The sequence below is a fragment of the Carcharodon carcharias genome (assembly GCF_017639515.1).
Source record: "Carcharodon carcharias isolate sCarCar2 chromosome 27 unlocalized genomic scaffold, sCarCar2.pri SUPER_27_unloc_1, whole genome shotgun sequence".
NCBI classification, from domain to species: Eukaryota; Metazoa; Chordata; class Chondrichthyes; order Lamniformes; family Lamnidae; genus Carcharodon; species Carcharodon carcharias.
This window is the reverse complement of record NW_024470624.1, coordinates 3,059,179-3,131,267: the sequence shown is the minus strand read 5'-3', so window position 1 is coordinate 3,131,267 and position 72,089 is coordinate 3,059,179. Positions and strand designations below refer to the sequence as shown.

The 72,089-nt window shown below is 44.3% G+C and overlaps 1 protein-coding gene, 1 long non-coding RNA gene and 1 pseudogene across 3 annotated transcripts; 1 reads left to right on the top strand and 2 right to left on the bottom strand.

Annotated features, from left to right (window-relative positions):
• Positions 1 to 15,807: 15,807 nt before the first annotated feature.
• Positions 15,808 to 20,000, bottom strand: LOC121273635 (gastrula zinc finger protein XlCGF7.1-like). Of its 2 annotated transcripts, none has more exons than XM_041180782.1 (2): positions 19,715 to 20,000; positions 15,808 to 19,436 (listed from the first exon to the last, which is right to left on the bottom strand). In XM_041180782.1, the coding sequence occupies exon 2, from the start codon at positions 19,065 to 19,067 to the stop codon at positions 18,150 to 18,152; it is 918 nt and encodes a 305-aa protein (XP_041036716.1). In that variant the 5' UTR covers positions 19,068 to 19,436; positions 19,715 to 20,000; the 3' UTR covers positions 15,808 to 18,149. The 2 variants fall into 2 exon arrangements, with proteins under 2 accessions (XP_041036716.1, XP_041036715.1); XM_041180781.1 differs by having other exon boundaries at positions 19,815 to 20,000.
• Positions 20,001 to 26,024: 6,024 nt separating this feature from the next.
• Positions 26,025 to 66,349, bottom strand: LOC121273605 (annotated as a pseudogene).
• LOC121273637 lies at positions 31,544 to 38,598 on the top strand. The gene is made up of 3 exons (XR_005942049.1): positions 31,544 to 31,684; positions 32,030 to 32,151; positions 33,882 to 38,598. It is a non-coding gene; the product is annotated as an uncharacterized LOC121273637 (long non-coding RNA).
• Positions 66,350 to 72,089: the final 5,740 nt, after the last annotated feature.

Sequence of the window (72,089 nt, the reverse complement as noted above, 5' to 3'; positions counted from 1 at the left end):
TCAGGTCCCTGGACTAGGACTTAAATCAATAACCTTCTGACTCAGAGCTGGGAGTGTGATCCACTGAGCCACGGCTAACACAATAGACAGTGCAATGTTAGAAAGGGAAATTAACCCTTTATAATCCCGCTCGTTTTTCCTCCAGTGACTAAGCCAATAATAAAAACCCTGGTGTAAATAACATGTATTTGACTGACAAATGTTGAAGTGTTGGTTCAGAGCCACAGGTTTTGGATTCCCATTGAGCCTCCAGCACCTTCCTGTCTCTCTATTGCTCGTGTCAATGACAGCCAGGCGACGGAGCTGAGGGCTGAATTTAGCTGAGAATAACGGGACCTGCGCCCCAGTTGGGAAACTGCCATGGGCATCGCACTGATAGGGAGACAGGAAGGTGCTGGAGGACTGACTGGGAAATGGGCCTCCGACCAATCAGGGCACGGGAGGGGGTGACCGGGGCTGATGGTGACCCGACCCCCAGGGTTCAGTGCCCCTGTGTCCAAAGTGGGCAGTCACAGGAACAGGGTACAGAGGAGCCAAAGAGAAACCATTTGGGTCCAGAACATTGTGCACGTCCTTTTACTCTGATTGTCTTTGACCCTCAAATAATTCTATGTTCTTTTTAAACATTTCTGTTTCATTATACACTTCTATGAGTAAAAATATTTGATTCTTCTGGATTTTTCATGATTGGATTTCTGCACTTTAGGGAAAGTGGGTGAGAGGGGTTGACAGGTTCTTTAACAGAATGTGAGTCCCTCTAAGGTGATTGGCAAAGGAGCCAGAGAGAGAGATGAGATTTTATAGAGCAGTCAGCCTGACTTGGGTAGTGGGGAAAAATCTAGAGTCCATTATAAAAGATTTAATAGCTGAGCACTTGGAAAACAGTGGCAGAATCGGGCAGAGTCAGCATGGATTTATGAAAGGGAAATCATGCTTGACAAATCTACTGGAATTTTTCGAGGATGTAACCAGTAGAGTTGATGAGGGGGAGCCAGTGGATATGGTTTATTTGGACTTTCAGAAGGCTTTCGACAAAGTCCCACATAAGAGATTAGCGTGTAAAATTAAAGCACGTGGAATCAGGGTGGTGTATTGAGATGGATAGAAAACTGGTTGGCAGACAGGAAACAATGAGTAGGAATAAACAGGTCTTTTTCCGAATGGCAGGCAGTGACTAGTGGGGTACCACAGGAATTTGTGCTGGGACCTCAGCTATTCACAATATATATTAATGATTTAAATGTAATATCTCCAAATTTGCAGATGACATCAAGCTGGGTGGGAGGGTGAGCTGTGAGGAGGATAAAGGGATGCTTCAGTGTGATTTGGACAAGCTGAGTGAGTGGGAAAATGCGTGGAATATGCAGTATAATGTGGACAAATGTGAGGTTATCCACTTTGGTAGCAAAAACAGGAAGGCAGATTATTATCTGAATGGCTATAAATTGAGAGAGGGGAATGTGCAACGAGGCCTGTGTGTCCTCATACACCAGTCGCTGAAGGGAAGCATGCAGGTGCAGCAGGGGATAAAGAAGGCAAATGGTATGTTGGCCTTCATAGCCAGAGGATTCGAGGACCGAACCAGCGATGTCTTGCTGCAATTATACAGGGCCTTGGTGAGACCACACCTGGAATATTGTGTGCAGTTTTGGTCTCCTTATCTGAGGAAGGATGTTCTTGTGACAGAGGGAGTGCAGCGAAGGTTTATGAGACCGATTCCTGGGATGGTGGTACTGACATATGAGGAGAGATTTGAACAAGAATAGACAGGATAGATGCAGGAAGGATGTTCCCGGTGGTGGGGGAGTCCAGAACCAGGGGTCACAGTCTGAGGATACGGGGTAGACCATTTAGGACTGAGATGAGGAGAAATTTCTTCACCCAGAGAGTGGTGAGCCTGTGGAATTCATTACCACACAAAGTAGTTGCGGCCAAAACATTGTATGTTTTCAAGAAGGAGTTTGATATAGTTCTTGGGGCGAAAGGGATCAAAGGGTCTGGGGAGAAAGCAGGAACAGGCTATTGAGTTGGATGATTAGCCATGATCATAATGAATGGTGAAGCAGGCTCGAAGGGCCGAATAGTCTACTCCTGCTCCTATTTTCTGTTTCTATGTTTTTTTTTTAACACAGCGAGTTGCTCTGATCTGCCTGCAAGCAAATTCAATAGTATATTTCCAAGTACTTGAAAGGAAGGAATTTGCATGGCTGTGGGGAAAGAGCAGAGCAGTTGGATGAATCAGAGAGCCCTTTCAAAGAGATGGCAGAGGCACGATGGGAATTCCAGACATTATTGACATCACTGTACATATTACAGACACACATTTATTTACCTGTGATCACAGATCAGTGATCACTTCCCACATGGAGCGGGTGAATGGCCTTTCCCTCTTCTCAATGTGAAGTTGCTGATGGGTCAGTCAGCTGATAGAACCTGTAAACCACTTCCCACATGGAGTGGGTGAATGGCCTCTCCCTCTCCTCAGTGTGAAGTCGCTGATGGGTCAGTCAGCTGATAGAACCTGTAAACCACTTCCCACATGGAGTGGGTGAATGGCCTCTCCCTCTCCTCAGTGTGAAGTCGCTGATGGGTCAGTCAGCAGCTGATAGAACCTGTAAACCACTTCCCACATGGAGCTGGTGAATGGCCTCTCCCTCTCCTCAGTGTGAACAGGTTGGTGAATATCTTTGCTCAGTCCCGACATCTCCACGGTTTCTCTACAAAGTCTGTGTCCTTGAGTCTATCCAGATTGGGTGATCAGTTTGAATCTTGACGACACGCAGGACGCTGCCTGATGTTTGAAACCTTTACCCACAGACAGAAGAGAGAAATTTTTCTCTTTCAAGAGTCAAAGTCACCCGGTTAGGTGACGGCTCCGGCCAGAGCGAGAAGCCGCTCCGAGAACTCGGGAGAGGGGAAACCGCGCATGTGCGGGGTAGAGCCCGCCCGCATCCCTTTAAACTAAGAAATTGGCCATTGGCAAGATTTGGAGGACCGGAAAGATTCTGGTCCTCCAGTCAATCAGAGCGCGGGCTTCGTGTGAATGAAGATTGAGCTTCACACAGACTAAAACTTTCTCCTGTGTCCAAAATCTGAGTAAAACACTTTCTTTTCTCCCCCTTTCCATTTCTTTTCTCATTCTGGGGGCAAATTGTTGACTTGCAGGAACTGAAGGGAAAGGAAGTGAATCCAGGGAGGGTGCAGACTCTGGAAAGGTTGGCTCAGGTCTCTCTCTCTTTTAAAGACATTTACATCCTTTGCTCCCTCAGCTTGACACATTTATTTGTCTGGTTAAAAGGATGGTCTCTTTCCTAATGTTCACAATTAAAGGGGTGGTTTCCCCAGGAGATGGCTGACATTTAAGGGGACAGTAAATTAATATAGAACAGAGATATGTCCAGTGTTGTTTTGTGGCACATATTAGGTATATTGTTTAAGATTCTGTAATAAAGTTAACAGATCATCATTTCTAGTCTTCTAGTACTCTAGCTATGTTATATATTTCCAATCGTAGCATCATTATGGCACATAAAGAGTCCATTCAGCAACTCTGGTCCTTGCCAACTCTCTGTAAGGCAATCCAAAAAGTCCCATTCCTCTCTCTATCTCCATAGCCCTGCACATTTGTTACTTTCAAGTGTCCATCCAATTTCATTTTGAAATGATTGATCGTCTCTGCTTCCACCACCCTCGTCATCATCGAATTCCAGATCATGATCACTCTCGAACAAAACAAAGGTCTTTCTCAGATTCTTCCATTGCCTCTGATCAGTAAATATACTTAGATATAAATTTTCAGATTTTGGACCAGAAGGAGTGAGCATGGATCTGTTGATCAGCGTGAATCAGCACCTTAAGGGGAATTGTGAGGGTGTATATCAGGCACAAGAGTGTGAGAATGGAGGGAGAGTTGCAGAGATTTACAACTTTTGGGGAATGAGACAGGAATGGGTGTTCCACAGCAACTAGAATTGTTTGTTCTGAATTTATATTCAGTGCTGACAGTGATGACTTTTGTAAACTCCTTTTACAGGATAATGGAAGAGGAGGATTTGCTGACCGAAATCTCAAACCAAACGTCATATCAAGATCTCACAGAGTCACTCACTTCATCAGGACCTGAATATCATTGGCCTTTGAATCCAGAAGGAGAAATGTTTGCTTGTTCTGTCTGCTTCAGAAGGCTTTAAAATCAATGTGTTGGAAGAGCACCGAGATACACACGCCCGAGCAAGTGTGTTCCTGTGCACTGACTGTGGAAGGAGCTTTAACCAGTTACACAGACTGAAAAACGTTGGACCACTCACAGCGGGGAAACCATACACATGTTCCATGTGTGAACGAGGCTTCAACTGATCATAAAACCTGGAGAGACACAAGGACATCCAAACCATGGAGAAACCGTGGAAATGTGGGGACTGTGGGAATGGATTTCGTACCCCATCTGCACTTGAAATTCATCGATGGGTTCACTCCGGGGAGAGGCCATTCACCTGCTCTGAGTGTGGGAAGGGATTCACTCACTCATCCCACCTGGTTGCACACCAGCGAGTTCACAGTGGGGAGCAGCCATTCACCTGCTCCGTATGTGGCAAGGGATTCACTCAGTCATCCCAGTTCATTGCACACCAGCAAGTTCACACTGGGGAGAGGCCATTCACCTGCTCTGTGTGTGGGAAGGGATTCAGTAGATCATCCACCCTGCAGAACCACTGCGTAGTTCACACCGGGAAGAGGCCATTCACCTGCTCCGTGTGTGGGAAGTATTTCATTTATTCGTCCAATCTGCTGACACACTAACGCATTCACACTGAAGAGTGGCCGTTCTCCTGTTCGGAGTGTGAGAAGCGATTCCCTAATTCAACCAACCTGTGGAAGCACTGGAGAGTTCACAGTGGGGAGAGGCTGTTCACCTGCTCCGTGTGTGGAAAAGGATTCATTCAATCCTCCAACCAGACATCAGCAAGTTCACACTGGGGAGAAACCTTTCAGTTGTTCTGAGTGTGAGAAGGAATTCGCTGATACATCCAGCCTGCAGAAGCATCACCGAGTTCACACAGAGGAGAGAGGCTATTCAACTGCTCCTTGTTCATCCGAGTTGCTGAGACACCATGGCAGTCACACCGATTAGAGACCTTTTAGATGCTCTGATGCTGGGTGTTAATTGTTTCAATTGAGGTTAGGTGTATAAAGGTGGAGGGCATTGATTGGATGGCTATGTAAGCGCCTATAAAGAGTCACTTACTGAATAAATAAATACCAAGTGAAGATTGACTCCAGTTTCTTCATTCACACTAAGGCTGTCAGGATTATTACATGGTAACAGAGAATGCTTGGCTAATGGTGTAGGATTGAAACTCACTGGCATTGTCAATTCCTAACAAAAATAAAATCAGAAGCAAAGTATTTAGTGAGCTAAAAACAAAAAACTGCGGATGCTGGAAATCCAAAACAAAAACAGAATTACCTGGAAAAATTCAGCAGGTCTGGCAGCATTGGTGGAGAAGAAAAGAGTTGACGTTTCGAGTCCTCATGACCCTTCAACAGAACTGGGTGAATCCAAGGAGAGGTGTGAAATATAAGCCGGTTTATGGTGTGGGGTGGGGGTGGCGGGGGGGTGGGGGGGGGGGGGGGGGGGGGTGGAGTTGGGGGGGCGGTATGGAGAGAAGTGGCGGGGGGTGGAGCTGGATGCCCGTCAGTTGGATACTGATGAAGGTTTGGATCTTCCTCCTCTTGGTTCATTGATGAGATTTACGAGAAAGATGATTGACTCCTGTCCCAGGCACTCTTTGCCAATGTGATTTCCCCAATCCACATGTACATTAAAGTCATCCATCACTATTGCTGTCCCTTTCTTACATGCCACGTTTATTTCTTCCTGTACACCCTGTCCTACCATGTGACTACTGCTAGGAGGCCTAAAACTACTCCTACAAGAGACCCATTACCTTTACTATTTATTATCATTACCCAAACTGATTCGACATCTTGCTGTGTCAAGCCAAGGCCATCTCTCACGACTGTACTAATGTCATCCTTAATTAACAGAGCTACCCCACCACCTTTTCCTAGGTTCCTATCTTTTTAAAATATCAAATACCCTTCAATATGTAGGTCCCACCCTTGGTCACCCTGCAACCATGTATTGTAATGGCTATCAAGTCATAGATATTCAATTCTATCTGTGCTAACAATTCATCAATTTTGTTAGGAACTCTACACACATTCAGATACAGAGATTTTAACTCTGCCTTTTTACCATTTTTGCACTCTCTGGTCCTACCTGCTGGTGCACTCTAAAGTTTGTACTCTCTGTCCTTTCCTGCCACACTCTGGTTATCATTATCCAAATCACTACTTTGCTCTGTTACCTCATTATTTCCCTTTGATTTGCCACATCTCCTCTTGCATGACCTTGCCCCCACTATTTAGTTTAAAGCGCTCTCTACCACCCTCGTTATAAGACTCCCCAGAACACTGGTCCCAGCATGATTCAGGTGAAGACCGTCCCAAAGGTACAGGTCCCAATTTCCCCAGTACTGGTGTCAGTGCCCCATGAATGGAAATCCATTTCTCCCACACCGGTCTTTGAGCCACGCATTGTTATGGCGCAGCTGATGGTAAATGCTGAGCTGCCCAAATCCCAATGGGAAACTTGAAACAGCTGCCAAAATGGTTTTTACAATATGGATATTATGAGGAGAGGTTCTGAAATCAGGAAATAATGGACCTGACTATTTGTGACGATTTTATTGTAAAGTAAGCATTTATTAAAAGAATAAAAAGAGTACAATTACACTTAAACACAAGAAGAGCTTCACACAGTAAACTGTACTTTAAAACAGTTCCATAAATCTTGACTTAATTACCCTCAGAGCTAACCTTCCCCTTTTCTGTTCAGCAACTATCTTTATAGGTTCTAAAATCTGTAGGGTTCCAGTAATTTTTACCACACAGTGCTTTTTCCTTGGAGTGTCCTCTCAGGCTGGCAGCAACTAGATCTTCCATTCTGGCCTTGTTCACATTGTTTTCTAGGAGATCTGACCAGCTATCCTGCTGTCTTCTGGGAGATCTGACCAGCTATCCTGCTGTCTTCTGGGAAATCTCGGCAGCTACCCCCTCACATAAGCTTCAGTATTTCCACAAATGTTTTCCTTCCCTTTGATCTCTCTATTGTCTCAACCAGTCTCTTCAGAGATGCTTTCTTCCCAGAACTGATTACACTCGTTCTTTACTTTAGTTCTTAGACTAGTAAAAACACACTTACCTTCCTCAGAGGGCTGTTTCCCACACTCAGAGCAGGGGAATGGCCTCTCACCGGAGTGAAATCGCTGGTGTCTCATCATGTTGGAATTCTCTTCCGCAGGGGCCAGAGGAGGCTGGCTCATTGAATATATTCAAGGACGAGTTAGAAAGATTTTTGATTTACAAGGGGGCTGAGGTTATGTGAGTCAGGCAGGAAAATGGAGCAAAAGTGAAGATGATGAGGAATTTCTTCACTCAGAGGGTGGTGAAGCTTTGGAATTTTCAACCCCAGAGGACTGTGGAGGCTCAGTCATTAAATATATTCAAGACAGACATTGATAGGTTTTAGACGGTGAAGATATTGAGGGATATTGGGAATTGTGTGGGAAACTGGTGCTGAGGTAGATCAGCCACTATCTCATTGAAGGTCCAAGCAGGCTCAATGGGCCAAATGGCCTCATACTGCTCCCATTTCTTACGATCTCTGTGTCCTGACAGGAAGTGGTAAGAGTGGGTCTGTCGATCAACATGAACCTTCAGGAGAATTGGGAGGGTGTATGTTAGGTACAGCAGAGTGAGAATGCAGAGAGAGACTGTGATGGAGTTTTACAGCTTTTGGGGAATGAGACAGTAAAGAATGTCCCATAGAAACTAGAATTGCCTGTTCTGAATTTCTATCCTGTACTGATCGTGATGACGGTTGTGAATTCTTTTTACAGGATATCAGCAGGGGAGGATTTACAGACAGAAATCTGAAATCAAAGGTTAGATTCTCACAGAGTCACTGGACTCATTGGGACCTGAATATCATCAGCTTTTGAATCTAGAAGGAGAAATGTTTCTCTGTTCTGTCAGCCTTAAAGTATTTTAACACCAGTGTGACTAGAATAGGACCGACACACACACCTGAGTGAGAGTGTTCCAGTGCACTGACTGTGGAAAGAGCTTTAATCAGTTACACAGACTGAAAAAACATTGCACCATTCACAGCAGGGAGTTCGTACACAAGTTGTGAGTGTGGATGAGGCTTCAACTGATCGTCAAAGCTGGAGAGACACAAGGGCATGTGCACCATGGAGAAACCATGGAAATGTGGGGACTGTGGGAAGGGATTCAAAACCCCGTCTGAGCTGGAAACTCATTGGCGCAGTCACACCGGGGAGAGGCCGTTCACCTGCCCTGAGTGTGGGAAGGAATTCGATCAGTTATTTAGACTGCAGTCCCACCAGCGAGTTCACACCGGGGAGAAGCTGTACAGCTGCTCTGAATGTGGGAAGGGATTCACTCGGTCATCCAACCTGCTGAGACACCAGCGATTTCACATTGGGGAGAGGCCATTCACCTGCTTTGCATGTGCGAAGGGATTCACTCAGTTATCTCACCTGCAGAGACACCAGCAGGTTCACACTAGGGAGAGGCTGTTCACATGCTCTGCATGTGTGAAGGGATTCACTCAGTTATCCCATCTGCGGATACACCAGCGGGTTCACACTAGGGAGAGGCTGTTCAACTGCTCTAAATGTGGGAAGGGCTTCACTCAGTTATCCCATCTTCAGACACACCAGTGACTTCACACTGGGGAGAGGCCATTCACCTGCTCTCAGTGTGGGAAGGGATTTATTCAGTCATCCCACCTGCTGAAACATCAGCAAGTTCACATCAGGAGGAGGCTGTTCATCTGCTCTCAGTGTGGGAAGGGTTTCACTCAGTCATCCCATCTTCTGAGACACCAGCGAGTTCACAAGTGATTCCAGGGGTTGGATTCTGCTGTTATTGTTGCTGTTAATCACATTCAGGGCTGAACCATGTTCATTCTGACAGTTGATGAATTGGGAGGGTCAGAGGGTTTCTTTCTGCTGGACTGGGCAGTCTCATGACTTTGCCCCAGTGGCTGATGCTCTTTGAGACTTGTTCCGAATATCCAGCTTCACATTTCACAGGGATCACAGAATGAAAGGGTGTTTGGAATGTAAAAGATATTTAGGTTGCAATCCTGTTTGGAACCCCCCAAATCATGCCAGGTTGCCTGGAAATGGGCTGTGGTGGTTAGATGGTTCTTCTATATAATTTATCTGGCTGTTTCTCATAGAAGAAAACTGACAGTTTGAGGGTTAAGTTGACTATGGTAGATTGAGAAACTACATGAAAATTTATGATAGTAGACAGGCAATAGGAATTGAAGGAATTATTATATCTTTACAACAAATATAGATTCCTTTAAAGAATAAAAATCCAACAGGACAAGTGATGCAACCATGGATAACAGAAAAGATAAAGATTGCAATAGATCAAAGGAAGAGGCTCATAAAGTGGCCAAAAAAATAACAAGCCTGAGGTTTGGAGCATTTTTAGAATTCAGGAAATGAGGACCAAGAAACTGATAAAGAGAAAATCAAACATGAGAGCATACTGGCAAGAAACATAAAAAGCAACTGTAAAAGCTTCTATAGGTATGTGAAAAGGAAAAGATTAGCAAAGAGAAATGTGGGTCCATTCCAGGCAGAGACAGGAGAATTTATAAAGGGGAATAAGGAATTTGCAGAGAAACTAAACAATGTGTGTCTGTTCTTATAGAGGAAGATACAGAAATCGTCCCCAAAATGCTAGAGAACCAAAGGACTCGTGAGCATGAGGAACTGATAGAGATTAGTGTTGGTAAAAAAGTAGTGCTGGAGAAATGAATGGGGTTGAAAGTTGTTAAGTTCCCTGGACCTGATGATCTACATCCCAGAGTGTTGAAGGAGGTGGCTGTAGAGATAGTGGATGCATTGGTGATCATCCACCAAAATTCTATCGATTCTGGAATGGTTCCTGCAGATTGGAAGGTGGCAAATGTCCCCCACTATTTAAGGAGGGAGAGAGAAAACAGGGGACTACAGACTTGTTAGCCTGACATCAGTAGAAAGGAAAATGCTTGAATCCATTATAAAGGATGTGATAACATAGAAACATATGAATTAGGAGCAGGAGTAGGCCATTTGGCCCCTTGGGCCTGCACCACCATTCAATAAGTTCATGGATAATCTGATTGTAACCTCAGATCCACATTCCCACCAACCCCCTGATAACCTTCTACTTCTTGCTTATCAAGAATCTATCTCGCTCTCCCTTAAAAATATTCAAAGCTCTGCTTCCCCCGCCCTTTGAGGAAGAGAAATCCAAAGACTCTCTACCTTCTGAGAGAGAAAAGTTCTCCTCTGTCTTAAAGGGGCAACCCATTACTTTTAAACCATGACCCCAACTTCCAGATTCTCCGACAAGAGGAAATATCCTCTCCACATCCACCCTGTCGTGGCCCCTCAGGATCTTATATGTTTCAATCAAGCCACCTCTCACTCTTCTAAATTCCAGCGGATACAAGCCCAGCCTGTCCAACCTTTCTTCATAAGACAACCCACCCATTCCAGGTATTAGTCCAGTAAACCTTTTCTGAACTGCTTCCAATACATTTACATCCTTACTTAAATAAGGAGACCAATACTCCAGATGTGGTCTCAGCAATGCCCTGTATAACTGAAGCATAACCTCCTTACTTCTAACAATAACATTCTTTTAGCTTTCCTAATGACTTACTGTACCTACATCATAAACTTTTGCGATGCATGCGCAAGAACACCCAGATCCCTCTGCATCTCAGAGCTCTGCAATTTCTCTCTCTATGTATAATATGCTTATTTTTTATTCTTCCTGCCAAAGTGGATATACTCAATTTGCCTGATCTTTCCCCACTCACTTACCCCACTCGCTTTACCTGTCAATATCCAATTGTCCTCTTCACAACTTAATTTACTACTTATTTTAGTGTCATCTGCAAATTTAGCAACCATACCTTCGGTCCCTTCGTCCAAGTCATTTCTATAAATAGTAAAAAGTTGAAGCCCCAGAACTGATCCCTGTGGCACACCACTTGTCACATTTTGCCAATCAGAAAATAGCCCATTTATGCCTACCATGTTTCCTGTTAGCTGACCAATCTTCTATCCATGCCAATATCTTACCCCCTACAGCATAAGCTCTAATTTCCTGCAATAACCTTTGTGGCACCTTATCAAATACTTTCTGGAAATCTAAGAATAGTATTCCACTGGTTCCCCTTTATCCACAGCAGATGTTACTTCTTCAAAGATCTCCAATCAATTGGTTAAACATGATTTCCCTCTCACAACGCCATGTTGACTTTCCCTATGACAGATGTTAAGCTAACTGGCCTGTTGTTTCCAGTTTCCTCTCTGCCTGCCTTTTTGAATGAAGGAGTTACATTCACCGTTTTCCAATCTAATCTTCCCTAAACCTAGGAAATTTTGGAAAATTAAAACCAACACATCAACTATCTCACTAGCCACTTCTTTTAAGACTCGAGGATGAAGTCCATCAAGACCTGGGTTCTTGTCAGCCTGCAGCTCCAACTATTTGCTCAATACTACTTTTGTGGCAATTGTAATTTTCTTGAATTCCTCCCTCCTTTCCATTTCCTGATTTACAGCTATTTCTGGGTTGTTAATTGTATCTCCTATAGGGACGACCAATGCAAAATACCTGTTCAATTCATCTGCCATCTCCTTATTTTCCATTATTAATTCTCCAGACTCACTTTCTATAAGACCAATATTCACTTTGTTAACTCTTCTTTTTTAAACATCTATAGAAACTCTTCCTATCTGTTTTTCTATTCCAGCTAGCTTTCTCTCATACTCTAATTTTTCCCTTCTTATCAATCTTATGGTTAGTCTTTGCTGTTTTTATATTCTGTCCAGTCTTCTTACCTGCCAGCTCTTTTTGCTTTAAGTTTGATGCTATCTTTAACTTTTATAGTTAACCACAGATGGTGCGTCCTCCCCTTGGAATTTTTCTTTCTTGTTGGAATGTATCTATTCTGTATGTCTTGAAATATCCCCTTAAATGTCTGCCACTGCATCTTTATTGATGCATCCCGTAACCTAATTTGTCAGTTCACTTTAGTTAGCTCTGCTTTCATGCCCGCATGACTGCCCTTCTTTAAGTTTAAAATACTAGTCTTGGACCCACTCTTCTCTCCCTTAAATTGAAAATAACATTTAATCATATTGTGATTGCTGTTACCTAGAGGCGCCTTCACTATGTCATCATTAATTAATCTTATCTCATTGCACAATATCAGGTCTAATATAGCCTGCTGTCTGGCTCAAGAACGTGCTGTTCTAAGAAACTATGCTGAAAATGTTCTTTGAACTCCCCATCTAGGCTACCTTGGCCTATCTGATTTTTCCAGTGTATACATAGATTAAAATCCCCCATATTTATCACTGTAATGTCTGACAAGCTCCCATTATTTCTTCCTTTATACTCCATCTTACCATGTGGTTACTGCTAGGGGGCCTGTACATTACTCCCACAAGTGACTTCCTGCCTTTATCATTTCTGATCTCTACCCAAACTGCTTCTACATCCTGGTTTCCTGAACTTAGGTCATCCCTCTCTATTGCGGTAATGCCATCATTAATTAACAGTGCCATCCCTTTATCTTTTCCTAGCTTCCTGTCCCTACTCAGTGTCATGCATCCTTCAATAATATCAGTTAGTCTGTTAGTCTCCAAAGCCCAGGGAAGTATTTAAATGTCAGATTTTGTAAACGGCTATACTTTAATTGTCTATTTAATTTCCAGATAGAATGATGTTGGGAGTCTGAAAGATAACTAATTAGCATCTCTACCTGGCTACAAGGCTCATGTGATTCACATTGCCATGGTGATGGGCTTTGATTGGAGAAGGATGCATAGGAAGCCATTGTAGGATCAGGTTGTAAAGTTTTTCTAAAAGGCTTCTCTGAATTTCACAGACAGATAAGTCTGCCAGGATCCAAGAGAGAGAGAGAGAGCTGATGGAGGTGGCAAGTCTCTGTTTCAATACACGCGAATGTGGATGGGACCTTGTGCTCAGATTGAAAAGACCAAATTCACAAGGATTTAAAATGAGACTGGAAGATTCGCATTGCTTGAGTTAAAGGGAGAACCCAGGAGAACCTTCGCTGTGAAAGACAGTTCTGGGGTTTAAGGTTGCCAGACTGGGAAAGGAAAAGAATGGAAGTAAACCCTCAGGAGCAAAGAATCACTCTGGACAAGTTCCATGATAATTGAGTGTCTACTTCAGGAACAAAGTAAAGTATAAGCATGGAGTGGGATTTTTGATTATGTTAAAAGTAAAAAGAGCAAAATTCTCTTTGATAGTTTAAGGTATACCTTGCCTACAAAAATGGTGTTTAGCTAATGTTGCTTCTAGTTTGTTTGTTGCAGTAAAAGTCATAAAACTTAATATCATGTTTTGTGATCCTTTAATTTGTTCACTGACAATTTGAATTTCTTTTTACAATTTACCGGTCTTTACAGAGATCCTAATATTTGGTTTAGAGCCACAAGTTTCAACTTCCCATTTGAGCCTCTGGCACCTTTCTGTTACTCTATTTCTCATGCCAATTACAACCAGGCAACGGAGCTGAGGGCTGAATTTAGGTGAGAATAATGGGGCCTGCAACCCAGTTGGTAAACTGCTCCAAAAAATTTGCTCAGGTGGCACTTTTGTGGTGATTGTAATTTTCTTGAATTCCATTTCCTGACTTACAGCTATTTCTGGGTTGTTAATTGTATTCCCTATAGTGAAGACCAATGCAAAGTAACTGTTCAATTCATCTGCCATCTCCTTACTTTCCATTATTAATTCTCCAGACTCACTCTCTATAAGACCAACACTCACTTTGTTAACTCCTTTCTTTTTTAAACATCTATAGAAACTCTTACTATCTGTTTTACTATTTCCAGCTAGCTTTCTCTCATGGGCGTTGCACTAATAGAGAGACAGGAAGGTGCTGGAGGACTGATTGGGAAATGGGCCTCCAACCAATCGGGGCGCAGAAGGGGGCAACTGGGGCAGATGGTGACGACTCCTGGGGTTCAGTGCCCCTGTGTCCAAAGCAGGGAGTCATGGGAACAGGGTACAGAGGAGCCAAAGAGAAACCATTTGGGTCCAGAACATTGTGCACATCCTTTTACTCTGGTTGTCTCTGGTCCTCATGTAATTTTGTGTGTTTTAACCATGTTGTGTTTCATTAATAAACTTTTATCAGTAAGAATATTTTATTTCCTGATAAAATTTATTCACTTTAGGGAAAGTGGGTGAGAGGGGTTGACAGGCTCTTTAACAGAAAGTGAGTCCCTCTAAGGTCATTGGCAAAAGAGATAGAGGGAGAGATGAGATTTTATTTTTCTGTTGACACACAATCTTAGAAAATGGGGTTCAGGGAGCCCATCGTGATTTACTAATTTATCGAAGTTCTTTGAAGAAGTAACAAGAAATGTGCATAAAAGGGAACCTGTAGATGTGGTTAACTTAGATTTCCAGAAGGCACTTCACAAGATGTCACAGCAAAGGTTACTCCACAAAGTAAGAGCTCGTAGTGGAGGCGGTAACATATTAGCATGGGTAGAGGGTTGGTTAGCTAACAGGAAACAGAGAGAAATGGGTCAGTTTCGGGTTGGTAAGATGTGACAAGTAGAATGCCACAGGAGATCAATGCTGGGCCCTCAACCATTTACAATTTGCTGATGACGCGGAGATTGATAGGAAAGTAATTTGTGAAGCAGAAACAGGGAGTCCGCAAAGGGATATGGAAGGTTCAGTGAGGGGGCAAAAATTTGGCAGATGCAATATTATGGGGGAAAATGTGAACTTGTCCACTTTGGCATAAGCAATAAAAAAAAAACAGCAAATTAAAGTGCAATGAGATTGCAGAACTCTGAGGTACAGAGGGACCTGGGTGTCGTGGTACATGAATCACAAAGTTAGTATTCAGGGACAGCAAGTGATTGGGAAGGCAAATAGCATGTTGGTGTTTATTGTGAGGGGAATGAAATATAAAAGTAGGGATGTTTTCCTGCAGTTGTACAGGGCCTTGGTGAGACCACATTTCGAGCTTTGTGCACGATTTTGGTCTCCTTATGTAAGAAATGACATAATTGCATTCGAAGCAGTTCAGAGAAGGTTCACTCGCCTGATTCCTGGAATGAGGGGGTTATCCTCTGAGGAAAGGTTGGACAGGTTAGGCCTGTATCCTTTGGAATTCAGAAGAATGAGAGATGATCTTATTGCAACTTTTAAGATCCTGAGAGGGCTTGACAGGGTGGATGCTGAAAGGATGTTTCCCCTTATGGGAGAGACTAGAATTGGGGACACGGTTTAAACATAAGGCGGTCTCCCATTTAAGACAGAGATTAGGAGAATTTTTTTCTCTGAGGGTTGCCAGACTATGGAACTATCTTCCCCAGGGAGCGATGGTGGCAGGGTCATTGATTATTTTTAAGGCTCAGTTTTGATTGACAGATCCTTGATTGACAAGGGAATGAAAGGGTATGAGGTGTAGGAAGGAAAGTGGAGTTGAGACCAGACCAGCCATAAACTTATTGAATGGTGGAGGGGCCGATTTTTTTTTCTGAAAAGTATACTTTATTCATAAAGTACCTGAAAGAACACTACAAAACATTTCTAAATCGCCATCACAAAAAGTGCAATCAGATTCAACTTTTACACATGGATCACGAGGTGCTTCAACACAATCAATGAATATTACAATCGTTTCAATATGGTCATTACAGACAGAGTGTAATGGTATTGGAGTTATCAACATACATCACGTTGCACTCTAAGGTGCTTCAATCCGTTTATAATACAATTAGTATTCACTACATACATTCATTGTGAGCTGTACAGCCCAATGGGTCAATACCTTTCCCAGCACCTCAGTGCACTATGCCAGAAAGGTCTTGGACAGCGACCTTTCCCCATTGGGCCTTTGCGGCGGCTGCCCCAAGCTTTAGCGCATCCCTCAGCACGTAGTCCTGGACCTTGGAATGTGCCAGTCTGCAACACTCAGTCAGGGACAACTCTTTGCACCAGAAGACCAACAATTTACGGGCAGACCAAAGAGGGTCTTTCACCGAGTTGATCCTCCAGCTGCAGTTGATGTTTGTCTCGCTGTGTGTCCCTGGGAAGAGCCCGTAGAACACAGTCCTGTGTCATAGAACTGCTCGGGATGTACCTCAACAAAAACCACTGCATCTCTCTCCAGACCTTCTTTGCAAAGATACATTCCACAAGGAGGTGAACAATGGTCTCTCCCCCACCACAGCTGCCTTGAGGGCAACGTGATCAGCTTATTCATTTCACCTACAATTTCCTGACTTTCACTGGAATGTAGGTGGACATCAGGTTAATATATTCCACTGAACTACACCCAAGATGAGTTATTCCAATTGCTTTACTGTCCAGTACAATATTTAGCTAATATTGGTAAAACAGAAATCAAACATTCCCATTTGATTTCAGGCATTAACATATTCTGTTTGCTCTTTATTATAGACGTCAGGCTGGGATTGTTCTCCTTGGAGTACAGGAGGGTGAGGGGAGATTTGGTGGAGGTGTACAAGTTTATGACAAGTTTAGATAAGGTGGATAAAGAAAAGCTGTTCCTATTCGCTGATGATGCGCGGATGAGGGGGAAAGTTATCGGCAGGAATTGCAGGAGGGATGGGAGGAAGAAGTATTTTTATACAGTGACTGGTGATGACTTGGAACTCGCTGCCTGAGAGGCGGGGGTGGGGGAAGCAGAGACGATGAGCGATTTCAAAATGAAATTGTTGGGGCAATTGTGGAAAATAAATTTGCAGAGCTACAGAGGTAGAACGGAGCAATAGAACTGACTGGTTTGCTCCACAGAGTCGGCTTTGACTCGATGGGCTGAATGGCCTACTTCTCTGTCCGAGTAACTCTGTGATCTAGAGAACAATTTCAGCTGCTCCAGTCTCTCCAACTAACTGAAGTCCCTTATCCCTGGTGCCAGACTCATCAATCTCCTCTGCACCCTCTCTAAGAATTTCACATCTTTCCTAAAGTGTGGGGCCCAGGTATAGGGTTCCATTCTTGAGGGATAGAATTGAAAAACAGAGAGGTTATGTTCAACTTGTTTCAAACAATGGTTAGACTACACTGAGAGTACTGTCAACATTTGTGATTTCCATTTAGAAAAACGAGATAGAGGCACTGGAGAAGTGGCAACAAACATTCACAAGAACTGAGAGCATTTAACCTTCATAAAAAGTTAAACAACCTGGGCACTTTTCTCCAGAAAAGACAAGACTGAAGGGTGACCCAGTGGAAGCCTTTAAGATTATGAACCAGTTCCATTCCCACTTGCTTTCAGCCATTTCTCACAAAAGCAACTCAGATTGTAAGTTTCTGTCTGAAATTTTATTTTCCTCTTGTTACCAATCTCCACCATTAGACAAGCATTCTCTGTTACCATGTTATAATCCTGACAGCCTGATGGTGAAGGAGGAAACTGGAGCCAATCTTTACTTGGTGTACATTTATTCACGGAGTGAAACATTACAGGTATATACCTCCTGACTCCACTCCACTCTGTGTCAGTAAGTGTCTCTTCATACTCTTTTGAATATGAAATTAACAATTAAAGGGGACAAATTAACAAAAGATCAATTGAAAAAATTAAAGGGGAAATGCAATGAAAGACAAAACCACAAAGGAAAATTATGTAGGTTAAACCAAAATGTGATTGTGGTAGGCAGTGATGTGCCCCAGACCCTGCAGTGCCCACCGGTCACGGAATGCCTCCAGCGGCCAGCGGACACCGCGTGCTCCCTCTGCAGGGATACCCGGCCATGAATGTAGCCATAAAAATTGGGCAGTCGGGCCCGACGACCCCCTCGCCACCTGCTGCCTGGACCTGTTGATGGCCAATTTGGCCAGTACGTGTCTCTTTATATGTGCTCAAGTAACCATTCAGTCAATTCCCTCCAATTGTATATACTTAACTTCAACTGATGCAGCTAACACCCACAGTCAGAGCATCTAAAAGGTCTCTAATCGGTGTGACTGCCATGGTGTCTAAGCAGCTCGGATGAACAAGTGCATCTCTTTCCATGTGCGGAGCAGTTGACCGGTCTCTCCCTTGTGTGAATGTGTTGATGTCTCAGCAGGCTGGATAACTGAGTGAAAGCCTTCGTACATTCAGAGCAGGTGAATGGCCTCTCCCCGGTGTGAACTGCCTTATGTCTCAGCAGGCTGGATAACTGAGTGAATCGCTTCCCACAGTTGGAGCAAGTGAATGGCCTCTCTCCGGTGTGAACTCGCTGGTGTTTAAGCAGGCTGGATAACTGACTGAATCCCTTTCCACACATGGAGCAAGTGAATGGCCTATCTCCAGTGTGAACACACTGGTGTGTCAGCAGGCTAGATAACTGAGTGAATCCCTTTCCACATTCAGAGCAAATGAACGGTTTCTCCCTGGTGTGAACTTGCCGATGTCTCAGGAGATCGTACGACGTTCTAAAGCTCTTTGCGCAGTGAGAGCAGCTGAATGGCCTCTCCCCAGTGTGAAATCGCTGGTGTCTCTGCAGGGTGGAGGAATTTCTGAATACCTTCCCACACTCAGAACAGGTGAATGGTCTCTTCTTGGTGTGAACTCGCTGGTGTCTCTGTAAGGTGGACGAATTTCTGAATCCCTTCCCACACTCAGAGCAGGTGAATGGCCTCTCCCCGGTGTGAACTTGCTGGCGTGTCAGCAGGGCGGAGGAATCTCTGAATGCCTTCCTACACATGGAGCAGGTGAACGGCCTGTCCCCGGTGTGAATCTGCTGGTGCCTCTGCAGCGTAGATGAATCAATGAATCCCTTCCCACACATGGAGCAGATGAATGGTCTCTCTCCACTGTGACTGCGCCGATGAATTTCCAGCTCACAGGGACACGGAATCCTTTCCCACAATCCCCACACTTCCATGATTTCTCCATGGTGCGGGTATCCTTGTGTCAGTCAAGGTTCTTTGATCAGTTGGAGCCTTGTCCACACACAGAACACATGCATGATCTCTCTGCACTTTGAATCATGCAATGTTTTTTCAGGCTGTGCAACTTATTAAAGCCCTTTTCACAGACAATGCACTGGAACACTCTCACTCGGGTGTGTCTGTCTCAATTTTTTTCAAGTTACACTGCTGTTAAAAATCTTTTGAAGCAGACAGGACAAACACTTCTCATTCTACATTCAAAGGCCAATGTCAATCACGTCCTGATGAATACTTGAATTGTCAGATTGTGGCGTGATGTTTCCTTTGAGATTTCTGTCTGTAAATCCTCCTCGTCTAATATTCTGTAAAAGTAGTTTACAAAATTCATCAATGTCAGTACAGAATAGAAATTCAGAAGACAATTCTATGGAACTACTGTCCTTCCCCAAAAACTGTAAATCTTCATCCCACACACCCTTCCTCCATTCTCACTCTGCTGCACCTAATCTACACCCTCACAATTCTCCTCCAGCTGCTCATTCATGTTCATCAACAGATGCAGCCTCACAGTCTGCTCGCCATATATATTATATATGACATATATATCTATGTGACTGGACTAAATATGTTTACAACTTACAGTAATGGATTCACTTTCTTTCCCTTCATTTCCTGCAAGTTAATATTTTGCCCCCAGAATGAGAAAAGAAATGGAAAGGGGGAAACATTGATTTCCTCACAGATATTGTCCAGAGGAGGAAGTTTCAGTCTGAAGCTCGTTGTCCGACTTCCACATTGTGACGTCCACAATGGAACCCTGTCTGAATCAGCCAATAGGAATCACTCTGCTCCGCGGTGACGTCCTCTGGTTCCAGTCTGCAGGCCAGGCGCGCGGACACGGGAGGCCGCCACCACCCATTATTCTCCCTCCCCCACCCCCTCCTCCTCCTCGTGCCAAAGTTTCCAGGCAACGGCTGACGGCTCCGGCCAGAGCGAGAAGCTGCTCGAAGAACTCGGAAGAGGAGAAGCTGCGCATGTGCAAGCCCGCCCCTTCCCATCATGCTGAGGAATTGACCAATGGGAAGAGTGGGAGGACCGGAAGGACTCTGGTCCTCCAGTCGATCAGAACGCGGGCTTTGTGTGAATGAAGATTGTGCTTCATACAGACTAAAACTTCCTTCTGTGTCCAAAGTCTGTAAGTAAAACACTTTCTTTGTGTTGAAAATAAAGAGAAGAGAAACAGACAGGGTTTGTGAGGTTGAGGTTTTCAGGAGAAAAGGGAAAAGTTCAGTAACTGAACAGTGAAGCTGTGAGTGGGAGATGGAGAGGAAGGAAGTCTGAAACAAAAACAGAATTACCTGGAAAAACTCAGCAGGTCTGGCAGCATCGGCGGAGAAGAAAAGAGTTGACGTTTCGAGTCCTCATGACCCTTCAACAGAACTGGAAGTCTGAGCAGCTGGGAAAAGAGATCAAAAAGGCTGAATGGGGGAATCCAGCAGTGAGAGATCCAGAGGCTGTGACTCTTGGGGCTGCCTGTGGAAATGGGCTGTGGGAAGACAGCTCATCGAAAAGCAGAATCCTGCGGATGCTGGAAATATGAAATCAAAACAGAAAATGCTGGAATTAAAAACTCAGCAGGTCTGGCAGCATCTGTGTGTAGAGAGAGAGAGAAACAGAGTGAACGTTCCCGGTGTGTGACCTTTCATCTGAACTGGGAAAAATTAGAGATGTCCTAGGTTTTGAGCGAGGGGTGGATGGAACAAGGACAAAAGGATAGGGTGGAAGACAGGAGAGGTTGAATGACAGAAAAGTTATTCCTCCAGGGCCAAAGGGAATGGAGATGGGACTAGAAAAGAAACAATACGTGTGCCTGGAGCGGATGTGCTACGAACTAAAAAAAGTCAGAAACAAGCAGAGGAAAGGGATTAAAATGCCCCACTGTTTAATTTCATCCTTCTACTCATTCGACACTTTAAAAAAAAAATTTTCTCGTTCTTTCAGGTGTTGAGGATTGCTAGTTCCAATATCCGCTGGGTACCAATCGTCCTTCAGATCTCTCTTCCCTTCACTTCCCTCTGATCCCTTCTCTTCTTGTAATCTCACCCCTGGCCTGGAATTCACAATACCCTCTGACCTTCTCCCTGTCTGACGCTGAATGATCCATCCTTAGCAAAGGACTCGGCTTTATCCCCTCACACCCTCAACTTAATGAATTTCGAGCTCGCCGTGACTTTGAACTGTTGCTCCTTTGCCTAAGTGCTCCCTTCTTTGACCTGGAGTCCTCCCCCTCACCCCCCTGAACAAACCCTCTCACTCGTCTCCAATAAGCTCCCTCCACCTGGACCCTCCCTCTGCCCTCTCACACGCTCTTCACCTGCTGAGATTTTTCCAGCATTTTATATTTTTATTTTCTATTTCTATTGAAAATGCGTGGTTCGATAATAAAGTTCATTTGTGATTATTTTTAATCTCATAATATAGTACCGTAGCTACATTATATATTTCCAGTCAGAGTCATAATAGTAGAGAAAGATTGTATTCAGCAACTTGAGTCCATGCTGACTCTCTTAGAGCAATCCAGTCAGTCCTAGTCCCCCTGTTTATCCCTGTTCCCCTGTAAGTTTACTTCCTTCAAGTACTCACTCAATTTCATTTTGAAATCATTGATCATCTCTGCTCGCATCTCCCTTGTAGGCAGCGAGTCCCAGTGCCTGACCACTCACTGTCTAATTGAAATTCCTCCCACTATCTTTAATGCAGTAATACCGTACTGTACGTTAGACAGATTTATTTGGGCCAGCAGCCTGCAGGAAGATTTTCAGGTCCTGCTGGACAGGAAGCAGTGAGCATGGAACTGTCGATCGGCAGGAATCGGTCCTTCAGGAGAACTGGGAGGGTGTGTATCAGGTACAGCAGACTGAGAATGTGGGATGGAGAGCATGTGGGATGGAGATTTACAGGTTTTGGGGAACGAGAGAGGAAAGAATGTTCCATAGAAACTAGAATTGTCTGTCCTGAATTTCTATCCTGTACTAACAGTGATGACTTTTGAAAACTACTTTTACAGGATGTCTGATGCAGAGGATTTACAGATGGATACCAAACAATGTGACAGAGTCACGCGATTCAGTGGGACCTGAACATCAGCAAACTTTGAATCTAGGAGAAATTTTTACCAGTTTTGTTTGCTTTAGAAGATTTTAAACATCCTTGTGATAGAAATAACATCAAGAAACGTAGCCTTGAGTGAGAGTGTTCTAGTGCACTGACCGTGGAAAGAACTTTAACCAGTCACACAGACTGAAAATACATCATACTAGTCATAGTGGGCAGAGACTGAACACATGTTCTGTGTGAAGACAAGGCTTCAACTGATCGTCAAACCTGGAGAGCCACAAAGACACCTGCACCATGGAGAAACCATGGAAATGTCGGGACTGTAGGAAGGGATTCCCTTCCCCGTCTGCACTGGAAACTCATCGAAGTATTCACACCGGGGGCCATTCCCTTGCTCCATGTGTGGGAAGGGATGCAGTGCTTTATCTAACCTGCTGACACACTAGCGAGTACACACTGGGGAGAGGCCGTTCGCCTGTTTGGAGTGTGGGAAAGGATTCACTCAGTCATCCAGCCTGCTGACACACCAGCGAGAGGCCATTCACCTGCTCGGAGTGTGGGAAGGGATTCACTCAGTTATCTAGCCTGTTGACACACCAGCGAGTTCACATTGGGGAGAAGCTGTTCATCTGCTCTGAATGTGGTAACGGATTCACTCAGTTCTCTAGCCTGCTGACACGCCAGCGAGTTCACACCGAGGAAAAGCCATTCGCCTGCTCTGAGTGTGGGAAGGGATTCAGTGATTCATCCACCCTGCGGGGACACCGGCGAGTTCACACCGGGGAGAGGCCGTTCACCTGCACTGAGTGTGGGAAGGGATTTAGTCAGTTGTCCAACCTGTTGAGACACCATGTCACTCATGCCAATGAGGGACCTTTTCACTGTTCTGACTGTGGGGGTGGCTTCAAAGCCTTTGGGAACTGAGGGACCACCAGCGCATTCACACTGAGGAGAGACCATTCAGCTGTTCTCACTGCACAAAGAGGTTTAGATCATCATCCCAACTGCTGAAACACCAGCAGTTTCACACTGGGGAGAGGCCATTCACCTGCTCCGTGTGTGGGAAGGAATTCAGTGATCCATTCAACTTGCAGAAGCACCAGTGAGGTCACACTGGGGAGAGGCCATTCACCTGCTCTGAGTGTTGACAGGGATTCAGTGATACATCCCACCTGCTGAGACACCAGTGAGTTCACAAGTGATTCCAGGGGTTGGATTCTGCTGTTACTAATGCTGATAATCACATCCAGGACCGTACCATGTTCATTATGACAGCTGGTGAAGTGGGAGGGTCAGAGGGTTTGAATTTCCTTGAATTACAATTGAACCCCTTCATAGTCTTAAAGACTCCATCAGGTCACCCTTCAGTCTTCTCTTTTCTAGAGAAAAGTAGCCCCAGCCTTTCCTGAGGGTTAAATGCTCTCAGTTCTGTATTATTCTTGTGAATCTTTGTTGCCCCTTCTCCAGTGTCTCTCTTTCCTTTTTCTAAATGGAGATCACAAATGTTGACAGTACTCCCAGTGTAGTCTAACCATGGTTCGAAACAAGTTGAATAGAACCTCCCTGCTTTTCAATTCTATCCCTCTAGAATGGAACCCTATATCTGGGCCCCACACTTTAGGAAAGATGTGATGTTCTTCGAGAGGGAGCAGAGATTGATGATAATGGCCCCAGGGATGAGGGACTTCAGTCAGTTGGAAAGACTCTCTCTTTAGATCAGTGAGTCTTTACTGTAGTGAACGTGGTGATTCAGCCCATTACATCCATGCAGGCTCTCTGCAGAGCAAAGCACTCAGTCCCATTGCCCCGTATTCCTGCAGGTTTATTTCCCTCAAGAGCCCATTCAACTTCCTTTTGAAAACATTCCATCATCTCAGCTTCAACCACCCTTATATGAAGTGGGTTCCAGGTGATTATCACTCGCTTTAACTGCACCCGAGGCTCATAGAGCACAGAAGGAGGCTACTCAGCCCATCATGCCTATGCTGGCTCGCTGAAAGATCTGTCCAATTAATCCCATCGCCCTGCAATTTTCTTTTCCTTCCCAGAATCTGTCCAGTTCCCTTTTGACCAATAGATTCAAATCTGTTCCTCACACCTTTTTCAGACAGCGAATTCCAAATCAGAACAACTCACTGTGGTTAAAACAAATCATTCAGGGTATCATGTGTTTGGATTTTCACAGAGTATTTGAAATGGTGCCCAAGACATGGTTATTCCACAAAATTAAGACTCATTCGTTATTAATGATGTTGATGTGGGGACCGAGTGTAATATTTCCAAATTTGTGGACAATCGGAAAAAGATTGCATCCTTTAGCACCTCTCATGACCACAGGACCTCCAAAAGCATTTTACAGCCAATAAAGTACTTTTGAAGTGTAGTCACTGTTGTAATGAAGGAAATTGGAGGTAGTGAAGGGAAACCAAATTTAAGTTTAAAAATCCATCACTTTCATACTGTATTCACTGCTATAAGTAACAAGGTCAAGGAAACCATTTTAACTCTAACATAAGACTTTCTGCAGCTGTTTCACATCTGTAACTTTTCTTCATTAACTATACATTGATCTTGTATTAAAAGCCCATTTATGAAACAGTTAATTGTTAAGTAATGAACCTGAGTTATACTGAGGTTTGCAAATCTAAAACCACAGTGACCAACATTAGATGTGATTCCGCGATTGGAAATACTTGCTAAACAATCCTGAGTGTTCTAAGAAAAACACTGACAACCAATATAAGATTATCAGTAGGACTTGCACTTATGTGTTCTAGAAGCTACTTATATGAATACACAGTGCCCTGTTCTTTGCAGACAGAATGAATATATATAGACATTTACCTGTTCCAACTGAACAAAATAGGTGACAGCCATGCTCTGGTTCATTCGCCTGGCTGTCATTGACACGAGCAATAGAGAGACAGAAAGGTGCTGGAGGCTCAAATGGGAAGTTGAAACTTGTGGCTCTAAACCAACACTTCAACGTTTGTCAGTCAAATACATGTTATTTACACCAGGGTTTTTATTATTCGATTGAAAGCCTGGATATAAAACGCTTTGGGATGTTCTAAGGCAAAGGCAGAGTTCTCTGGATAGTAACTTTGAAAAGAAGTTTATTGCAAGAAAAAGGTTTACTTAACAACTTTAAGACATTGGCCGGGATTTTCTGGCCACGTCGTGGGCAGGACCCTCTGTGGGCAGTGCTCCAGCCATTGACTTGCAGCAGGACCGGACGACGGCGCTGAGAGCTGAATTTAGCTGAGAATAACGGGGCCTGTGCCCCAGTTGGGAAACTGCCATGGGCGTCGCACTGATAGAGAGACAGGAAGGTTCTAGAGGACTGACTGGGAAATGGACCTCCAACCAATCGGGACATGGGATGGGGTGACCGGGGCTGATGGTGACCCAACCCTCGGGGTTCAGTGCCCGCGTGTCCAAAGTGGGAATCACGGGAACTGGGTACAGAGGAACCGAAGAGAAACCATTTGGGTCCAGAACATTGAGCACATCGTTTTACTCTGGTTGTCTTTGATCCTCAAGTAATTTTCTGTTTCTGTTAACCATAATTCTGTCTCATCTTTATCAGTAAAATTGTTTGATTTTGCTGGATTTTCAAAATTACATTTCTGCATTTTAGTGAAAGTGGGTGAGAGGGGTTGGCAGGCTCTTTAACAGAAAGTGAGTCCCTCTAAGGTAATTGGCAAAGGAGCCAGAGGGGGAGATGAGATTTTATTTTTGACACAGCGATGTTAGAAAATGGGGTTCAGGCAGTCAATTAACCCTTTATCCCTTTTCCCAAACTTTGAAATGATTCACAGTGATAAGCCTTATTGGTGACAGTGGTTAGATTTTATTCAGTATAAATAAGACCTGACACATGCTCATGTCTGAGCAGTAGTATCAAAGTGCAGCAGCATTACCATTACACTCTGGGTAGAAGCACCATCTCCACGTAAATGCTCCCTGGTCTGCCCCAGATGCCATGGCACCAGTCAATGCAATATGTAAAACCTCTACAAATCTCTGTGCTCGGGGAATCCCTTCTGATACTTTTTTACATCACAAAGTCTATGGAGACTGATTTAACCCAATCATTGCCGAGCTAACATTTGAATGGACCAATTACAAAACCTCTCATTGAACCATCTGTACCTGCCCAAGCCACGTCAAACTCTCAAACAATTGGCTTCCCATGCTCCGTCCCCGGTACAGGGAGTCAGCATTCCCATGCCAAGCAGTGAAAACATGGCAGCCTTGACACCCAGGTATCGTCTAGGATTCAAGACACTCTTGTTTTCTTTGTCCTCTGGGAACTGTTCATCTCCCTGTTCCCACATAGCAAGTCGTCTGTTCTCAGCTCTGCCAGATTTCTGCTGAAGATTGGCCCTTTTTACCCCTTTCAGATCAATAAGACAACCAGAGAATGAAGACCCGAGTGTGGTTTTCTTTAAAAAAAAGTTCAGAGGCAAAGGATACAAATTTCGCCAAGATACAGCTGTGAACTTATTCATTCGATCTCCACTTTCTTGCCTTTCACTAGAATGTAGGTGGAAACCAGATTGTTACATTCCACTGAACTGCACCCAGGGTGAGTTATTCCAATTCCTTTACTGTCCAGTACAATATTTTCCTCATATCTTTAAACAGAAATTAAACATTCCCATTTGATTTTAAGCATTAACATATTTTATTTGCTCTTTATTGTAGATGTCAGGTTGGGGTTGGTCTCCTTCGAGCACAGGAGGTTGAGGGGAGATTTGATAGAGGGGTACAAGATTATGACAGGTTTAGATAAGGTGGACAAAGAAAAGCTGTTCCCATTTGCTGATGGTACAAGGATGAGGGGGGACACAGATTTAAGGGTTTTGTGTAAGAGATGCAGAGGGCAATATGAGGAGGAACTGTTTTATGCAGCGAGTGGTAATGAGCTGGAACTCGTTGCCTGTGTGGGTGGTGCAAGCGGAGACGATGAACGATTTCAAAAGGAAATTGGGTGGAGACTTGAGGGAAATAAACTTTCAGGGATGTGGGGATAGCACAGGAAAGTGGGACTCGTTTACTCCACAGAGAGCTGGCATGGACTCAATGGGCTGAATGGCCTCCTTCTCTGTCCCAATGACTCTTGATTTAAAGACAATAATTTCAGCTGCTCTAGTGTCTCCAACTAACTGAAGTCCCTCATCCCTGGTGCCATTCTCGTAAATCTCCTCTGCAACCTCTCTAAGAACTTCACATCTTTCCTGAAGTGTGGGGCCCAGATATAGGGTTCCATTCTCGAGGGATAGAATTGAAAAGCAGGGAGGTTATGTTCAACTTGTTTCGAACCATGGTTAGACTACACTGAGAGTACTGTCAACATTTGTAATCTCCATTTAGAAAAAGAAAATAGAGGCACTGGAGAAGGGGCAACAAAGATTCACAAGAATAAAACCAGAACTGAGAGCATTAAACCCTCAGGAAAGGCTGGGCTACTTGAATACATTTAAGGGGAAGCTAGATACACAATGAGGGAGAAAGGAATAGAAGGATATGCTGGTGGGGGGAGATGAAGGGAGGTGGGTGGAGGCTCATGTGGAGCATAAATACTGACAGAGACCAATTGAGCTGCCTGGCTTGGCCCTGTGCTGTAGACTCAACAGAACAGAGACAAATGTACTTATTTTAGATCTACCTGTAGTGGTAGGAACTCGCTGGTGTCTCAAGCAGGTGGAAGAATGGCTGAATCCCTTCCCATGCACAGAGCAGGTGAAGTATTTCCTCAGTGTGAATTTGCTAGTGGATCATGAGGCCCATTTTTGAAATATCGGGGAGTTGAGGGCTATGAGGAGCTGGCACGAAAGAGGAGTTGAGGCCTGGGCCAGATCAGCCATCATCTTATTGAATGGCGGGTCAGGCTTGAGGGGCCGAATGGCCTACTCTTGGTTTTTCTCATGTTCTTATTTAGTTTTTAAAGCTACCCCACCATCAGAGCATTTAAAATGTCTCATTAGTGACACTGTCCTGGTGTCCCAGCAAACTGGATGAGTGAATCCCTTCCACATACAGAGCAGGTGAACGGTCTCTCCCCGGTGTGAATGCATTGATGAGTTTCCAGGGAAGACCAGGAATGAAATCCCTTCCCTGAGTCCCCACATTTCCACGGTTTCTCCATGGTAAGTATGTCCTTGTGCCTCTCCAGGTTCAACACTCAGTTGAAGCCTCATCCACAGGTAAACCGACCCTGACAATTTCCATTTGATTTTAGCCATTTCTCACAAAAGCTACCCGGGTTGTCAGCCTCTGTCTGAAATTTTATTTTCCCTTAGTTTCCAACCTTCGCCATTAGACAAGGATTCTCTGTTACCATGTTATAATCCTGACAGCCTGAGGATGGAGTCAATCTTTACCTTGACATAGATTTATTCAGTGAAACATTACAGGTATCAATCTCCTGACTCCACACAATGTCACTAAGTGTGTATTTATATGTGCTCAAGTAAATATCCAATCAATATATACTTAACCTCAATTGATACAATTGACACCCAGAGTCTGAAAGGTCTCTATTTGGTGTGACTGCCATGGTGTCTCAGCATCTCCGATGAACAAGTGAATCCCTTCCCACACACAGAGCAGGTGAACGGCCTCTCCCCAGTGTGAACTCGCTGGTGTGTCTGCAGGTGTACTGACTGAGTAAATCCCTTCCCACACTCAGAGCAGGTGAACGGTTTCTTCCCAGTGTGAACTCGCTGGTGTCGCTGCAGGTTGGATGAATCAATGAATCCCTTCCCACACACGGAGCAGCAGAATGGCCTCTCTCCATTGTGAACTCGCTGGTGTCTCTGCAGCAGGGATGACTGAGTGAATCCCTTCCCACAGTCAGAGCAGGTGAACGGCCTCTCTCCACTGTGAACTCGCTGGTGTGTCTCCAAGTGGGATAACTGAGTGAATCCATTCCCACACTGAGAGCAAGTGAATGGCCTTTCCCCAGTGTGAACTCGCTGATGAGTCAGCAGGTTGGATGAATGAGTGAATCCCTTACCACACAACGAGCAGATGAACGGCCTCTCCCCAGTGTGACTGCGTCGATGAGCTTCCAGTTCAGAGGGGGATCTGAAACCCTTCCCACAGTCCCCACATTTCCACGGTTTCTCCATGGTGCTCGTGCCCTTGTATCTCTCCAGGTCCGACAATCAGTTGAAGCCTTGTCCACACACAGAACATGTATAATATCTCTCCTCACTGTGAATGGTGCAATGTTTTTTCAGTCTGTGTAACTGGTTAAAGCTCTTTCCACAGTCAGTTTTTCTAGTCACACTGATGCTTAAAATATTTTGAAGCAGACAGAACAGACAAACGTTTCTCCTTCTAGATTCAAAGTCTGAAGATACTCGGGTCCTGATGAAATGAGTGACTCTGTCAGATCTTGATGTGAAGTTCGGTTTGAGATTTCTGTCTGGAAATCCTCCTTTTCTAATATTCTGTAAAAGGAGTTCACAAAATTCATCAATCTCCCTCCATTCACACTCTGCTATACTGAATATACACTCAACAGTACAGCAGTAAAAATGAGTGCAATTCACAGTGCTTTATTACAAGATTAGAGATGTTTTTAATATACAGTACTCTAGTACATGATTTGGGGAGGCGGTGGTATAGTGGTATTGTCACTGACTAGTATTCCAGAGTCCAGTCAATGCTTTGGGGACCTGGGTTCGAATCCCACCACAGCAGATGGAGAAATTTGAATGCAATAAAAATCTGGAATTAAAAGTCTGATGACGACGGTGAAACTATTGTTGATTGTTGCAAAAACTCATCTGGTTCATGAGTGTCGTTTAGGGAAGGAAATCTGTCGTCCTTACCTGGTCTGACCTACATGTGACTCCAGGCCCACAGTAATGTGGTTGACTCTTAAAACGCTCAGGGACAGTTAGGGATGGGCAATAAATGCTGGCCGAGCCTGTGAAGCCCACATTCCATGAACGAATAAAAAGATACATGGGGTGTAAGGGGCAACTTTTTTTCAGCAGTGAGTGGTGATGGTCTGAAACCCACTGCCTATGCAGAGACAATCAATAATTTCAAAATGAAATTGGATGGACATTTGGAGGCGAAACATGCAGGTGAACGGGGATATTGAGGGGGAATGGGGCTGACTCACTGAATGGGATTGTTCTCGACTTGTCAAATGGACTCCTGTGCCTATGACAGCAAATATATAACATTGATACAGTGTTATATCACAAGACTGGGAAAGTTAATGAACTTAATTACAGAACTAAATTATATATCCAAAGTGTCCCCTATCACAACATTAGACAGGTACATAACCCATATTAATATATTGCCCAGGGTGCAGAACTCATAAAATAAAATAAGGGACACGTCAGCAGTGGGGCTGGAGGAATTGGTGGGGGGGGGGGGGGTGGGGGGGGGCACAGTTAGGTGGGATGCTGGTGACTCTGAGAACAGGTTGGGGGTGTGTGGGTATCAATATGAGAAGGGGGGTAGGGGTGGGGAGGAGGGGTCTTGAGACAATATTAGTTTGAGGGCTGGGATTTAAAATCAACTAAAACTTACAACGTATCCTGTTCAGTCACAACATCATAATCTCTTCGCTGGCCGACTCAGTCACTTGCCATTCCACTCGAATCACTCAAACTCACCCTGGAGACTCCTGGGATCAGTTTCCCACAGGCTGTACTAAAACTACAGCAAAAAGACAAAATAAGGAGCAATCCCTGAAAATACAGGACAGTTCATCACCCTGAAATTGACACCTTAAATGTCAGCCATCTCCAGGGGAAATCACCCCTTTAATTGTGAACATCAGGAAAGGGACCATCCTTTTAGCCAGACAAATAAATGCGTCAAGCTGAGGGAGCAAAGGATGTCAATGTCTTTAAGAGAGAGAGAGACCTGGGCCAACCTTTCCAGGGTCTGCACCCTCCCTGGATTCACTTCCTTTCCCTTCAGTTCCTGCAAGTCAACAATTTACCTCTAGAATGAGAAAAGAAATGGAAAGGGGGAGAAAAGGAAGTGTTTTACTCACAGATGTTGGACACAGGAGGAAGTTTTAGTCTGTGTGAAGCTCAACCGTCATTCACACAAAGCCCGCGCTCTGATTGGCTGGAGGACCTAGATCCTTCCGGTCCTCCAAATCTTCCCATTGGTCAAGCTCTCGGTATGAGGGGAAGAGGCGTGCTCTCCTTTGCACATGCGCAGCTTCCCATCCCGAGTTCTCCGAGCGGCTTCTCGCTCTGGCCGGAGCCGTCAGCTGGTTGCCCGGAAACCTTGGCGCGAGAAGGTGGAGGGGGATGGGGAGGGGGAGGGGGAAACAATGGGTCCCGTGTCCGCGCGCCTGGCCTGCAGACTGGGACCCGAGGACGTCACCCCGGAGCAGAGTGATTCCTATTGGTTGATTCAGACAGGGTTCCATTGTGGACGTCACAATGCGGAAGTTGGACAATGAGCTTCAGACTGAAACTTCCTCCTCTGGGCAACATCTGTGAGGAAATCAATATTTCCCCCTTTCCATTTCTTTTCTCATTCTGGGGACTAATTGTTGACTTGCAGGAACTGAAGGGAAAGGAAGTAAATCCAGGGAGGGGGCAGACTCTGGAAGGGTTGGCCCAGGTCTCTTTCTCTCTTAAAGACATTGACATCCTTTGCTCCCTCAGCTTGACGCATTTATTTGTCTGGCTAAAAGGATGGTCCCTTTCCTAATGTTCACAATTAAAGGGGTGGTTTCCCCAGGAGATGGCTGACATTTAAGGGGACAATTTCAGGGTGTTTAACTATCCTCTATTTTAAGGGATTGCTCCTTATTTTACCTTTTGTATTATATTACTAGGACAGCCTGTGGGAAACTGATCCCAGGAGTCTCCAGGGTGAGTTTGAGTGATTCGAGTGGAATGGCAAGTTAGTGATCGGCCAGCAGAAGGATGATGATGCTGTGACTGAGCAAGATAAGTTGTAAGTTTTAGTTGATTTTAAACCCCACCCATCCCACTATTATTGTATCAGGACCCCTCCTACCCCCCCCCGTCTCTCATATTGAAACCCAGCCCCCCCTTAACTTGCTCTCACGGTCACAAGCATCCCACCCCCACGCAATCCTCCAGACCCACATCTGAAGGGTCCCTTATTTTATTTCATAAGAATTCTGTCCCCTAGAGAACACAGTACTAGAGGGCAAAGATATGTCTAATGTTGTGATAGGGATGTTATGACGTGGCAGATGATGTGTGCCAGGTGAACCAAATCCACAACAGAAACTTGGCCACGCTATCACAACAATTTTGCAATTTCTATTTATTACGAGAAGATGTGTGCACTGAATTCAGAAACAAGGAGTCCACTAAGATCTTTAGAGATTTTAAAAATGAAATTAAAATATTTATTAACAGAATAAAAGATTTCAAGCACATATGTAAGACTACAATTAATTAATACTATAACAAATACTATAATTCCTAATTAACCTGACTCTAAATTACACACCCTCTTTAAGGCAACAATCCAAAATAGATTTTAAATTTAAAAAACAAATCAGCAAGTTACCACAGTACACACTTGACAGTGGACTTCCAAAAGCTTGTCTCCATCTTTAGTCACTGGACACAGTAGACTTATGCACAAATGGGTGGAGGCTTCCTGAAGGCTGTTTCACACACTCCTGCTAGATTTCACATGGCCCCTCAATATAACCTTTCATCCTCCTTTATATATGTTTCTCTCCCTTTACTATGTAAATTCTATTGTTCCATAGGTCTTTGGAACTTTACCTTTCCGATACTATAAACATTTTTCACGTTGCCAATATTGCCAGTAACCTTTGGGAAAAATAAACACACTGCTTAGCCTTGCTTATCTGGCTCATTGTAAAAATCTTAAAGTCCCTTTGAAATCCAAAGAACCCCTTCACTTATCTAAAAATGCGAATTCCCTTCACACCTTACATACTAAGACCCCATCGACGTTTACAAATTAGCATTTCAAGTACATTTCTACACCTAACTTTTGATAATTTCGATCTTGCAGTCTCCCTGACTCCAAATGTAATTAAATTACACAGAGAGAACCATCCACACTCACACCCATAAAGCTACTTGAGAATAAACCAGAATAACATTATGAAAATTGTTATCCTTTCGTAATGGGGAACACTTTAGATATTTTATTTATAGCTTTGTACCAAAGTTAATTTGTTATCCTTTTAGTCTTGGAGGACAGTACTGTAGCTGCTTAATATATTTCCAGTCATAAGAGTCATTATGACACAGAAGGAGTCCATTTGACAACTCAAGTCCATACCGACTCTCTGTAGAGCGATCCAGTCAGTCCCAGTCCCATTTCCTTCAAGTGTCATTTCAATTTCATTTAGAAATTATTGATCATCTCTGGAACCCTCATAGGCAGTGGATACCAGGTCATCACCACTGGCTGTTGAAATAAAGCTCATCCCCACTGCACCATGTATCTCCAATCATGTAATAGAGCACTGTGTCTTATACACATTTTCAGTACAGTACTATTGGGTGTATATTAGATACAGCAGAGTGAGAATGGAGCAAGAGTGTGTGGCATGGAGATTTACTGTTTTTGGGGAATGAGAGAGGAAAGAATGTTCAATAGAAAATAGAATTGTCTGTTCTGAATTTCTATCCTGTACTGACAATAATGACTTTTGTAAACTCCTTTAGCAGGATATTAGAAGGGGAGGATTTGCGGACAGAAATCTCAAAACAAGCATCACATGAAGATCTGACAGTCAATTCATCAGGATCTGAATATGATCAGCCTTTGAATCTAGAAGGACAAATCTTTGTCTGTTCTGTCTGTTTCAAAAGGTTTTAAACATCAGTGTAACTGGAGAAGTTCCGAGACACAGACATCCCGAGTGAGAGTGTTCCAGTGCACTGACTGTGGAAAGAGCTTTAACCAGTTTCTCAGCTTGAGAAAAACATCGCACCATCCACAGTGGGGAGAGACTATACATGTGTTCTGTGTGAGAACGAAGCTTCAACTAATCATAGAACCTGGAGAGACACAAGGACACGTGCATCATGGAGAAACCGTGGAGATGTGGGGACTGTGGGAAGGGATTCAACACCTTTGGAAACTCATTGGTGCAGTCACACTGGGGAGAGGCCATTCACCTGCTCTGAGTGTGGGAAGGGATTCAGCCAGTCATCTCAACTGCAGACACACCAGCGAGTTCACACTGGGGAGACACAGTTCACCTGCCCTGAGTGTGGGAAGGGATTAAGTCAGTTATCCAGTTTGCAATCACACCAGCGAGTTCACAGTGGGGAGAGACCGTTCACATGTTCTGAATGTGGAAAGAGATTCAGGAATTCATCCCACCTGCAGAGACACCAGCGAGTTCACACTGGGGAGAGGCCATTCACCTACTCAGAGTGTGGGAAGGGATTCAGTGATTCATCCCCCCTGCTGATGCACAAGCGAGTGCACAGTGGGGAGAGACCATTCACCTGCTCTGAGTGTGGGAAGGGATTTACTCAGTCATTCTACCTGCTGACACACCAGCGAGTTCACACCAGGGACTGGCTCATCTGTTTTGTATGTGGGAAGAGATTCACTCGGTCATGCGACCTGCTGGCACACCAGCGAGTTCACACTGGGGAGAGGCCGTTCACCTGTTATGTGTGTGGGAAGGGATGCCCTCGGTCATCTGACCTGCAGAAACACCAGCGAATTCACCGGGGAGATGCCGTTCACCTGCTCTGAGTGTGGGGAGGGATTCACTCGGTCATCCCATCTGCTGGTAAACCAATGAGTTCACACTGGGGAGAAACCATTCACCTGCTCTGAGTGTGGGAAGGGATTCAGTGATCCATCCACCCTGCTGAGACACCAGAAAGCTCACACGAGGGAGATGCCGTTCACAAGCTCTGAATGTGGGAAGAGATTCACTTGTTCATCTGAGCTGCTGACACACCATTACAGTCACACTGATTAGAGACCGTTTAGGTGCTCTGACTGTGGCTGTCAATTGAGGTTAAGTATACACAGGTGGACATCATGGATTGGATAGCTACTTGAGCACATCTCAAGAGACCCTTACTGACATAGAGTGAAGTCGAGTCAGGAGGTATATACCCGTAATGTTTCACTCAGTGAATAAATCTATACCAAGTAAAGATTGGCTCCGGTTTCTTCCTTCACCATCTTGCTGTTAGGATTATAACATGGTAATGGAGAATGCATGTCTAATGGTGAAGGTTGGAAACTAAAAGAAAATTAAATTTCAGACAGAAACTTACAACCTGAGTAGCTATTGTAAGAAATGCCTGAAAGCAAGTGGAAATTGTCAGGGTTTGATTACCCGCCGACGTTCTCGGAGTCTGAGCCACACGACCATTGGAAGAATGAAGTGGATATGTGAACACGAGTTACATCTCTACCAAGGAGGAAACAAAGTCTGGTCTTGCCATTGTTAATTCCCAACAAAAGTAAAGTCAGAAGCAAAGTATTTAGTGAGCTGGATGCTGGTCAGTTGGAAATTGATGAAGGTTTGGATCTTCTATTCGGATTCATTGATGAGATTTACAAGAAAAATGATCTATTGGATGCCTATGAAGCATAGTTGGACTTTGACAGGTTTCAAATGAGGGTGAAAGCATCTTTAGCAGATCTAGAAATCACAACAAAAGGCAGGATTGGAACAGCACTGATAGGTGAATGAACCCCAGGAATGACCAAGGAGCAATTAACAGGTGTTTCCGGTCTGACTCAAAATATCATTTTGTGATGAATTGCCCAAAGTGGAAAATCAGGGTCTTCGAAGTGACACATGATACAGAGAATTCTGAGGCTGAAGATGATGATGATGATGACTCTGAAGGAATTGCACTAGTCACAAGGAGCTTTGTCCCAGTGATGAGTATGTTACTCACAGACTCATTCAACTGTGCTGTGCTAGACAGTGGCTGCACCTCGTCAGCATGTGGATTAGATTGGTGAAAATGTTACCCAGATTCACCTCATACTGAGGACTGACACAAGGTTATGAAAGTTCTACTTGTCTTGGTTTAGTGATGTCAACACATTGAAGTCACTAAAAAGAGTGGGGATTCCCTACAAACTAACTGTTCTTCATCAGGGTTAACTGTTAAACTTCACCTCGATGACACATTTGTGTAATTAATAAGGCTTATATTACCAAATTATACTGTATGTAAGCTTAACAATTGCCTGTCTGTTTAAGTTCGATACTGTAATGCAGCTTTCAGGAAAAAAACCTGGTGTTAAGGTCAGGAAGGGGTGAGAGCACCAGGTGTTCCAGGACACCCTGTTTAGATACAAGTTATAGTTCACAGTTAGAAGCTGATTGGCTCAACTTGTCGTTGGGAAATGGGGAACACTTTTCCCATTGGTCAAGAGTCGCAAATATTTGTTTAAGAAGTTGTTAGTTTTGTTGAACAGCTGCACCAACATGGGTTAAATGTTACAAAGTTACCTTCAAAAAGATCCATTTGGTAACTCGAGCCCATGCTGACTCTCTGCAGAGCAATCTAGTCAGTCCCATTCCCCCTCTATTTCCCCGTATCCCTGCAAGTTTATTGCCTTCAAGTGACCATCCAATTTTCTTTTGAAATCGTTCATCATCTCTGATTGCACCACCTCATAGGCAGTGAGTTCCAGGTCATTCTCACTCGCTGTGTAAAAAAACTTCTTCCTCACATCCCCTCCACATCTCTACCTTAAAACCTTCAACCTGTGTCCCCTCGTCCTTGGCGGGAACAGCTTTTCTTTGCCCAACTGATGTAAACCTGTCATAATCTTGTACACCTCTATCAAATTTCCCCTCAACCTCCTTTGCTCCCAGGGGAACAGTCTCAGCCAGAACAAAGAAACAAGATATGTTCATGTCTGGAATAAAATGGGAATGTTTACAATTCCACTGGGCAGTGAAGGAATTGGAATAACTCACCTTGGGTGTAGAGTTGAGTGGAATAGATCAATCTGATATCCATGTAGATTCTAGTGAAATTCAGGGAAGCATAGACAAGATGAATAAGTCGATAGCTTTCTCTTGGAAATGTTTAAATCATTTGCCTCTGAACCCTTTTTTTAAAGGAAACCACAGTTGAAATCCTGGCCACTACCTGAAATGTTGGGACTGCACAGAGTGAGATCAGCAAAGCTCATGTGGCAGACCCAGACACCCCCGGTCCCCCCCAACCCCCACCACCCCCATGAACTTTAGATAAGATAACATGAAAGTCAAAAAATGTCTGTCATGCTACTGGGATACCAGTGTAAATGCAGATGTTGTTAGTTAGATGTTAAGCAACTAATAGGAGGATATTCATGGTGAAATACATGGAAGTGTCCCAAACATACACAGCGACTTGACAAACAGTATGACATGAAATGTTTAATGTGGCCAGAGGAATGAGACCACATTTTGATGTGATCAGGGCACTGACACACGCTCCAGAGAGAAACTGGCTTTAAAACAGTCAGGATAGAATTAAAGACACCAGTCATGGTTGAAAAGTGAATAAAACTAAACTGAAAGGGATTAAAAAATATGGATCGGGACAATGAAGGGCTTGGCAGAAATAATAGAGTGACAACTCTCCACAAGTTGGACAGGGGTAAGAAGAGAACTGGAGAATCTTTTACGTCCAGGCTTGAAGCATATGTCCTTATGTACCGGTAACCTGGAACTCACGGCGCTCCTTCTGGATGCAGACAAGATTGAGTAGATGTTGCTTCAGGCGGGGCCAGAACAGAACTGGAAAATAACAGAAGGAAATTGAGTGAGGAGTCGGAGAGAGAGTTCTCCTCCCCTTCAAGGTGTGGACTGTAAGAATCCTGGGGGACGCCCGACTTCGGGTTTTCTTGCTAATTAGTGAACACTAACTTAAAAACTATGACTGGCTGTGCATTGATTTTTAATTTGATTGTTACACTTCTCCTGTTTTTATTCCTGTTGTGATTATTCTCTGGATGAGGATGATTGACAGGTGACCGGAGGGGAAATTGTGGTTTGGAATGCTGACTCCCTGTACCGGGGACGGAGTGTGGGAAGCCAATTGTTTGAGAGTTTGATGTGCCTTGGGCAGGTACAGATGGTTCAACGACAGGTTTTGTAATTGGTCCATTCAAATGTTAGCTCAGCAATGATTGGGTTAAATCAGTCTCCATAGGCTTTGTACTGTAAAAAAGTATCAGAAGGGATTCCCCGAGCACAGAGATTTGTAGAGGTTTTACATATTGCATTGACTGGTGCCATGGCATCTGGGGCAGACCAGGGAGCATTTACGTGGAGATGGTGCTTCTACCCAGAGTGTAATGGTAATGCTGCTGCACTTTGATACTACTGCTCAGACATGAGCATGTGTCAGGTCTTATTTATACTGAATAAAATCTAACCACTGTCACCAATAAGGGTTATCACTGTGAATCATTTCAGAGTTTGGAAAAGGGGATAAAGGGTTAATACATACAAATTAGGAGCAGGAGTAGGCCATTCAGCCCCTCGAGCCTGCTCCACCATTAAATAAGATCATGGCTGATCTGATTGTGGCCTCAATCCACTTTCTTTCCCACCTTCGAAATCCTTTCACTCCTTTGTCAATCAAGAATCTATCTAACTCAGCCTTAAAACTATTCACTGACCCGGCCTCCACCGCTTTCTGGGGAAGGGTGTTCCACAGACTGGCAACACTCAGAGAAAAAAAATTCTCCTCACCTCTGTCTTAAACGGGAGACCCCCTTATTTTTAAACTGTGTCCCCTCTGTCTATTCTCTCTGACAAGAGGAAACGTCCTTTCAGCATCCACCCTGTCAAGTCCCCTCAGGATCTTATATGTTGCAATGAGATCACCTCTCATTCTTCCAAACTCCATTAAGGACTGAGATGAGGAGAAACTTCTTCACTCAGAGGGTGGTGAACCTTTGGAATTCTCTCCCACAGAGGCTGTGGAGGCCAAGTCACTGACTATATTGAGGAAGGAAATACATAGATTTCTGGACTTTTAAGGGTGTCAAGGGGTATGGGGAAAGCACGGGAGTACGGCATTGAGATCGAGGATCAGGCATGATCATATTGAATGGCGGAGCAGGCTCGCAGGGCCGAATGCCCTTCTGCTGCTCCTATATTTTACGAAGACAGGCCTAACCTGCCCAACCTTTCCTCAGAAGATAACCCCCTCATTCCAGGAATCAGGTGAGTGAACTATTAAATTCAGTGCTAGGGTAATGCTGTAAAAGATCCACAAATGGTAGATTCGCTTTACAAGATGACAGTGATCTGGTGGGATCTCTTCAAAATTTTGATAGAAGCAAGGCTTCAAAGGAACCTTCTCTGAACTGCTTCTAGTGAAATTCTGTCATTTCTTAAATAAGGAGACCAAAATTGTGCACAATACTCAAAATGTGGTCTCACCAAGGCCCTGTACAGCTGCAGGAAACATCCCTACTTTCATTTTCCATCCCCCTTGCAATAAACATGAAAATGCCATTTGCCTTCCAAATCACTTGTTGTACCTGCAGACTAACTTTTTGTGGTTCATGTACCAGGACACCCAGATCCCTCTGTGCCTCAGAGTTCTGTAATCTCTCTCCATTTTAATAATATGCTGTTTTTTTTATTCTTCCTGCCAAAATGGATAAGTTCATATTTTCCCACATTATACCCAATCTGCCAAATTTTTGCTCAGTCAATTAACATATTGATATCACTTTATAAACTCCTTATTTATTTTCCTACATATTTGTGTGATCAGCAAATTTAACCACCATACATTCAGTCCCATCATCCAAGTCATTAATATAGATTGTTAAAGATTGAGGGCCCAGCACTGATCTCCTGTGGCACTCCACTTGTCACATATTACCAACCCAGAAATGACCTATTTATGCCTACTCTCTGTTTCCTGTTAGCTAACCAATCCTTTATCTGTGCTAATATGTTACCCCCTCCACCACCAGTTCTTATTTTGTGTAGTAACCTTTGCTGTGACACCTTGTGAAATGCCTTCTGGAAATCTAAGTAAACCATATCTACAGGTTTCCCTTTATCCTCATTTCTTGTTACTTCCTCAAAGAACTTTGATAAATTAATAAATCACAATGGATTCCCTGAACCCCATTTTCTAACATTGTCAACAGAAAAATAAAACCTGATCTCCCCCTCTGGCTCCTTTGTCAATTACCTTAGAGGGACTCAATTCCTGTTAAAGAGCCTGCCAACCCCTCTCACCCACCTTCCCTAAAATGCATAAATTTTATGAGGAAAAGTCTGGAAAAATCAAATATTTTTACTGATAAAAGTTTATTCATGAAATATAACATGGGGAACAAAACAAACAGAAAATTACTCGAGGATCAAAGACAACCAGAGTAAAAGGATGTGCACAATGTTCTGGACCCAAATGGTTTCTCTTCTGCTCCTGGTTACCTTGTTCCCATGACTCCCCGCTTTGGACACAGGGGCACTGAACCCCAGGAGTCAAATCACCATTAGTCCCTGTCACTGCTTCCCACGCCCAATTGGTTGGAGGCCCATTTCCCAGTCAGTCCTCCAGCACCTTCCCATCTATCAGTGCGACGCCCATGGCAATTTCCCAATGGCGCAGGCCCCATTATTCTCAGCTAAATTCAGCCCTCAGCTCCGTTACCTGGCTGTCACTGTCACGAGCAATTTCTAAAACGAAATTCAAATTCACAGTGAACTAATTAAAGGATCACATGATAAGACTTCAAGTTTTATGACTTTCACTGCAGCAAACAAACTAGAAGCAACACTGAAGAAACACAATATTTGTCGGCAACATACACTTTAAACAAGCAAACATAACTTTGCCATTTTACTTTTTAACACAGTTAAAAATCCCACTCCACGGTTATACTTTACTCTGTTCCTGAAGTAGACACTTCGTTCTCCTGGAACCTGTCCAAAGTGATTATTTGCTCCCAAGTGTTTACTTTTATTCTTTTTCTTTCCCAGTCTGGCAACCTTTAACCCCAGAACTGTCTTTCACACTGAAGGTTCTGCTGGGTTCTCCCTCTAACTCAAGCAAGGCGAATCTTTCAGTCTCATTTTAAGTCTTCATTAATTTGGTTTTACAATCTGAGCACAAGGTCCCATCCACATTCCCATGTGGTGAAACAGAGACATGCCATCTCTATCAGCTCTCTCTTTCTTGGACCCTGGCAGACTGATGTGTCTGTGAAATTCAGGGATGCCTTTTAGGACAACTTTCCAATCTGATCCTACAATGGCTTCCTGTGGATCCTTCCCCTATCAGACCCCATCTCCATGGCAATGTGAATCACATGGGCCTTGGATCCAGGTAGACATGCCAATTCATTATCTTTCAGACTCCCAACTTCATTCTATCTTGAAATTAAATACACAATTAAATATAGCCATATACAAAATCTGACATTTTCAATACCTTCCTGGGACTTTGGAGACTAACAGAATATTGAAGGATGCAAGGCATTTAGGGATGGCAGGAAACTTGGAAAAGGTGGAGGGGTGGCACTGTTAATTAATGATGGCATTTACACAATAGAGAGTGATGGCCAAGTTCAGGCAACCAGAATATCGAAGTAGTTTGGGTAGGGATGAGAAATGATAAAGGGAAGAAGTCACTTGTGGGAGTGGTGTACAGGACACCTAGTAGTAACCACATGGTAGGACAGAGAATAAAGGAAGAAATAATGGGAGCATGTTAGAAAGGTAGGACGATAAATATGTGGAATTTTAATTTACACATTGACTGGAAAAATCCGATGGGCAAAGGAAGCCTAGATGGGAAGTTCTTGAATGTTTTCAGCATAGTTTCATAGAACAGCACATTCTGGAACCAGAGAGCAGGCAATACTAGACCCGGTATTGTGCAATTAGATAAGATTAACTAATGACCTCATAGTGAAGGTGCCCCGAGGTAGCAGCAATCACAATATGATTGAATTTTACATTCAGTTTGAGGGAGAGAAGTGTGGGGCAATGACTAGTATTTTCAACTTAAAGAAGGGCAATTATGAGAGCATGAAAACAGAGCTAGCTAAAGTGACCTGACAAATTAGGTTGTGGGATAGGTTAGCAGAGATGCAGTGTCAGACATTTAAGGGGTTATTTCAGAATATACAGAATAAATGCATTCTAACAAGGAAGAAAAATTCCAAGGGGATGATGCACAATCTGTGGTTAACTATAAAAGTTAAACATAGTATCAAACTTACAGAAAAAGCATATAATTGCACAAGGATGGCTGGCAGATCAGAAGATTGGACAGAATATAAAAAACAGCAAAGACAGACTAAAAGATTAATAAGAAGGGAAAAATTAGATTAGGAGAAAAAGCTAGCTGAAAGTAGAAAAACAGAGTTTCTCTAGATGTTTAAAGCAGAAAAGAGTTAACAAAGTGAGCATTGGTGTTCTAGAAAGTGAGTCTGGGGGATTAATAATGGAAAATAAGGAGATGGCAGATGAATTGAACAGGTATTTTGCATCAGTCTTCACTACAGGGGATACAACTAACATCCCAGAAATAGCTGTAAATCAGGAAATGGAAGGAAGGGAGGAACTTAAGAAAATTACAGTCACTGTAGAAGTGGTACTGAGCAAATTTGTTGGAGCTGCAGGCTGACAAGAAGCCAGCTCCTGATGGACTTCATCCTAGGGTCCTAAACAAAGTGGCTAGTGAGATAGTTGATGCGTGGGTTGAAATTTTCCAAAATTTCCTAGATTCAGGAAGGTTCCATTAGATTGGAAAATAGTGAGTGTAACTCCTTCATTCAAAAAGGGAGACAGAAGGCAGGCCAGTTAGCTTAACATCTGTCAGAGGGAAGATGTGAGAAACTGTTATTAAAGACATTATAATGGGGCACGTAGATAAATTCAGGGTAATCAGGCAGAGTCTACGTGGTTTTGTGAGAGGGAAATCATGTTTAATCAATTTATTGGAGTTCTTTGAAGAAGTAACATGCACTGTGGATAAAGGGGAACCAGTGGAACACTAACTTAGATTTCCAGAAGGCATTTGATGACGTGCCACTTCAAAGGTTATTGTGGAAAATAAAAGCTCATTGTGTAGGGGGTAACATACTGGCATGGATGGAAGATTGGCTAGCTAACAGGAAACAGAGTAGGCATAAATGGGTCATTTTCTGGTTGGCAAGATGTAAAGAGTGGTGTGCCACAGGGATCAGTGCTGGGGCCTCAACTTCTACAATTGATATAAATGACTTGTATGAAGGGACCAAAGGTATGGTTGCTAAATTTGCTGATGACACAAAGATAGGTAGGAAAGTAAGTTGTGAAGAGGACATAAGGAGACTACAAAAGGATATAAAGATATACAAAAGGATATTAAGTGAGTGGGCAAATATCTGGCAAATTGAGTGTAATGTCGGAAAATGTGAAATTGTCAATTTTGGAAGGAAGAATAAAAACAAAGCATATTTTTGAAATGGTGAGAGATTGCAGAGCTCTCAGATGCAGAGGTATCTGGGTGTCCTTGTGCATGCATCGCAAAAGCTAATTATTCAGGCAAATCAAGTCATTAGGAAAGCTAACAGAATGTTATTGTTAGAAGTAGGAAGGTTATGCTTCAGTTATACAGGGCATTGGTGAGACCACATCTGGAGTATAATGTACAGTGTTGGTCTCCTTATTTAAGAAAGGATGAAAATGTGTTGGAAGCAGTTCAGAGAAGGTTTACTAGACTAATACCAGGAATGGGAGGGTTGTCTTATAAGGAAAGGTTGGACAGGCTGGGCTTGTATCTGCTGGAGTTTAGAAGAGTAAGAGGTGACTTGATTGAAACATACAAGATGCTGAAGGGCCTCGGCAGGGTGGATGTGGAGAGGATGTTTCCTCTTGTGGGAGAATCTGGAAATTGGGGTCACGGTTTAAAAGTAATGGGTCACCTGTTGAAGACAGAGGAGAACTTTTTTCTCTCAGAAGGTAGTGAGTCTTTGGAACTCTTGGAACTCAGCCTCTTGGTCCTCCTTTACAGAATTCAAAAGAAGCTCAATTCAAAACATGCTCCAATCCTCAGGCTTACTACTTTTTTTGGCCACTTTATGAGCCTCTTCCTTTGATTTCATGCAATCTTTAACTTCTCTTCTTGGCCATAGTTGCATCACTTTTCCTGTTGGGTTTTTGTTCCTGAAAGAAATCTACATTTGTTGTAAATATGTTATAATTCCTTCAATGTTAGCTATTGCCTGTCTACTGTCATCGATTTTCATGTAGTTTCCCAATCTACCACAGTCAGCTTGACCCTTGAACTGTGATCGTTTTCTTCTGTGGGAAACACACAGATAAATTATACAAAAGAACCATCTAACCAGCACATCCCATCTCCATGGCAAAGTGGCATATTTTGGGTGGTTCCAAACAGAAATGCAAACTAAATACCTTTCACATTCCAAGCACCCTTTCATTCTGTGATCCCTGTGAAATATGAAACTCAATATTCTGAACATGGCTCAAACAGCATTAGTCCACTGGAAGCAAAGTCGTAAGACCGGCCAGTCCAGCAGAAAGAAACCCTCCGACACTCCCACTTCACCAAGTGTCAGAATGAACATGGTTCAGTCCTGGATGTGATTAACAGCAGCAATAACAGCAGAATCCAACCCCTGGAATCACTTATAATCATGCTGGTGTCTCAGCAGGTCACATAACTGAATGAATCCCTTCCCACACTCAGAGCAGGTGAACGGCCTCTCCCCAGTGTGAACTCGCTCGTGTTCCTGTAGCGTGAATAACTGAGTGAATCCCTTCCCACACTCTGAGCAGGTGAACGGCCTCTCGCCAGTGTGAACTCCCTGGTGTATCATCAGGGTGGATGATGCAGTGAATCCTTTCCCACACTCAGAGCAGGTAAATGGCCTCTCCCCAGTGTGAACCTGCTGGTGCACCTGCAATTTAGATAACTGAGTGAATCCCTTCCCACACTCAGAACAACTGAACGGCCTCTCCCCATTGTGAATTTGCAGGTGTGTCTGCAGGTGGGATACCTGAGTGAATCCTTTCCCACACTCAGGGCAGGTGAATGGCCTCTCCCCAGTGTGAACTCACTGGTGTGTCTGCAGGTGGGATAACTGAGTGAATCCCTTCCCACACTCGGAGCAGGGGAACGGCCTCTCCTTGGTGTGAACCCGTTGGTGTGACTGCAGTCTGCATAACCAACTGAATCCCTTCCCACACTCTGAGCAGGAGAATGGCTTCTCCCCAGTGTGAACTCGCTGGTGTGTCAGCAGTGCAGATGAATTCCTGAATCCCTTCCCACACTGTGAGCAGGTGAATGGTCTCTCTCCAATGTGAATCGCTGGTGCCTGTACAGGTTGGATGAATCAGTGAATCCCTTCCCACACTGAGAACAGGTGAATGGCCTCTCCCCAGTGTGAACTCGCTGGTGTATCTGCAGGTGGTATAACCAAGCGAATCCCTTCCCACACTCAGAGCAGGTGAATGGCCTCTCCCCGGTGTGACTGCGTCGATGAGTTTCCAGCTCAGACGGGGATTTGAAACCCTTCCCACAGTCCCCACATTTCCACGGTTTCTCCATGGTGCGTGTGTCCTTGTGTCTCTCCAGGTTCGACGATCTGTTGAAGCCTCGTCCACACAGAGAACATGTGTACAGTCTCTCCCCGTTGTGAATGGTGATGTATTTTCAGGCTGTGTAACTGGTTTATGATCTTTCCACAGTCAGTGCACTGGAAGCCTCTCACTCAGGTGTGTGTGTCTCAGGCTTTTTCCAGTCACACTGATGTTTAAAATCTTTTGAAGCAGATAGAACAAACATTTCTCCTTCTAGATTCAAAGGCTGATCATATTTTGGTCCAGATAAATCCAGTGACTTTCAGAATTTGATCTTTGGTTTGAGATTTCTGTCTGTAAATCCTCCCCTTTTAATATCCTGTAAAAGGAATTCACAACAGTCCTCACTGTCAGTACAGGACAGAAATTCAGAACAGACATTTCGTTTCTATGGAACATTCTTTACTCTCTCATTCCTGAAAAGCTGTAAATCTCTGACCCACACACCCTCCCTCCGTTCTCACTCTGCTGTACCTAATATACACTCTCCCAACTCTCCTGAAGGTGCTGATTCATGCTGATCAACAGATCCACGTTCAGCGCTTCCTGTCTAGGACAAAGAGATCATAAGAAATAGGAGCACATGTAGGCCCTTCAGCCCATCAAGCCTGCTTGCCCATTCAAGGAGATCATGGCTGATCTACCACAGCATGATTTTCCTGCACTATCCCCAATATCCCTTCATATCTACAACATCTAAAACCTATCCATCTCTGTCTTGAATATATTTAATGACTAAGCCTCCACAGTCCTCTGGGGTTGAGAATTCCAAAGCTTCATCACCCTCTGAGTGAAGAAATTCCTCCTCATCTTACCTTTAATTCCATGTTTCTGCCTGTCCCCCCATAACCCTCGACTCCCTTGTCAATCAAAAATCGGTCAAACTCATCCTTGAATATATTCAATGACCCGGCCTCCACTAGTCCCTGCGGAAGAGAATTCCAACATGCTGAGACACCAGCGAGTTCACTCCGGCGAGAGGCCGTTCCCCTGCTCTGAGTATGGGAACGGCCCTCTGAGGGAAGAAATTCCTACTCAGCTCCGTCTTAAATGGGAGACACCTTATTTTTAAACTCTGTCCCTATTTCTAGACTTCCCCCATGAGTGGAAACATCCTCTCAGCATCTACCCTGTCAAGCTACCTCAGAATCCGATATCTTTCAATTAGGTCACCTGTCATTCCTCTTAACTCCGATTTGTATAGGGCCAACCTGCTCAATGTTTCCTCATAAGACAATCCCTTCATCCCAGGAATCAGATGAGTGAACCCACTCTGAACTGCTTCCAATGCAAGTATATCCCTCCTTAAAGAAGGAGCAGGTACAGTACTCTTGGTGTGGTCTCACCAATACCCTGTCCAGCTGCAGTAAGACTGCCCTACTTTTATATTCCATCCCTCTTGCAATAAAGGCTGACATTCCAATTTCTTTCCTCGTTACTTACTGGACCTGCAGACTGACTTTTTGTGATTCATGGACAAGGACACCCAGATCCCTCTGTACTGCAGCATTCTGCAGTCTCTCTCCAGTTCAATAATATTCTACTTTTCTATTCTTCCTGCCAAAGTGGACAACCTCACATTTTCACACATTATACTCCATCTGCTAATTTTACTCCCACTCACTTAACCTATCCTAGATTCTCCCACAAGAGGAAACACCCTCTCCACATCCACCCTGTCAAGACCCCTCAGGATCTTACAGGTTTCAAGTAAGCCGCCTCTTACTCTTCTAAACTCCAGTGGATACAAGCACAGCTTGTCCAGCCTTTACCGATAAGACAATCCATCCATTCCTGGTATTAGCCAAGTAAACCTTCTCTGAACTGCTTCTAATGCATTTACACCTTTCTTTAAATAAGGAAACCAGCACCGTACACAGTACTCCAGATGTGGTCTCACCAATGCCTTATACAACTGAAGCATAACCTCCTTAATTTTGTATTTAATTCCCTTCACAATAAATAATAACATTCTATTACCTTTCCCATGACCTGTTGTACCTGCATACTAACCTTTTGTGATTCATGCACTAGGACACCCATATCCCTCAGAATCTCAGAGCTCTGCAATCTCTCACCATTTAGGTAAAATCCTTCCTGCCAAAATGAATGATTCCACATTTGCCCACATCAGATCTTGTTGAATTTATCTGGGTGTTTCCCACAGAAAGCAGTTACAAAATTGATTGTGTCATTTGCAGCTAATTTGGAGTTGTTGAGGGGAAAAGAAGCAAAAGATCTGTCTAGCTTGGAGCTAGAGGAGGAAAACTACAGTGACCCTCCCAGTGAAAGTCTTCCAGGCGTACAAAATCGGAGCAGAAGTCAGCCACCCGGCTCCTCGAGCCTGCTTCGCCTTTCAACATGGTCATGGCTGATCTGTTTGTTTCAAGTTCCACATTCCCGTCATGTAGCAGAAAGCAGTCAGCTTGAATATTTAGCTTAGAAAGAGCAGTGAAGAAGCTGTGGGTGCAGGCTGGGAAAAGCAGTCAGACTGTCGAAAGTCAGGGCCAGAAGGCGGTGAGGCTCAAGCTTCAGCAGAGGAACCCACAGTCGTGAGGTCTTAAAGAAAGGTTGGAGGGTCAATTATCCAAAAGCTCATGGAAAGATGCCGAGGGATCCTTGGACCTCAAAGAGTAGCTGGAATACTGAGGAGAAATCAAAGTGAATTCCAGAGGGCTATGGCATATTTTTAGGTTTGCCCCATGAAAGGTAAATGAACCTTCAGGATCTTGTTGGGAACTCTTGGGTGGAACTAAAATGTAAAACGGACTTTACAACTGAAGTAATTACACAATATAGTGTTAGGTTAGTCGTGCTTAGTTTCTTTTTTGTGATGTAGTTCTTTCAGTTCATTACTGAGTTCATATTTCTCTTGAAACATTGACAGTCCTGATTGGGATCCTTACAATCTGGGAGTGCACATTTCCACTGGAATGATCCACAAAAGCTGATGAAGGACATTTCTTTTATCCTGGACAGTAAATTGTATTTTTCCTACCACTACTGTTAGATCAAAAATAAATACATTTGTCTTCTTTCCATTGAGTCTACAGCACAGGGCCAGGCCAGCCCAATTGGTCTCTGTCAGTATTTATGCTCCACATGAGCCTCCACCCACCCCTCTTCAAGTCCCCCAACAGCATATCCTTCTATTCCTTTCTCCCTCATGTATGTATCTAGCTTCCCCTTAAATGCATTCATGCTTTTCACCTCAATCTGTGGTAGCGAGTTCCACATTCTCACCACTCGCTGGGTAAAGAGGTTTCTCATGAAATCCCTATTGGATTATTGAACCCCTTCATAATCTTAAAGACTTGCATCATGTCACCCTTCAGTCTTCTCTTTTCTAGAGAAAAGCAGCCCCAGCCTTTCCTGAGGGTTAAATGCTCTCAGTTCTGGTATTATTCTTGAGAATCTTTGTTGCCCCTTCTTCAGTGCCTCGATTTCCTTTTTCTAAATGGAGATCACAGATGTTGACAGTACTCACGGTGTAGTCTAACCATGGTTCAAAACAAGTTGAACAGAACCTCCCTGCTTTTCAATTCTATCCCTCTAGAATGGAACCCTATATCTGGACCCCACACTTTAGGAAAGATGTGAAGTTCTTAGAGAGGGTGCAGAGGAGATTTACGAGAATGGTACCAGGGATGAAGGGACTTGGAAGCAGATTGAGTCATGGTTTTCAACATAGAATTGGATCATTATTTGAAGAGCAGAAATTGGCAGGGTTACAGGGCAAAGGTGGGGCAAATGGCTCTGGGTGAGTTGCTCTTGCAAGGAGCTGGCACAGAGACAATGGGCTGAATGGCTTCCTTCAGTGTTGTAACCGTTCCACGATTCTAGAACACCAGCTTGCTGATTCTATTCAACATGGCATGACAGTGGGTAGCACTCTCGCCTCTGAGTCAGGAGGTGGGGGGTTCCAATCCCCACTCCAGAGACTCGAGCCCCCATAATCCAACACCCACACTCCCGGTGCCAGTACTGAGGGAGAGCTGTCCTGCCGGACAGACCGTCTTTCGAGTGAGAATTGACCCGAGGGCCCCGCCTGCCCTCTCGTGTGGATGTACAAGACTAAATGGTCACAATTGGAAGGAGAGCAGGAGGGGGAGGAGTTCACCCCCAGTGTCCTGGGACCCGATATTTACCCCTCAATCAACAGCAGTAAAAACAGGTGATCTGGTCATCATCACATTACTGTCTATGGGATCTTGCTGTGCACAAATTGGCTGCCGTGATTCCTACAGTAACATACTTCAGATAGTGTTTCATCGGCAGTGAAACACTTTGAGAATGCCCTGAGGTGGTGAAAGGCGCTATATAAATGCAAGTTTCCTTTTAAACCGACAAGCTCCTATCCTTACAGACAGATCATCCATTCGAGCATGTGAATTAGGAGCAGGAGTGGGCCATTCGGCCCCTCGAGCCTGCTGCTCCATTCACTAAGATCATGGCTGATCTGACTGCGGCCTCAACTCCACATTCCGCCTCTCCCCGATAACCTTTGACTCCCTTGTTAGTCAAGAATCTATCTACCTCAGCCTTAAAAATATTCATTGACCCCTGCCTCCACTGCTGTCTGGGGAGGAGAGTTCCCAAGACACACAATCCTCTGAGAGAAAACAATTCTTCTCATCTCCATCTCAAATGGGAGACCCTTATTTTTAAACAATGTCCCCTAGTTCTAGTCTCTCCCACAGGGGAAACTTCCTTTCAGCATTCACCCTGTCAAGTCCCCTCAGGATCTTGGAGGTTTCGATAAGATCACCTCCCATTCTTCTAAACTCCAGTGGATACAGGCCTAGCCTCTCCAACCTTGCGTCCTCAGATAACCCACCCATCCCAGGTATCAGTCGAGTGAACCTCCTCTGAACAGCTTCTAAAGTATTTACCCTTCCTGATATAAGGTGACCAAAACATGACACAATACTCTAGATGTGGTCTCACCAACGCCATGTACATCAGGAGCATGAGCCAGCACGAGCCAGCCAACTGGGAAGCAGGAACTCCCAGTGTGGACTGAGGCTGCGTCCCTCCAGAGGCCACTGAATCCATTGTGCGAAGTGGCCATTTAAAGAGGGTGCCTTGACTTGCAGGTCTGAGTATCCAGCCCTTTTCCCCCTGTGTAATGCTGGCTGAGAATAGACATCAGGGCTGCTCAATGTCCTGAAAGTGATTTGCTTTTGTTCTCTTTGTCTGAAACTAAATTGGAAGGAAAGGGATAAAATTCTGAAACGTCACAAAGAGAATTCCAGACATTATTGACGTCACTGTACATATTACAGAGACACATTTTTTTATCTGTCATCACAGAATCTCACAGCACAGAAGGAGGCCATTCGGTCCATCATGCCTGTGCTGGCTCTTTGACAGAGCCACTCAATTAACCGCACTATCCTGCCCTTTCCCCATGAGTCTGCAAACTAGTCCTCTTCCAGGATTTATCTAATTCCCTTTGTTGAATCTGCTTCCACCAGCCTTTCAGGCAGTGCATTCCAGATCACAACACCTCACTGTGTAAAGATTTATCTTCCTAATTTCCCCTCTGGCTTTTATGTCAATCACCTTCAATCTGTGTCCTCTGGTCAGTGGAAACAGTTTCTCTTTATTTACTCGATTCATGATCTTGTTGTGAGGAACTGGTTTTTGGACAATTTGAAGAACATTGAATTTTGGACATTCTCCCTCCTGATTTATTTTTTAAATCTACCATATTAATTCAAGGCTGAGAGAGTGCCATTCTTCAATAAACCATGGATGAATTGAGATGTCCAGCAGGAGCATCTGGAGAGGGAAGAGATACTTTGTATATCTAAATTAACAAAGAACCACTGTTGCCAGGCTAAAGACTCTTGCTGATTGGTTAAAAATACTGGTCTACTGGTCTAAGAGAAATATTCTTTGAACATCTTAGTCTTTTAGAACCCTCAGTCTGAGAGTGTGTGTGTGCCCTAGAATCGGGCTGCAAAAAATATTCTGTTTTTCCCTCTCTCTGCCCCACCTTTGTCTTAAACCTGCCTCAAAAATGTCCCATCAGGATAATTTTTCTCAACAAAAACAAAAATACCTGGAAAAACTCAGCAGTTCTGACAGCGGGGGATCTGCAGAGAGGGATACAGTTGATGTTTCAAGTCCAAATGACCCTTCATCAGAACTAAGAAATATAGAAATGAGATGAAATATAAGCTGGTAGGGGGAGGTGGGACAGATAGAACTCGATAGGGGGCCAGTGATAGGTGGAGGCCAAGAAGAGACTGCCAAAGATGTCATAGGCATGAGGACAAAGGGGTGTTGACGGTGGTGATATTATCTAAAGGATGTGCTAATGGGGACATTAAGGGTAGCAAGCAGGACAAGCTAGTGGCAGATGGCCCTAATGAGGGTGGGGGGAAGGGATCGAAATGGGCTAAAAGATGGAGATGAAACAATAGATCGAAATAAATTTAAAAATAGGTGGGAAAAGGAAATATTTATTCAAATTTCAAGAGGGGAAAGAAGCCTGGTTAGATTTTTTTTTTTACCTGGGAATAACAGTATCAATGGGTAACAGTTGACCTGTTTTGTGGATGAATTAAACATTTGAACTAGAACCTGTGATGTGGGTCTAGAATTCACTGTGCAATCCTCCCATCTCACTCCGTAACATTGTCTAAACTCAGATAAAAAGAAAGATCCTGAACAGTCCAATTGTCCTGCTTCATGGAACAATATACGGAAAGGTTTAAATCCAATAAAACTAACCCAGTAATAACAATGACTATTTGTCTAATGACAACAGTCCGGATTCAAGATGAGTTAGTATTAATTCAGGCATTAAAAGTGGGTTTCGAGAACCATCTTGGGTTTGCGAGTTGGACTCTATTTCAGAGGTACTGAGGGACTTCTGGGGCAGGATTGTGGGAAATTACAGTTGGTTCAGAAACCTGAGGAAGGTTCACACTCATACCTGGGGTGGTCGCCCAATTGAGGTGGGGAAAGTCACTCGTGTAATTCGTAAGTAAACCTTTTTCTTTTAAATAAATATTATTATTATTTGCTACTTCAGAGTCTGGTCTTGCCTGATGCTTAAGTCTCCTTTGAACTAAAGTATCTTAGAGGGTCAATTTGGAATCGAGTAATTAGGTGCCTGCAACCAAATTAAACTGAGCTTAAATTTTAATGATACACCCCTTTTAAACTGACAGAGGTCGTCAAGAGGGTGCAAGAAAGATTGACAAGCATCAAACCATAACCAAGAGTGTTTAAGTTACAGGAAAGAATGAACAGGCTGTGGAAGCCAAGGCTGAGGGTTGACCTGATAAAGAACTTCAAGATCATGAATGGGTGCAACAGGGTTGACGTTATCATGTCATCACTGTCAATACAGGATAGAAATTCAGAAGTGACAATTCGAATTATCAGATAACATATTTCTCCCCCTTCAAATTATAAATACATGCCACTCCCCCAATGCAAGCCCTCCTCCCCATTGATTGGAACACTAATTCATCCGACTATCCTACTCCTGTTTTTTTCCCCAGTTCTCCTCCCGTGAAGGTGCTGACTCTCGGGTTCAGTTTCACACTCACCTATTACCCTCCCCAATATGTCGCCCAGGCGTTTAAATAATTATACCTAAAGTGAACAAATTGTTTTGCTAAGGGAGCGTGACAATCATATCCAGTGACTACCCACATGTACTTTGTGACAGGGCGGGGTCACTACGCCCCCCATCCCTACTTTCCATCCCAGTCCCAGAAGTTTGGGGACTGGGCTCCGGGTGAATAATGGCGGCCGCTGCTCCCACACTCCCAGAGCGCTGGGGAACCACTCTATCCGCCGCGCTTTCCCATTGGCTAACCGCCTATCATGGGGGTCAAAGGGTCTCCCGCGCCAACGAAGGCTTCTGCTATCCCATTGCCTTCAGGTGGGAGATTGACCAATGGGAAGAGTGGGAGGACCGGAAGGACTCTTGTCGTCCAGCCAATCAGAGCGCGGGCTTTGTGAGCTTCACACACATTGAAACTTCCTCCTGTGTCCAACATCTGTGAGTAAAACGCTTTCTTTTCTCCCCCTTTCCATTTCTTTTCTTATTTTGGGGGGAAATTGTTGACTTGTAGGAACTGAAGGGAAAGGAAGTGAATCCAGGGAGGGTGCAGACTCTGGAAAGGTTGGTCCAGGTCTCTCTCCCTGTCTCTTAAAGACATTGACATCCTTTGCTCCCTCAGCTTGACACATTTATTTGTCTGGCTAAAAGGATGGTCTCTTTCCTAATGTTCACAATTAAAGGGCTGGTTTCCCCAGGAGATGGCTGGTATTTCAGGGGACAGTGAATTAATATTGGACAAAGATATATCTAGTATTGTTATATGATACATATTAGCTATATTATCAAGATTTCTGTAATAATGTGTGTATTATTATTTCTAGTTCTGTTATCTAGTACTGAAACTATGTTATATATTGCCAATCATAGAGTCATTGTGACACAGAAGGAGTCCATTTAGCAGCTGGAGTAGGTGCCGATTCTCTGTTGAGCAATCCAGTCAGTCCCATTCACCCGCAAGTTTATTCCCTTCAATTTCATTCTGAAATCAATGACTCTCTCCGCTTCCACCACCCTTATAGGCAGTGAGTTCCGGGGCAGCGTCATTGGCTGTCAAAATAGATTTTTCCCTCACAGCTCCATGTATCTCTAATCATGTAAAGGAGTACTGTGTATTGCACACATTCTAATGCAGTACTATTGGGTGTATATTAGATACAGCAGAATGAGAATTGAGAGGGAGTGTGTGGGATGGAGATGTACAGTTTTTGTGGAACGAGTGCACCATAGAAACTAGAATTGTCTGTTCTGAATTTCTATCCTGTACTGGCAGCTGACTTTTATAATCTCCTTTTACAGGATATTAGAAGGGAAGGATTTGCAGACAGAAATCTCAAACCAAACATCACATCAGGATCTGACACATTCACTCGATTCATGGGACCTGACTATCACTGGCCTTTGAACCTGGAAGGAGAAATGTTTGTCTTTTCTGTTTGCTTCAAGAGATTTTAAATATCAGTGTAACTGGAAAAGTACTGACACACACACCCGAGTGAGAGTGTTTCCAGTGCACTGACTGTGAAAAGAGTTTTAACCAGTTAGACAGCCTGAAAAAATACCACATCATTCACAGTGCGGAGAGACCGTGCATGTGTTCTGTGAGGACAAGGCTTCAGCTGATCACTGAACCTGGAAAGACTCACAGACACCTGCCCTGTGGAGAAACCATGGAAATGTGGGGACTGTGGGAAGGGATTCAAATACCCTTCTCACCTGGAAATTCATTGACGTAGTCACAATGGGGAGAGGCCGTTCATCTGCTCTGTTTGCGGGAAGGGATTCAGTCGGTTATCGTCCTTGGAGTCACATCAGCGACTTCACACCGGGGAGAGGCCGTTCACCTGCTCTGAGTGTGGGAAGGGATTCACTGGTTCGTCCAACCTGCAAACACACAAGCGAGTTCACACCAGGGAGAGGCCATTCACTTGCTCTGAGTGTGGCAAGAGCTTTACTCAGTTATCCCATCTGCAGGGACACCAGCGAGTTCACACTGGGGAGAGACCATTCACCTGCTCCGAGTGTGGGAAAGGATTCACTCATTCATCCCACCTGCAGACACACAAGCGAGTTCACACCGGGGAGAGACCGTTCACCTGCTCTGAGTGAGGGAAGGGATTCACTCAGTCATCCCACCTGCAGCGACACCAAGTTCACAAGTGATTACAGGAGTTGGATTCTGCTGTTATTGTTGCTGTTAATTACATCCAGGCCTGAACCATGTTCATTCTGACACTTGGTGAAGTGGGAGGGTCAGAGATTTTCTTTCTGCTGGACTGGCCGGTCTCACGACTTTGCTTCTATTGGCTGATGCTGTTTGAGCCTGGGAGTGCACATTTCCACTGAAATGATCCACAAAAGCTGATGAAAATAGATTTGTTTTATTCTGGATGATGTTGTTTTTCCTTACCACTACAGGTAGATCTAAAATATATACAGAGTGTGCAGGAAAAACTCAGCAGGTCTGGCAGCATCTTTGGAGAGAGAAACAGAGTTAACGTTTTGAGTCCAATATGACTCTTCCTCAGAACTTCAGAGGGGGAGAAATGTGATGGGTTTGATGCTGTTGAGAAAGTGGGGTTGGGCTGGTAGAAGAAAAGGGAAAGTCAGGGATTGGTTAGAGGGCAGGCAAGATTAAATAACAAAAATGTCATGGAACAAAAGGCAAAGGGAGACATAATGGTTGTAGTAAAGAAACAAAGCATTGGTCCAGAGTAAGTGTTAATGGTAGAATAAAGGACAGCTCTGTCTGAAAGAAAAAACATGAAAACAAGATGCAGACTGGCACTTGGCAGAAAAAAAACAGAGAACAGAGCCTATGGTCTGAAGTTGTTGAATTCAATGTTGAGTCCAGGAGGCTGTAAAGTGCTTCATTGGAGGATGAGGTGCTGTTCGTCCAGCTTGTGTTGGGCCTCTCGGGAACATTGCAGCAGGCCGAGGACAGAAATGTGAGCATGAGAGCAAGGTGGTGAATTATAAAGGCAGCAACTGGAAGGTCAGGGTCATGCTTGTGGACTGAGCGGAGATGTTCCACAAAGAGGGTAGAGAACGGGACAGATGAATTAAAGAGAAAGCATTTGGGTCCAGAACATTGTGCACATCCTTTTACTCTGGTTGTCTTTGATCCTCAAGTAATTTTCTGTTTTTTAACCATGTTCTGTTTCATTAATAAACTTTTATCAGTAAAAATATTTGATTTTTTCTGAATTTTCCATGATCAGATTTCTGCACTTTAGGGAAAGTGGGTGAATGGGGTTGGCAGGCTCTTTAACAGAAAGTGAGTCCCTCTAAGGTAATTGGCAAAGGAGCCAGAAGGGGAGATGAGATTTTTTTTTTTTGACACAGCGAGTTGTTCTGATCTGCCTGAAAGCAGATTCAACAGTATCTTTCCAAAGGGTAAACACTTTTGAAAGGGAAGAATTTGCAGGGCTGTGGGGAAAGCGTAGAGCAGTTGGATGAATCAGAGAGTCCTTTCAAAGAGATGGCAGGGGCGTGCTGGGCTGAATGGACTCTTGCAGCCTCTGAATCTGAGCCTCCTGCTTTTGTGCAGGTTGAAAGGGACAGATTTCATTCCAGCCTCTACCCTGTATCTGTATTTAAAGAGACGGGTTTCTGTTCAGCTCTGAGTGACCGATATAACAATGTCTCCACTCCTCTGTATATTTAATCATAGAATAAAGCCTTGCATGGCCGATTATAGTCAACAGCCTTCCTGTAGCTCTCACTGGATGCAGCAAGAAAGTGTTTGACTGCTTAACAATAGTGGTATCCCCTGAAAATAATTCAAACACAACAAAAACAACCTGCATTTATATAGCACCTTCAATGTAGTAAAACTTCCCAGGGAGCTTCACAGGAGCGATTATCAAACCAAATCTGACACTGAGCCACATAAGAAGATATTAGGTCAGGTGACCAAATGCTCAGACAAAGAGGCAGGTTTTAAGGAGAGTCTGAGAGGAGGAAAGTGAGGTAGGGAGTTGGAGAGGTTTGGGGAGGGAATTCCTGAGCTTGGGACACAAGCAGCTGAAGACACGGCCGCCAATGGTGGAGCGATTAAAATCAGGGATACTCCAGAATGAGTGGAGCACAGATATTTCAGAGGGTGGTAGGGATGGAGGAGGTTACAGAGATGGAGAGGGGTGAGATCATGGAAGGATTTGAAAAGAATGGGCCCGATTTTAACTCATTCAAAATCCCATTCACTTTTACAGAGGTAAGATCGGGCCCATTGAGTCTGCACTGACACGTGAGTAACACCTGACCTACCAACCCAATCCCATTTAACAGCACTTGGCCTATAGCCTTGAATGTTATGACGTGCCAGTGCTCATCCAGGTACTTTTTACAGGATGTGAGGCAACCTGCCTCCACCACCCTCCCAGGCAGCGCATTCCAGACCATCACCACCCTCTGGGTAAAAAAGTTTTTCCTCACATCCCCCCTAAACCTCCTGCCCCTCACCTTGAACTTGTGTCCCCCTGTGACTGACCCTTCAACTAAGGGGAACAGCTGCTCCCTATCCACCCCTGTCCATGTTCCTCATAATCTTTTACACCTTGATCAGGTCGCCCCTCAATCTTCTCTGCTCCAACGAAAACAACCCAAGTCGATCCAATCTCTCTTCATAACTTAAATGTTTCATCCCAGGCAACATCCTGGTGAATCTCCTCTGCACCCCCTCCAGTGCAAACACATTCTTCTTATAATGTGGCGACCAGAACTGCACACAGTTGTGGCCTCACCAAGGTTCTATACAACTCCAACATGACCTCCCTACTTTTGTAATCTATGCCTTGATTGATAAAGGCAAGTGTCCCATATGCCTTTTTCACCACCCCACTAACATGCCCCTCTGCCTTCAGAGATCTATGGACACACATGCCAAGGTCCTTTTGTTCCTCAGAAATCCAGGCATTGGTTGGATGGGAGCCAATGTCAGTCAGTGAGCACAGGGGGTGATAGGTGAATGGACTGAGTGTGAGTGCGGTCACTTTATTTGCAGATTAACAGAGTAAGCACTGTACTTGAATCAATGTTATTAACGGATGGAATTGAATCAATTAAGGGTCAGATTAACAATATCACAATAATCCAGCATCAGCTCGGTCTGCTTAATACAGAACAGGGTTACACCCAGTGTCCAATATTAGAGGCGGCTGTGGCTGTTGGACGCCTAGTTTCACTGTCCAGCTGACAAGCCCACGGCTTTGGAGAACGAGTCTACCCGGGGTATGTTTCTAAAGCCTCCTTGCAACACATTGCCTGGTTAGCTGTGAGAATTCTTGCTGCGTTTCAGGATGCTCTCTTCCTTCTGGCTTGGTCAGTTGTGGGGGATCTGCCTCCTGCAGGGTTCACGTGTGTGTTCATTGGGCTCTGGTTCCCTGGCCCCACCCCAACTCTAATCTCATCGGCTTCCATCCCTCATCGACACAACCTTGTGCAGAGTGCAGCAAAGACAGGAGCACGGAGTGGAGGTGTAGATCAGCCATGAGCTGACTGAGTGGGAGAGGAGGTCCCCTTCCTAATCTTCCCAGGCTACCTGTTCTAATGTTTGTCTCTCTCTCTCCTCTCAAAGATTTGACTGGGTTTACATACAGCTTTCCCATCTCAGACACACATCAAACTCATTTCATCCCCATTTTATTGAGCTGATCCAGGCTCAACTTGGTGATTAATTAAACCCCTTCTTACCTTCCAGTTCTGAATAATAAACAGCGGATGTGCCAGATTAAACTGGCTTTCCTTTGGATCCCTCCCAGATATTGGTCACAAAAGGAAATTGGATGGGCACTTGAGGGAAATAAACTTGCAGGGGTACGGGGTTAGAACGGGGCAATGGGACTGATTGGATAGCTCTACAGAAAGCCAGCATGGACTCGATGGGCAGAATTGCCTCCTTCTCTGTCCTAATGACTCTATGACTCTCGTTCCAATTCCTGTCGAGACTAATAACTTATTAAATGAAAGGAATCCCCATGACACCAATGGAAAGAAAACCAATTGTCAGGATTTCACCTTTTAAAACTTTCACTGTAATAAACCAACTAAAATCAACACAAATACTCATTAACAGGCGATGGATATTTCAAAGAAAAAGGTAAATTTTACTTTACATTGTTGAAAGAACAAAGATACACCTCAGGTTGTTATAAGCACTCTCATTACTTCCTGCACACATGTTGCACCATGGGCAGTCTCACAGTCTTTCCAATTGCCCTCCCTATGTCGGATCTCTTACTTCCCACTCAATGAATTTGGCCCTCGAATCACTTTCACTGACACGTCTACAAATGCTGTCTCTCTCGGGTCACAACAATCCTGATGTCACAGAATACCCAGAGACTGCCTTCTTCAGCCTCTTTTTGCCAGTTGGCTCTGGCATAACTGAAATACAAGCAAGGGGTCTTTTCTAATCCACAGCTACCTGCTCTCCTTATCTTCATGTGTCTGTATAACACAGAGTACCACAGTCCCTGCTCTATTCTTGAGAGCCCTGCTTCAACACCAGCTTCTGTTCTCTAGTATGTCTGTCATTTTTGCCTGTAACTGAACCTGCTTCAGCTGCTCAAACTGTAATTCAATATGCAATTCACTGTTATTTACTCTTGACTTTTTAGCTTTTCATCCCCACAGTAACCTCAGGTCATGTGGACATTTCTTGAAAGTAATGACCTCAGAACCAGGAAATCAATTACTCCATCTTCAGAAGAATCCCCAGTTTCACTTTGAGTTTAAAGGGGACATTGCATGAAAAAAACATCATTTTCCCAAGGTACGTGGATCATCAGATGTTCTCCACACCCAACGGAAAAACCTTACTGAAGTTAGGAAGTTTCCACAATCCTTTTTGACTACAACACATTTTAATATGCTAAACACTGTAACAACTACCTTTTTACACACTGTGCAGATAATGTTTTCTCTGTCACATTTTACAATTAAACATATCACCTTGGCAACACTATAAACTTAACTCGTAACAAAACCAACCAAATGTGACAATTAGGTTTTAAAGTTCAACTTGCTCCAGTTCTTAAGAGTCCAATGTTCTGGTAAACACGATTTCATTTTACTATTGGTTGATTCACTTTCTTTAACCTTCTCAAGAGATCTCCTTTCCCCTGTCACACAGTCTTTCCAGGTCCTTGGTTAAAAGGTTTTCTATTCCTCATGGTGCTTTTTAAATCTGTATCGGATTGTGTACAGTCTGGGCCTTGGGGGTTGGATTTGTGATGGGTCCAAAGGATTTCCAGATTGGAGCCTGGTTCATTTTGTCAGGAACCACATTGCTGATTGCTGGCAATCCATCTGGCTTTTGATTACTGGCTGTCAGGAATTGGACTTTCAGAAGAAATTCCCTGTCATCTTGCTTTTTCCCCTCTGAATTCAGCAATTTGTCTATACAATGGTATTTGTGTACACACTGGTATACAATCAGGAGGGAGTGGTCCTAGGAGTCCTCAACATCGACTCTGTATCCCATGAAGTCTCATGGCATCAGGTTAAACATGGACAAGGAAACCTCCTGCTGATTCCCAGCTACCGACCACCCCCTCATCTGATGAATCAGTGCTCCTCCATGTTGAACACCACTTGGAGGAAGCACTGAGGATGGAAAGGGCACCAAATGTACTCTGGGTGGGGGACTCCAATGTCCAAAGCCAAGAGTGAATCAGTAGCATCACAACTGACCAAGCTAGCCGAGTCCTAAAGGACATCACTGCTAGACTGGGTCTGTGACAGGTATTGAGGGAACCAAGAGGGAAAAACCTCCCTGACCTTGTCCTCACCAATCTCCTGATTGCAGATTCATCTGTTCATGACAATGTTGGTGTGAGTGACCACCACACAGTTCTTGTGGTGACAAAGTCCTGTCTTCACATTGAGGATACGCTCCATCGTGTTGTGTGGTACTACCACTGGACTAAATGGGATCAATTTCAAACAGATCTAGCAACTCAAAACTGGGCCATCAGCAGCAGCAGAAATGTGTACAGCTACAATCTGTAACCTCATGTCCTGGCATATCCCCCACTTTACCATTACCACCAAGCCAGGGGATCAACCCTGGTTCAATGAAGAGTGCAGGAGGGCATGCCAGGAGCAGCATCAAGCAAATGTAAAAATGAGGGGTCAACCTGGTGAAGCTACAACACAGGACTACTTGTGTGCTAAACAGTGAAAGCAGCAAGTGACAGACAGAGCTAAGCAATCCCAAAACCAAGGGATCACATCTGAGCTCTGCAGTCCTGCCAAATCAGTCATGAATGGTGGTGTACAAATAAACAACTCAGTGGAGGAGGAGGCTCCACAAATATCCTCATCCTTAATGAGGGGGAAACCCAGCACATCAGTGCAAAGGACAAGGATGAAGCATTTGCAAACATCTTCGGCCAGAAGTGTGGGTTGGATGATCCATCTGGGCCTTCTGAGGTCCCCAGCATCATAGATGCCAGTCTTCAGCCAATTTGATTCAATCCACATGCTGTTAAGAAATGGCTGAAGACACTGGATACAGCAAAGGCTATGGGCCCTGACAAAATTCTGGCAAGAGGATTGAGACTTGTGCTCCAGAACTAGCTGTGCTCCTAGCCAAGCTGTTCCAGTACAGCTACAACACTGGCATCAACCTGGCAATGTGTATGTACACAAAAAGCAGGACAATCTAACTCAGCCAATTACCCCCCAACTGTCTACTCAATCAGCAAAGTGGTGGAAAGTGTCGTCAACTGTGCTATCAAGCACCTTTCACTCAGCAATAACCTGCTCACTAATGCTCAGTTTGGGTTCCGCCAGGACCACTCAGCTCCTGACCTCATTACAACCTTGGTTCAAACATGGACAAAAGAGCTGAGCTCCAGGGGTGAGGCAAGTGTGACTGCCCTTCACATAAAGGCAGCATTTGGCCAAATATGGCATCAAGGAGCCCGAGTAAAAATGGAGTCAATGGGAATCAGGGGAAAACTCTCTGCTGGTTGGAGTCATACCCAGCACAAAGGAAGATGGTTGTGGTTGTTGGAGGTCAGTCATCTCAGTCCCAGAACATCACTGCAGGAGTTCCTCAGGGTAGTGTCCTAGGCCCAGACATCTTCAGCTGCTTCATCAATGACCTTCCTTCCGTCATAAGGTCAGGAGTGGGGATGTTTGCTGATGATTGTACAATGTTCAGCACCATTTGAGACTCATCAGATGCTGAAGCAGTCCATGTCCAAATGCAGCAAGACCTGGACAATATCCAGGCTTGGGCTGACAAGTGGCTAATAACATTTACAGCACACAAGTGCCAGGCAATGACCATTTCCAACAAGAGAGAATCTAACCATCACCCCTTGATGTTCAATGACATTACCATCACTGAATCCCCCACTATCAACATACTGCGGGTTACCGTTGACCAGAAACTGAACTGGACCAGCCACATAAATACTGTGGCTACAAGAGCAGGCCAGAGGCTGGGATTTCTGAAGCAAGTAACTCACCTTGTGACTCCCCAAAGCCTGTCCACCATCTACAAGGCACAAGTCAGGTGTGTGATGGAATACTCCCCACTTGCCTGGATGAGTGCAGCTCCAACAACACACAAGCTTGACACCATCCAGCACAAAGCAGCCCACTTGATTGGCACCCCATCCACAAACATTCACACCCTCCAGCAGTTTTTACCATCTATAAGATGTACAGCAGCGACTCACCCAGGCTCCTTCGACAACACCTTCCAAACCCATGACCTCTACCACCTCGACGGACGAGGAGAGCAGGCACATGGGAACACTGCCACCTTCAAGTTTCCCTCCAAGCCACGTGCCATCTTGACATGAATCAATATCGCCGTTCCTTCACTATCGCTGGGCCAAAATCCTGGAACTCCCTCCCTAAAAGCCCTGTGGGTGTACCTACACCACACAGACTGCAGCTCACCACCACCTCAAGGGGCAATTAGAGGAGGGCAATAAATGTTGGTCTAGTCAGATAAGTCCACATCCTGTGAAAGCCTAACATTCCATAAATGATTAACTGTTTTAAAAAATGAAGAGAAGACTGCAGGGTGACCTGATGGAAGCCTTTAAGATGATGAAGGGGTTCAATAATCCAACAGGGATTTCATGAGAAACCTCTTTACCCAACGAGTGGTGAGAATGTGGAACTCGCTACCACAGCGAGTGCTTCAGGTGAATAGTATGAATATATTTAAGGGGAAGCTAGATACATACATGAGGGAGAAAGGAATAGAAGGATATGCTGATGGGGGAGATGAAGATGGGTGGGTGGAGGCTCATGTGGAGCATAAATACTGACAGAGACCAATTGAGCTGACTGGCCTGGCCCTGTGCTGTAGACTCAGTGGAACAGAGACAAATGTATTCATTTTAGATCTACCTGTATTGTTTGGGAAGACACTATTTACTGACCAGGATGAAATAAATATCCTTCATCAGCTTTTGTGGATCATTTCAGTGGAAATGTTCACTCCCAGGCTGAAAGAGCATCAGCCCACTGGAAGCAAAGTCATGAGACCGGCCAGTCTGGCAGAAAGAAACCCTCCGACCCTCTCACTTCACCAAGTGTCAAAATGAACATGGTTCAGTCCCAGATGTAATTAACAGCAGCAAAACACCAGAATCCAGCCTGGAATCACTTGTGAACTCGCTGGTGTCTCCGCAGGTGCGATGACTGAGTGAATCTCTTTCCACACTCAGAGCAGGTGAACGGTCTCTCTCCAGTGTGAACTCGCTGGTGTGTCAGCAGGTTGGATAACTGAGTGAATTCTTTCTCACACAGGGAGCAAGTGAATGGCCTCTCCCCTGTGTGAACTTGCTTGTGCGTCTGCAATGTGGATGAATCGCTGAATCCCTTCCCACACTCAGAGCAGGTGAATGGCCTCTCCCCAGTGTGATCCCACTTGTGTTTCTGCAGAGTGTATGAATGACTGAATCCCTTTCCACACACACAGCAGGTGAACGGCCTCTCCCCGGTGTGAACTTGCTGGTGGATCTGCAAGTTGGATATCTGAGTGAATCTCTTTCCACACACAGAGCACGTGAATGGCCTCTCCCCAGAGTGAACTCATTGGTGGATCTGCAGGTTGGACATCTGAGTAAATCCCTTTCCACATTCGGAGCAGGTGAACGGCCGCTCCCCAGAATGTACTCGCCAGTGTCTCTGCAGGTGTGATGAATCACTGAATCCCTTCCCACACTCAGAGGAGGTGAACGGCTTCTGCCCGGTGTGAACTCGCTTGTGTGTCCACAGGGCGCTTGACTGAGTGAATCCCTTTCTACAAATGGAGCAGGTGAATGGCCTCTCCCCAGAGTGAACTCGCTGGTGTATCAGCAGTTTAGAGGATGTTCCAAATGTCTTCCCACAGTGAGAACAGCTGAATGATCTCTCCTCAGTGTGAATGCGCTGGTGGACTGTCAGGTCATGAGACCTTTTGAAGGCACTCCCACAGTCAGAGCATTTAAAAGGTCTCTCATTGGTGTGAGTGACATGGTGCTGCAGCAGGCTGGATGATTGACTGAATCCCTTCCTGCACACGGAGCAGGTGAACGGCCTCTCCCCAGTGTGACGGCGTCGATGTATCTCCAGATCAGAGGGGGCCCGAAATCCCTTCCCACAGTCCCCACATTTCCACGGTTTCTCCATGGTGCAGGTGTCCTTTTCCTCACACAGAACATATATAATGTCTCTCCTCAATGTGAATGCTGTGATGTTTCTTCAGACTGCATAACTGGTTAAAGCTTGTTCCACAAGTCAGTGGTACCTCACTCGGGTGTGTGTCTCGGTGCATTTCCAGTCACCTTGATGCTTAAAATCTTTTGAAGCAGGCAGACCACAAACATTTCTCCAGCTAGATTCAAAGGTCGATGATATTCAGCTCCTGAAGAATTGAGTGAGTCTGTCAGATCCTGATGTGTTGTTTGTTGTGAATTTCCTGTCTTCACATCCTCAACTTCTGATGTTCTGTAGAAAGAGATTATAAAATCCATCACTGTCAGTACAGGATAGAAATTTAGAATACACAATTCTAGTTTTAGTGAACTCCATGATTCGAAATGTTCATAACTGTAGTTTATTACAGTGAGTGGTCATTATTTGGAACTCACAACTTGTAAGGCAGGTGGAAGACCAATGATTTTAAACTGAAATTCGAAAGGCACTCGAAGGAAATAGACTTGCAGCAGTACAGGGATACAGAGGGGGAATGGGACTGACTGGATTGCTCTGCAGAGAGTTGCTATGGAATCAACGTGCCCATAAGTCTTCTTCTGTGTCTTAACAAATCTAGGACAGGAGATTTATAATGTAGCTACAGTCCTATATCAGAACACAAAAAATAATAATAAATATATCTAATAGAATCTAGGAGCAGCAATAGGTCATTCAGCCCTTCGAGCCTGCACTGCCATTCATTATGATCTTGGCTGATCATCCAACTCAACAGCTTGCTCCTGCTTTCTCCTCATATCCTTTGATCCCTTTTGCCCCAAGAGCTGTATCTAACTCTTTCCTGAAAACATAAAATTTTTTGGCCTCAATTACTTTCTGTGGTAACGAATTCCACAGGCTCACCACTCTCTGGATGAGGACATTTCTCCTCATCTCAGTGTACATAAGATATAACAACACTAGGCATATTTCTGTCCTCTATTAATTTACTGTTCCCTTAAATGTCAGCCATCTCCTAGGGAAACCACCCCTTTAATTGTGAACATTAGGAAAGAGACCATCCTTTTAGCCAGACAAATAAATGTGTCAAGCTGAGGGAGCAAAGGATGTCAATGTATTTAAGAGAGAGAGAGAGACCTGGGCCAACCTTTCCAGAGTCTGCACCCTCCCTGGATTCACTTCCTTTCCCTTCAGTTCCTGCAAGTCAGCAATTTGCCCCCAGAATGAGAAAAGAAATAGAAAGGGGGAGAAAAGAAAGTGATTTACTCACAGACGTTGGACACAGGAGGAAGTTTTAGTCTGTGTGAAGCTCAATCTTCATTCACACAAAGTCCGCGCTCTGATTGGCTGGAGGACCAGAGTCCTTCCGGTCCTCCCACTCTTCCCATTGGTCAGTCCCTCAGCATGACGGGAAGGGGGGAGCTCTCCCGCGCATATGTGCAGCTTCCCCTCTCGCGAACTATCCGAACGGCTTCTCGCTCTGGCCGGAGCCATCAGCCGGTTGCCTGGAAACCTTGGCTCGAGGAGGTGGAGGGGGAGGGGGAACAATGGGTGGAGGCGGGGCTCCCGTGTCCGCGCGCCTGGCCTACGGACTGGAACCCGAGGACGTCATCGCGGAGTAGAGTGATTCCTATTGGCTGATTCAGGCAGGGTCCCAATGTTGACGTCACAATGCGGAAGTTGGACAATGAGCTTCAGACTAAAACCTCCTCCTGTGTCCAACATCTGTGAGTAAAACACTTTCTTTTCTCCCCCTTTCCATTTCTTTTCTCATTCTGGGGGCAAATTGTTGACTTGCAGGCACTGAAGGGAAAGGAAGTGAATCCTGGGAGGGTGCAGACTCTGGAAAGGTTGGCCCAGATCTTTCTCTCTCAAAGACACTGACATCCTTTGCTCCCTCAGCTTGACACATTTATTTGTCTGGCTAAAAGGATGGTCTCTTTCCTAATGTTCACAATTAAAGGGGTGGTTTCCCCAGGAGATGGCTGACATTTAGGGGACAGTAGCTTAATATAGGACAGAGATATATCTCGTGTTGTTACATGGTACATATTAGATATATTATTTATGGTTCTGTCATAAAGTTTATTAATTCTTATTTCAGTCTTGTATATGTAGCTATGTTGCATATTTCGACTCATAGCGTCATTACAGCACAGAAGTAGCCCATTCGGTAACTCGAGTCCATGCCGACCCTCTGGAGCAATCCTGTCTGTCCCATTCTCCCACTATATCCCCGTTCCCCCGCCAGTTTATTTCCATCAAGTGACACAACAAATTTCATTTTGAAATTATTGATTATCGCCACTTCCACCATCCTCAGAGGTAGCGAGTTCCAGGACATGATCACCTGCTGCTGAAATAAGGTGCTTGTTCATATCCCACCCATATCTCTATTGAAATAATCTTCTACTGTATGTTACACTTAGCCCATTATTATAGGCACTGACAGATATTTAAGACTAGCAACCTGGGTGATGATTTTCAATGCTGCAAAGGTTAGTGGTGGGTCAGAAGTTTGGAAAATTCTTAGATACCAGCAAAGCATCATGAACAAAAAGAGAGAGCAAACTGAGTGTGACTGAAAACTAGCAAGAATTATGAAACAGACAGTAAAAGCTTCCAGAAGTATGTAACAAGGGAAAGAGTAGTGAAAGCAAGTCTTGATCCCCTAGAGGGTGACACTGGGAAATTAATAATGGAAAAGATGGAAATGGTATAGTCTTTGAACAAGAATTTTGTATCTGTCTTCACAGTAGAAGACACTAAAAATCCCAAGAATAGTAAAAAAGTAGGGGACAAAAGGAAAGAAGAAACTTAAAACAATCACGATCTTCAGAACAAAAGTACCAGGAAACTAATGGGACTAACGGCTGACAGGTCTCCAGGAAGTATCTGCAGAGATAGTGGATACATTGTTTGCCAGCTTCGAAAATTCCCCAGATTCTGGAACGGTCCCAGCGGATTGGAAAACCACAAATGTAACACAACCATTCGAGAAAGGAGTGAGACAAAAAGCAGGAAACTATAGGCCAGTCAATCTAACATCTGTCATTGGGGAACCAGTAGATGTCACATATTTGGATTTTCAAAAGGCATTCGCTAAGGGGCCACATAAAAGATTACTGCACAAGATAAGAGCTCATGGTGTTGGGGATGATATATTAACACGGATAGAGGATTGGTTAACGGGAAATAGAAAGTCGGGGTAAATGGATCACTTTGAGGTTAGCAGTATGTAAGCAGTGAAGTCCTGCAGGGATCATTACTGGGGCCTCAAATATTTACAATTCATGTTAATCACTTGGATGAAGGAACTGACTGTATTGTAGCCAAAATTGCTGATGATACAATTTAGGTAAGAAAGCAAGTTTTGAGGATACAAAGAGTCTACAAATGTATAGCGGTAGATGAAGTGAGTGGGTGTAAAATTGGCAGATAGTGTATAATGTGTGAAAATATGTGGTTATCCCCTTTGGCAGGAAGAATAGAAAAGTAGAATATTATTGAAATGGAGAGAGGCTGCAGAATGCTGCAGTACAGAGGAATCTGCGTGTCCTTGTATATGAATCACAAAAAGACAGTATGCAGATACAGCAAATAATGAGGAAGGCAATGGGAATGTCGGCCTTTATTGCAAGAGGGGTGGAGTATAAAAATAGGGAAGTCTTACTGCAGTTCTACAGGGTTTGGTGAGACCACACCTGGAGTACTGTGTACAGTTCTGGGCTCCTTCTTTAAGCAGGGATAGACTTGCACTGGAAGCAGCTCAGATAAGGTTCACTCGGCTGATTCCTGGGATGAAGGGATTGTCTTATGAGGAAAGATTGAGCAGGCTGGGCCTATTCAAATTGGAGTTGAGAAGAATAATATCGGATTCTGAGGCAGCTTGACAGATGCTGAGAGGATGTTTCCACTCATGGGGGAGGTTAGAAATAGGAACACAGTTTAAAAATAAGGTGCCTCCCATTTAAGACACAGATGAGGAGAAATTTCTTCCCTCAGAGGGTTGTTTGTCTTTGGAATTCTCTTCCGCAAGGACCAGTGGAGGCTGGGTCATTGAATAAATTCAAAGACGAGTTACACAAATTTTTGATGGACAAGGGAGTCAAGGAGTGAAACCTAAGATGAGGAGGGATTTCTTCACTCAGAGGGTGGTGAAGCTTTAGAATTCTCAACCCCAGAGGACTGTGGAGGCTCAGTCATTAAATTTATTTAAAACAGAGATTGATAGGTTTTAGATATTGAAGATATTAAGCGATATTGGGGATAGTGCAGGTAAATGGTGCTTAGGTAGATCAGCCATGATCTCCAGGCTGGTTGAGCAGGCTCGATGGGCTGAATGGCCTGCTTGTGCTCCTATTTCTTATGATCTCTGTGTCCTGGTCATGAAGCAATGAGCATAGACCTGTGATCAACATGGACCTTCAGGAGAATTGGAGGCTGTATATTAAGTACAGCTGAGTGAGAATGGAGAGAATATGTGTGGGATGGACATTTACCGCTTTTGGGGAATGAGAGAGGAAAAAACGTTCCATAGAAACTAGAAATGTCTGTTCTGAATTTCTATGCTGTACTGATAGTGATGACTGTTCTGAATTCCTTTAACAGGATATTAGAAGGGGAGGATTTACGGACAGAAATCTCAAACCAAACTTCACATCAAGATCTGGCAGTCACTCAATTCCTCAAGACCTAAATATCATCGGCCTTTGAATCTGGGAGAAATGTTTGTCTGCTCTGTCTGCTTCATAAAATTTCGAACATCAGTGTGACTGGAAAAGGTCTGAGACACACACACCCGAGTGAGGATGTTCCAATGAACTGACTGTGGAAAGAGCTTTAACCAGTTACACAGCCTGAAAAATCATCACCGTTCACCACAGGAAGAAACCGTCCATGTGTTCTCTGTGTGGACGAAGCTTCAACTGATCATCAAACCTGGAGAGACACAAGGACACCTGCACCATGAAGAAACCGTGGAAATGTGGGGACTGTGGGAAGGGATTCAAATCCCCGTCTGAGCTGGAAACTCATCGGTGCAGTCAAACTGGGGAGAGGCCATTCACCTGCCCTGTTTGTGGGAAGGGATTCGCTCAGTTACACCACCTGCAGACGCACCAGCGAGTTCACACTGGTGAGACCATTCACCTGCTCTGTGTGTGGGAAGGGGTTCATTGATTCTTCCAACATGTACAGACACCAGTGGGTTCACACCAGGGAGAGACTGTTCACCTGCTCAGAGTTTGGGAAGGGTTTCAGTCGGTTATGCAGACCACATTCACACCAGCAAATTCACACCGGGGAGAGGCTGTTCACCTGCCCTCAGTGTGGGAAGGAATTCACTCACTCATCCCATCTACAGACACACCAGCGAATTCACACCAGGGAGAGGCCATTCATCTGCTCTCTGTGTGGGAAGGGATTCACTCAGGTATCCCATCTGCAAACACACCAGCAAGTTCACACTGGGGTGAGGCTGTTCAGCTGCTCAGATTGTGGGAAGAGATTCAGTCGGTTATCAAAATTGCAAATGCACGAGCAGGTTCACACTGGAGAGAGGCATTTCACCTGCTCCGAGTGTGGGAAAGGGTTCATTGCATCATCCACCCTGCTGATACACCAGCGAGTTCACACTGGGGAGAGGCCATTCACCTGCTCTCAGTGTGGAAAGGGATTCACTCAGCTATCCAGCCTGCTGACACACCAACGAGTTCACAAGTGATTACAGGGGTTGGATTCTGCTGTTATTGCTGCTGTTAATCACATCCAGGACTGAACCATGTTCATTCTGACACTTGGTGAAGTGGGAGGGTCGGAGGGTTTCTTTCTGCTGGACTGGCCGGTCTCACAACTTTGCCCCCAGTGGGCTGATGCTGCTGGAGCCTTGTTGAGAATACCAGATTTCAGATTTCAGAAGGATCACAGAAGAAAGGGCTGTTTGGAAGTTAAAAGATATTTAGTTTGTATGTCTGTTAGGAGCCACCCAAAGCGTGCCATGTTGCCATGGAGATGGGCTGTGTTGGTCAGATGGTTCTTTTGTATAATTTATCTGGGAGTTTCTCACAGAAGAAAACTATCACAGTTTGAGGATCAAGTTGGCTGTGGTAGATTGGGAAACTACATGAAAAGTTATGATGGTAGACAGGCAATAGCTAACATTGAAGGAATTATTACATGTTTACAACAAATATAGATTACTTGCAGGAACAAAAATCCCAACAGGTAAAGTGATGAAACTGTGGCCAACAAGAGAAATTAAAGATTGCATTAGATCAAAGATCATAACGTGACCAAAAGAGTAGTAAGTCTTTTACTTCTTGCTTATCAAGACTCTATGTAACTCTGCCTTAAAAATATTCAGACTCTGCTTGCACTGCCGTTTGAGGAAGAGAGATCCAAAGGCTCACTACCTTATGAGAGAAAAACGTTCTCTGTCTTAAATGGGCGACAGATTACTTTTAAACCATGACCCCAATTTTGAGATTCTCCCACAAGAGGAAATATCCTTTCCATATCCACCCTGTTGAGGCCCCTCAGGATCTTATATATTTCAATTAAGTTACCTCTTCCTCTTCTAAATTCCAGTGGATACAAGCCCAGCCTGTCCAACCTTACCTCATAAGACAACCCGCCCATTCCAGGTATTAGGCTAGTAAACCTTCTCTGAACTGCTTCCAACACATTTACATCATTCCTTAAATAAGGACACCAATACTGTACACTGTACTCCAGATGTGGTCTCACCAATGCCCTGTATAACTGAAGCATAACCACTTCTAACAATAGCTTTCTGTTAGCTTTCGTAATTACTTTGTGTACCTGAATAATTAGCTTTCGTGATTCATGCACAAGGACACCCAGATCCCTCTGCGTCTCAGAGCTCTGCAATCTCTTACCATTTCAATAATATGCTTTGTTTTTATTCTTCCTGCCAAAATGAACAATTCCACATTTTCCCACATTACACTCCATTTGCTAGATTCTTGCTAACTCACTTAACATGTCTATATCATTTTGTAGTCTCCTTATGTCCTCCCCACAACTTACTTTGCT

Coding starts and splice junctions, on each gene's coding strand:
- LOC121273635 (XM_041180782.1), bottom strand. CDS start 19,067: ATGGAAGTGTGGGGATTGTGGGAAAGGATTCCGTGTCCCTGTGAGCTG.